Raw genomic sequence first — 72,089 nt, forward strand, 5'->3', positions numbered from 1 at the left:
GTGTTCATACAAAATAAAGAAAAAGAACTATTTCATTGACTTTGGTATATATCTTGTTGAATGTGCATTGTTATTTGCTTCCACAGTCATTGTTATCTTGTGAACTATTTTGCAGGTTAACTAATGAGTCTTTCCTTGATCTTGTGTGTCTCATTTAGGACAGTGGTATTAATTTTTTTCTAGAGGCCCACTCTTTCTTTGCCTTCAATGGAAGTGCCTTTTATGATTTGCAATTAGTGTCTCACAAAGCTTACACACTTGCTAACCTCAAAGCTATATGTATGATCTCTTATGTTTTTTATTGTAGCTAAGGAAAATTCTTAAGATCTTTTTAGTGGCTCCTAGTCCCATATTGCGGATGGCGCTCCTATCCCAAAAAGTGTGAGGTCTAATTGGGACATCATACCACGGAAAACCCCTTATTGTTGGCTGCTTCCAACACCATCAACATGTTTGGTGCTAGAAGGAGGCTCAGATGACAAGTTAAGACCATGAAGTATGGTTTCAATTTTCATCTTAAATGGATTCCTCCCAAATCATAATATCGAGATGTTTTTCTAAGAGTGTGTTAGGGTCAACTAGTTTGTCAGTCATTGAATGTCTTTGAATATGTAAATTTGCAGTCATGAAATAAGTCAAACTCATTAAAAATTTACTGTCATGAGTTCAACTAAGCATTATCTAGGAAGTTGCCATGAATCTGGTCGTCAAAGTTTTTGGTCAGTAGTGTGAAGTGGTGTTCGAGTTTTTGAGAGTTGTCGTCACAATTTTTGAGTCAAGAGGTTCATGTCAAAATGAGGGTCTGTTAGAAGGTTCACCTAAATAGTCATTTACATTTAAGGGGATGTTGTTAAAAGCAACATGGTTTTTAAATACTACACTTCTTTCCCACTTCTAATATCCCTTATTCCCTTCAAGGGGATGTATGTGAACACATGCTTATCACATAATACTCAATGGAGTATGATAAAGGTATGAAACTCTCAACATGAGAGAATGTTACATTAGATATGATTATGATTTTAAAAAAGTTAATATGTGTGTTTGATGCACTGATTGCATGCATACTTGTGTAGGAAAAACATTAATGCACCTAAGTTTCATAAATATAATGATTGTGTAGAAATATGGTGAGAGAATTGCAATTTCTCAGGAATTTTAATCTGAATTCAAGAGACACAATTCTACCATACTGATCTGTGAAATTTAATTCACAATTTAGAACAACATTTGCAAACATGAAATAAAAAAAACACCACATGCACAATATTTTTTTAAGGGAACCCAACTGGGAAAAATCCCTCAAGCCTCTTTGCATTAAACAGGTGAATAAATAATATATTACAATTGCTTTCCCTCTCTGAGCACAACTTGCAAGTGAATAAACTATCTCCCTGCTCAATGAGAAGCTCTGACCTAGACTTATTCACTTTCCGCTTCTTCTTGAGCCCTTATTTCCTTGCGCAAAATATTGAGGAATTAGCCCCTATTGTTTAAGAATTTTCCTCCAATTTATTTCACAATTCCCAAGGATTGATCATCTGACTGCATGCAACACCTGTACACTCAAACTAGTTTACAAATGCTTGTTACAATGCCTTGGAATCTCCACCACAGCTGAGAACTCAAATTCCTTGCATGTAATAGCTATTTTGAGCTTATTGATCAATTAACTGCATGATCATTGAGTTAGAATATTGTCCCATTGCACACTTGATCTTCCACTAGTTCCATTAACTGTTGGAACTAGTTTAATTGAACACAACTTGAGATAACTGACATGGATTACTTAAATTTGGCAATCACACATGCTTAACTGAACTCCAAGCCCTCTAACTTGAATTTACTAAGCTAACTAAGTGACAAGATCCATGTCACGCAAGTTAACTGTCTCCAAGTTGTTTGTTGATGTGGAAATACAATTTTTCTAAATTTGACCAAGCCAAAGGCAAATTGAGACTTTCTTGCTACACTACTCAAAACTCCCTCTTAGTAAGAAAGGGATTATCAACCACCCCTATCCCGCACTTGTGGAATTCAAATTTCCCTCTTGACAAAGCCTTTGTCAAGATGTCAACATCTTGTTCCTCTGTCAGAATGTATTGTAGAAACATCATCCTCCTTTGCACACAGCCCTATAAATGATGATACCATATTCCTATATGCTTGGATCGATCATGAATACCAGATTCTTAAAGAGCTTAATGAGACTTTGATTATCACAATAGATCATAGTTGGATCAATCATCTGACCAAACGGTCCCACAAGTATCTTTCTCATCCACATCCCCTCACTTGTTGCTTGACTAGCAACCATGAATTTTTCTTTTGTCGAGCTAAGTGCCACAAACCTTTGCTTCCTACTATACCAAGAAACAACTATGGACCCAACATTGAAAATTCCACTTAATGTACTCTTTTGGTCAGATGGAATCCTTGCCCAATCTGCATCTGTGAATCCACACAACTTCACTCCCTCTTTTCGTCTGTACCATAATCCATATTGGGTAGTGCCTCTGAGCTATCGTAAGACAAGATTCACTACCTTCCAATACAATTTGGTCTGCTTAACCATAGCTTGGTTTAGCTAGTTGATTGCATAGCACATATTTGGTCATGTGTTCACAAGATACATTAGTGAACCCACTAGGTACTGATAAATAGTAGCATCAACCTCTTCAGCCAAAGTGGCATTCTCCTTCCTCCAGTTGGTCGCTAGAGATGTCTCGATGGGTTTACAACTCTGCATGTATCTTGGTGGCATACTTTCCTTGAGACATAAATAATTCCCCATAACCTTGCCATACTTCCAACTTGAGGAAGTAGTGCATGAGACCCATTTCATTCATTTCAAATTCCCTTGCAAGATACTCCTTGCAAGAGTTGATCAACTGCTCATCACATGTCAATATTAAATCATCAACATATAAAATAATGATCATCAATTCACCTTATACCAAAATATGATAGAGATTCGCATCCACTTCACTTTTGATGAAGCCCAAACCAGTGAGATAATTGTCGATTCTGGTATACCAAGCTCGGGGTGCCTGTTTGAGACTGTACAATGCTCGCCTAAGCCTACACACATGAGACTCTTGATCAAATGTCTCAAAACGTTCTGGTTTCTCGATGTACACCTCCTCCTTAATAACACCATTGATAAAATCTATTTTACATCAATCCGGTGGATCTTCCACCCCATCTGTGCAACTAGTGCAAGAATTGATCTAATGGATGAATACCTTGCTACATAAGCGAAGGTTTACTCATAGTTAATTCCCTCAACTTGAGAGTATCCTTTGGCCATGAATATGAGCTTATACTTCTTTATGCTTCCATCTGTTGCATGCTTAATGTTGAAGATCCATCTCGAACCCACAACTGATTTATTTTTCGGTCTTGGGACCACTTATTAAACATTGTTCTTCATGATGGATTCATATTCTTCCACCATTACATCAACCAAAACAGGTTTCTCTACTGCTTACTCAAAATAGGATGGTTCAATCTCTACAATCTCAGTCATTAGAGCCATGTAGCCAATGTACCTCTTAGGTGACCTCCTTTTCCTGCGCGAATTCGAAGGATCTCCCACATTCTTCCTTGCATCTTGCACTAATCTATCAACTCCCCTGGTTCTTTTTCTACCTTCTCTGGATGTTTATGCTTGAGTGGATGTCTCCACTCTTCCTCCTCTCTATTCCTCCATTTGTGGCTTCTCCATAACTTCCCGAGGCTCCTGCTTTGTAGCTAAAAGCTCCTCTTCTGGTGGGATATGAAGCTCCGTCTCAAGAGAGCACCATATCACTTTCTCCTCATCAAAATTTACATCCCTTTACACAACTATCATTCTGAGGGAAGTTAAGTACACACGGTAATTGTGTGGAGTTTTGGTGTAACCAACAAAAACTCCCAACTCTACTATCAGCTCAAGCTTCTTCCTCAAATCTTTGGAGACATGGTAGTAAATAAAGGCTCCAAAAATCATGAAGTGAGAAACATCTAGCTTTCTCCCCGAGAGAACATCCTCTGATGTAATCATACCAATAAGCTGATGAGGACTTGTTATGCTCTTAACCTGCAAAAGATACCCAAATACAGAATATGCGAAGAAAGATACCCAGAACATAGAACAGGAGAGACAACAGCAAATATTTTATTATTCAGAAAGCAATGTTCACTGGCCTCTTCGAGGGGGCAACCTCCGATAGAGCAGAGCTCGATACAACAATAAGACACAATGCGCCTCACAGGGAGTCTCTATCCTTTATATATGACTCATACATGCAATACCAAGGATCAATACCATGGGTTTTATTAATACCATCTATCTAATACTACGACCCATTTGCAACTAACTGTGGTCCCGTCATTAATTGCGGGTTAACCACTTACAATTATTAATATGGGCTTTATTGACTCTTGACTATGACTTGATCCCATTACATAAATAAGGGGGTTAGGGTGGGACCCTAACATGCCCTCCCCCTTAAGACTAGCCTTGTCCTCAAGGCTGAAGCTGCGGAAACTGCTGAAGAATAGTGGCTGGTTCCCAAGTTGCATCTTCCGGAGAGGTGTCTTTCCACTTGACGAGGACTTCCCTAATCATGTGGCCCCGCAAGTGCCTGTCTCGTGTGTCTAGGACCTGTTCAGGTTGGAGCCAGATTGACCCTTCTTCGTCCAATTCAGGTAGACTGGTTTGAATTCTGCAATTGTTCCCAATCACTTTCTTGAGGCATGAGACATGGAAAACTGGATGGATTTTTGCAGTAGGTGGCAAAGCCAACTTGTAAGCCACTTCTCCAATGCGCTGAAGTACTTGATATGGTCCGTAGAATTTTGGAGATAGTTTCTGACAACCCTTGTCTTTGAGTGATGTTTGCTTATATGGTTGCAGCCTCAAAAAGACCTGATCCCCTTCTTGAAATTGGCGCTCTGAGCGATGCTGGTCTACCTGTTGCTTCATGCGGTTTTGAGCTTGATGAAGATTCTCTCTAAGATGGGCGAGCATGGTTGCACGGTGTTGTAGGAGTTGATCCACTGCTTGTACTTTTGAGCACCCCTTGAGATAAGAAGTAGGGGAAGGAGGGAGTTGACCATATACTGCTTCATAGGGAGTCATTTTGGTGGTGGCATGATAGTTGGTGTTATACCACCATTCAGCCAAAGGTAACCACTGTACCTAAAGATGTTGCTTTTCTGAAGTGAAACACCTAAGGTAGGTTTCCAGACATTTGTTGACAGCTTCAGTTTGACCATCCGTTTGTGGGTGATAGGAAGTACTGAGTTTTAGTTGAGTGCCTTGTATCCTGAAGAGTTCCTGTCAAAAATTACTGGTGAAGATTGGGTCGCAATCGAACACAATAGAAGTGGGCATGCCATGCAATTTGAAGATCTGATCCATGAAAGATTGAGCGACCAAAGTTGGTGTAAACGGGTGGGGTAGGGTGCAGAAATGAGCATACTTCAAAAGTCAGTCCACAACCACCATGATGACTGACTTGTTTCCTGACTTTGGAAGACCTGTAATGAAATCCATAGAAACCTCCGTCCAAATTGATGTCGGGATGGGCAACGGTTGTAATGTGCCTGGTGTGTTGACAGTCTCCCCTTTGTGGCGTTGACAGACATTGCATTCTGCTACGAAAGTAAGGATGTCCTTTTTCATGCCTGTCCAAAAAAATGATCTTCTAGTGTGAGCATATGTCTTATGAAAGCTTGAGTGTCCTGTAATGGGGGATGAGTGCAATTCTGCCAAAATGCGACTTTTGAGGGTGGATGTTGGTGATATTACGACTCTGTCCCTGTAGCGAAGAATATCATCCTGCCACGAGTAGCCCTTGGTGGAATTTGGATCTACCTGCAATTGAGAAATGAGTTGGGGGAGCCCGGGATGTGAAAACCATTCCATGCGAGCCTCTTCAATCCATTCTGGAATGGGGAGGGAAATTGCTAGTAGAGTACTTTCCTCCTCAAATTGGCGAGATAAGGCATCGGCTACACTATTGTCTTTCCCTTTCTTGTAAATGATCTCATAATCATATCCTAGCATTTTGGCGAGCCATTTATTTTGTTGTGGGGAGGATAGGCGTTGCTCTAAAAAATATTTAAGACTGTGATGATCTGTGCGGATTTGGAAACGTCGCCCCAATAAGTAAGGTCGCCAGGTCTCTACTGCATGTAAGATGGCCATCATTTCCTTCTCGTAGGTAGATTGGCCCAGATTCTTCCCACTTAGTTGTTGGCTTGTGAAGGCCAAAGGTCGCCCTTCCTGCATTAAGACTACCCCAATACCTGTACCCGAAGCATCACATTCAATGACAAAAGATTTGGTGAAGTCAGGTAGTGCTAAGACTGGAGTGGAACACATGGCATTTTTTAGAGCTGTAAATGCGTGTTATGCTTCCTCATTCCAGAAGAATGAATTTTTCTTTAGGAGTTAAGTGAGGGGCTTCGCTATGCGACCATAGTTGCGGACAAATTTACGATAATAGCCTGTGAGACCCAAAAATCCTCTCAAGCTCTTCAAGGTCTTAGGTTGAGGCCAATCCTGCATTGCCTGGATCTTTTTGGGGTCCACCTTGACACCTTCACGCCCCAAAATGTGGCCCAAATACTCAACTTCTTCCATGCCAAACGAACACTTGGTCATCTTGACAAATAATTTATGCTTGCGGAGCAGTTGCAAGAGTAGATCTACATGTTGAAGATGTGCGGCCCAAGTGCAACTATAGATGAGGATGTCATCGAAGAAGACAAGGACAAATTTCCTGAGATATGGTTTCAGAATGTGGTTCATAAGGCTCTGAAAAGTAGAGGGGGCATTACAAAGACTGAATGTCATGACGAGGAACTCATAATGGCCTTCATGAGTTCTGAAAGCGGTCTTTGGAATGTCGACTTCCTTCATGCGAATTTGGTGGTAGCTTGAGCGAAGATCCAGCTTAGTGAAGAATTGAGCCCCATTGAGTTCATCCAGCAAATCGTCAACCACCGGGATGGGAAATTTATCTTTGATTGTCAACTTATTGAGGGCCTTGAAGTCTGGACACATCCACCACTCCCCATCTTTCTTGAGCACCATGACCACCGGTGATGAATAAGGACTAATGCTGGGACGAATGACACCTGCTTCCAAAAGTTCCTTGATTATTTTTTCTATTTCATTCTTTTGGGTGAACGGATATCTGTATGGGCGCACATTTGGGGGTTGGGCCCCTGGAACCAAGGTGATGCTATGATCATGTTCCCCTCTCGAGGGTGGAAGCTCATGAGGCTTGTCAAAGACCGACAGATGGTTATTTAAAATCTGTTGCATCTTAGGATGAATTGGCAGAGACTTGGTTTCGACTGCTTGGATGGAATTAAATTGAGCTATAACTCCATGATGGCCCTTTTTTAGCAATTTTTCCATCCTATGCGAGCTGATGATAGAGGGAGCTCCCGCCTGGAGTCCATGGAGGGTATGTGTGTAGTTGTTCTGCTTAAAACTCATATATAACTCCTGGAAATCCATTGTGATTGGACCAAGAGTGCGGAGCCATTCAGCGTCGAGGACAATGTCGCAACCTCCCATGTGTATGGCTAACATGTGGGTTTTCAACTGATAATCCCCCATTTGAAGTTTGACATTTTCACAGCGGCCTTCACATTTCATTGTGCCCCCATCCACAATTTGGACTTGGAAGTTAGAAACTGCTCGTACAAAACAATGCACTGCTTCTGCGACTTTTTGATGGATGAAATTATGTGTACTTCCATTATCAATCAGGACTACTACTGGGCGATGTTTAATAAAACCTCTGATTTTGAGAGTTTGAGGTGAAGAAATCCCTGCCAAAGCATGCAGCGAAATAACTGGTTCGTCAGAGACATTGTCCTTTTGGTTGTCCTCTTCTAGCGCCTCATGTTCCTCAAGTGGTGGATCTTCCTCTGTTGAGTTGTAGTAGTGGCATCAATTTGAAAAAATTTGGGCTCCTTGCATTTATGACCTGGGGAGTATTTTTCATCATAGTAGTAACATAATCCTTGCTTTCTTCTTTCGGCCATTTCGGCAGGTGACACCTTTTGGACCTTAAGTGTTTGAGTCGTGTTGTGAGCCTATGGGGGGCGACCTTTAGCGGAGAAATTTGGGCGACTGTACTGGGCTGCTAATGCACGTTTCACGTTACGGGCTACCTTGCAAGCCTCCGTCCATGTGGGAGGGTGGTGCAGTAGGACTTGGGCTTTGATGGCTTCTTTAAGACCGCTGATAAAACATTCAGTGTAGAACACATCTGAGAGACCCCAAGTGCGGAAGGCTAAGGCTTTAAAAGCTGTAATATATTCATCCACTGTGCCAGTCTATTGGAGCTTAGTAAGACGACCCAAAAAAGAAGATTCCTGGTCAAAGCGGTCTATAAGAGCTTTTTTGAATTTGGTCCAAGCCAGAAAAGGTCCATTGCAACGTTGATGCCATTACCACCATTGCCACCTTTCATTGTCCAAGTACATGCTCCCCACCATAAGCTGAGTCGCATAATCTAAGATGTTATTCAGATTGAAATACTGCTCCATTTGTGCTATCCATGCTGCCGGGTGAGAACCGTCAAATTTATGCATATCCAACTTGGGAGGTCGCTGACGGGATTGTTGGATACCAGGTGGTGGCTAGGTGCGCCAGACGTGACGAGAGTGGCTAGACTCACCCTCACTGTGTCCATTGCCATTATACTCCTCCTCGTGGGCTGCCTCCTTGCCCTTCGGTATTATGCTCGTGATCAGGCTATTTAGTCGGTCAAACTGAATGTGGAGGGATTGCAAGGATTCTTCAAGTTTGTCCATCCTTTCATTGGTCATAGCTTGAGCTCTAGTTTCTACCATGCACTGACCTGATGTTTTGGGACCGCCTAAAAATTTCTTTCACTAATAATTGAATGGTACCACCGTGCTCAGCACAATGTCAATGCGGCCAAAAGTCCTGCGAAAATTATACCCCGGTATAGGAACCCACACAACTACTCAGATCTGGTGGATCTGAGAGATCTGAATGGTGGATCGGATAGCTCTAGGCGACGGAACAGACTGCTGCTGCGGATCTGATGGATCTAATAGATCGGAATGGCTGGTCTACTAACTCAGAACTACGGGACTGATGTCTGCTGCTGCTGCACCTCTTTGCGCACCGATCTGGCAGATATGATGCGTGATCCCCAGATAGAAAAAGGAACTATGGTCTCAAGGAGTGTCAGGTGCTATAGATCGCAATATACATAAGGGTCTGACAGTAGTACTCGGCCCAATGTTTCAGGGCTCTAACTAAGGAGGATCAACCGTACCCTTAGCCGTACAATCCGACTACCCTATCGTACGGGCGAGTAATCTCTTCGAGTGCTATTCTCGGTGTACTGTAGCAGCAAGACGGCCAAAGGTTTATCTATGGCGAGGTTGCAGAGGAGCTAAGGGGCTTCCGATATACCTAGAAGGTACTTGGAAGACAGTCCGTACGCGGTTCTGTCTAATGCGCTACTACTCGAAGGGGTACTCACAGGGGTTACAAGGGAGTCCAACAAGCATGACCACCTCTTGTATTTCCTGTGTGCATGCCTCCCCAAATCCGCAGGTTTATGCGCTCAACGACAGATCCCGTGGTTTAAAGACGCCGGAACACGTCTCTAGCCAAAAAAAAAAAATTGCTACGAAATGGAGATCCCACTGGCCCTGGAAAGTGCTCTAATACCACTTGTTATGCTCTTAACCTGCAAAAGATACCCAAATACAGAATATGCGAAGAAAGATACCCAGAACATAGAACAGGAGAGACAACATCAAATATTTTATTATTCAGAAAGCAATGTTCACTGGCCTCTTCGAGGGGGCAACCTCCGATAGAGCAGAGCTCGATACAACAATAAGACACAATGCTCCTCGCAGGGAGTCTCTATCCTTTATATATGACTCATACATGCAATACCAAGGATCAATACCATGGGTTTTATTAATACCATCTATCTAATACTACGACCCATTTGCAACTAACTGTGGTCCCGTCATTAATTGCGGGTTAACCACTTACAATTATTAATATGGGCTTTATTGACTCTTGACTATGACTTGATCCCATTACATAAATAAGGGGGTTAGGGTGGGACCCTAACAGGACTCCAGTTCTGCAACTAGACTGCTGTGTTACATGCCTCTACCTACAAATGCAGTGGTAGGACTTGGTCATGTAGCATAACTCTCACAGCTCCAACAATGCTACGATTATTCCACTCAACTACCCCATTCTGCTATGGGTTGTGGGGTGCTTTCATCTCTCTTCGAATTCCTTATTTGGCACAAAATTCCTTGAAGTCATTCGAAAAATACTCACCTCCATTGTCGCTCCTGAGAGCCTTCACCTTCTTGTCGGTCTCTTTCTCAACTAGTGCCTTAAATTCTACAAACTTTGAGAATGTCTCATCCTTCTTTCACATGAAGAAGATCCAACACTTCCTTGAGAAATCATCAATAAAAATAACAAAATATTTGTGTATGGCAGTGGAGGCTATCGAGAAAGGTCCACAAACATCAGAGTGGAATCTTTCCAAGACTGCTTTGACTTTGTTGTCTCGATCATGGAATGTGGATTTCACATACTTCCCCAAGGTACAACCTTTGTAGACATCCTTATTCTCAAGTGCTCCTTTAGGGAGGCCTGTGGTTATTTTCTTCATACTTTTCAAGGTGCCATGATGCAAATGGCCCAATCTCCTATGCTAGAGTTCACCGACATCCCAACTCTGCACTTTCTCTACCTTACTGCTTAATGTAATACAATCTTCCACATTAATTTTGTACAGGTTCTTCACATGAACCGTGATCTTCTTCACCTCTCCAGTGGCTATGTGTCTCAAGAATGCTTTCCCTTTGCCGAAGAATACATCATAACCATGGTCTTCCAAAACTGCTACAGAGATGATATTCTTCTTCAGGCCTGGAACAAACATGACATCTTTGAGGTGAAGAGGTGATCCTGACTCCCTCTGAAAGGTTACTGTACCAAACCCGGTAGCACTGTACCTTTTGTCGTCCCCAAGCTCAATATGCGTCTGGGGATATTTCTCCTCCAAGTCACTAAAAAACCCTCTACACCCTTTCATGTGGGACGAGGCACCTAAGTCCAAGTACCACACACTCCCCATCATAGTGCTGGCCATGCATGCGATAAGGGTGAAGTCTATCTCAAACTGTGAAGCCAAAGCTTCACTTGTTGCTCCTCCTAAGTTCTTCTTGCCAAACTTTTTGTGTGGACACTTTATAGCATAGTGCCCAAATTCATGACACTTAAAGCATTTTATTTTTGACAAGTTTATCTTCTTACCCCCTTGGTTGGATTCTGGTTTGGTTTGAGATTTCTTCCCTTTGCCCTTCTTTCCCTTTTCAACCAATGAAAATTTTTCTTCATCCTCTCCCTTGGATGAAGTTCCATCTGTGGTATTCCACCTGATCGCTTCTTGTACCAAATCAGGCCACAAGCGTTCCTAATTCGGTAATTTCTCCCTCCCATTCACCATGTCCTGGTAGCTATGCCAGCTTTTGGGAAAGCTTATAAGAGCTAGGCTCACCATGTCATCTTCTACAAGATTCACACAAACCCCTCCAAGCTCATCTCGCACTTGTGTAAATCTGGTGAGATACTGCGAAATAGTATCATTCTTCTGCATCTTGATATATCAAAATTAGTTTTCTATGGTCAATGCTATTCTCGAATAGATTTTCCAATGCCTTCCATATTGTGAAAAGAGTTTCTTTCCCATGGATATTTGAGACAATGTGGTCTCACACTCCCTCCAAGATTTTTCCCCTTTCCTTTGCTACATCTTTCTTTCATTGGGCTAGGCTTTGGGCATCAAATTCCGTTGGTTTTACAACATCTTTCTTGATGTATTCTAGCAAGCCATTGTCATCAAGCACCACCTCCATGCAATACTTCCATGTAATGAAATTCTATCTACCTTCCAAGGCATACTCTAATCTCAATCCATTGAAGGCCATTCTCCCAACTCTGAAGTGATCCTGCTACACTAAAGCTACAAATTCGAACCACCTGAGAAACAACTTCAAAATTCTTGTTCTAATATGAACATGGCTCCGCTAGCATGTATAAAATGGTAATAGAATTGCAATTGCTCGAGAAATTTAATCTAAAATCAAGAGACACGATTCTACTCTACTGATATGTGGAATTTAATTCACAGTATAGAACAACATTCACAAACATGCAATAAGAAAAACCACACATGCACAATATTTTTCTAGGCAAAACCAACTGGGAAAACCCCTCAAGCCTCTTTGCATTAATTAGATGAATAGAGAATGTATTACAATTTCTTGCCCACTCTAAGCACAACCTGCAAGTGAATAACCCATCTCTCCCCTTAATGAGAATCTCTGACCCAGACTTAGTCAATTTTTGCCTCTGCTTGAGCCCCTATTCCCTTGTGCAAATCCTGAGGAATTAGCCCCTATTTTTTAGGAGTTTTCCTCTAATTGATTACGTAATTCCCAAGGATTGGTCATCTGACTGTATGCAACACATGTAAACACAAACTAGTTTACAACTGCTTGTTACATTGCCTTGGAATCTCCACCACATCTGAGGAACTCATTTTCCTTGCATGCACTAGATATTTTGAGTTGATTGATAAGTTAACTAGATGATCACTGAGTTAGACTGTCATCCCACTATGCAACTGACCTTCCACTAGTCCCATTAACTATTAGAACTAGTTTAACTAAACACAACTAGAAATAACTGACTTGTATTACTAAAATTTAGCAATCACACATGCTTAAATGAACTCAGAGACATCTAACTCGAATTTATTGAGCTAACTCAGTGACTAGAGTCGTGTCACACAAGTTAATTGCCTCCAAGTTGTTTGCTGACATGGACATTCAAATTTTCTTAATTTGATCAAGGGAGAGTCAAATTGAGACTTTTGTGCTACCCTTCTCAACAAATTGTTCATATTTTTAAAGGTTTGTTAAGTGTTGAAGTGAGTGGTGTGAATCCCTCACTCTCACTGAAAGTAAAATGGGAAAAAAACTATATGCTAATTAATTAATACATGAATATGTTAATGGAGAGAGTGAATATGAAACTCTCATCCCAAAGCTATTTTGATTTGCAAGCATAGAAAGTTTGATTGCCATATGAATTATTTGGAATTTGTGTGATGATATTGAATGAATATGTATTTTTCAATGACGTTCTCCTTTCGACTGATATAGAATGCAACTAAATTGATTGAATGAATGACTATGTGATTATTTTGAAACCAATTTAGAGGCTACTATAAATGATATATTGAAAGGATTTTATGCGTAAGAAACTAACATTTTTTTGTTGAGTGAAAATATAGGTTGCAGGTTTAATGCCTTGGGTATGGCATGAAATGTAACCCCTTGATGAAGGATGAGAATATTGATGCCTTCAAGGATCTCAACTTTATGAGAAGAGACTCATGTTTGTGAGACCTAGTTTTTGTATGAAAAATTTAGAGGAAAAAATTCTGATTGAGTATTTTTGGACTATATCTCATGGGAACCATGTGTTGTGATATAGGGAAGATGATGAATCTCTCTAGGAAGGATATGTAAAGATTGTGAAGTAGAGAGATAGGAACAAGGACACTGAAGTAACATTGTAGTCCTATGACATGCCTTAACTACTAGGAGTAATGAAATTCTAACTATGATAGTGCAAACCAGAGGGAAAACTTAGATATAAGACTATTAATTCCTTCGGTCTTCTTGTGCAGGAAATCCTTGTTTAGGTATATCACCTGAAGGATAATGTAATAGAAAGACGGTATTTCTTGAACCAAAAATAGTGAGTGATTTCAAGGAGGAGGAGACTTGAATGAACTAGATATGAAAAGCTTATGTCATATGTTCATTAGGATCTTTCTGTATGAATGGATGTGTTTGATGTAAGCAATATGAGTTGAAATTTTTACCCATGGAAGCTTGACGAAATTAAGGACAACCACATATATATCTATTGAGTTGGTGTTGTAGCTGCTACAACCCCCTCCAAATTTTTTCCTATATTCAAATTTTGGAGCCTCCTTTTGGTCATGTGAACTATCGCTTTGAGTTGTTAAATACTTTTCTAAGTGTCAAGTCTTAATCTAGTAATCTCAAGTGTCACAATTTTTTGTTCTCACATGCCTAGCTTGTGTTTCCCTCAATTGGGAACTTTTATCAAGAAGTTGTTGTGCACTTTGTTAGAGTAGGTTAATTTATTAGTCAAAGGCCTTCGAACTATCATTTTGTTGTCTTGAAGGGGGTCAAATTCATAAATGTTTTCAATGTCATAAATTTGACCTGTCACTGTTTGGAGAGTAATGTTGATCTTTGGTCATTAAAGTCAGTCATGGGAAGGGGTATCTGAGCATTGAAAACTGTTGTGAAAAACCACGGAGTTAGGATGTTGAATGTTGATAGGGTGTCTACAGTTAAAGGAATGATGTTCAAGAAGTACAATCATTAATGTTCCAATGTGTTCCCTCTTTAGACATCATTATTTTCCCTTTTCCCCAACCCCTTATTCCCTTACTATCCTAAAATTCCCCTAGTCCTAAGCATTATATCATCCCTATTCCTTATGTTAGGCCTAGACCTCCCTACTCCCATTTTGTCCTAAGTATAAAACCCTTAGGCCTAAATTTTCCCTTGCCTAAACACCATTGTGTGTGATGATTGATCTTTGTCACTATCCATTTCATACGAGTCACTCATCATATTTTCATCATTTCCCTATATTTTTTAATGCTCCCTAATTCCGAAATAATTGCTTTTCAAGTGCAACGCTAATTTAACACCAAACTTAATTACATCAAAAAAGTTTTGAATGACTTTCAATTCATTGTAGAAGGTCGCCATTTTTCATTTCCTATGATCGTAGGTGAATGAATTCGTTCTTCCATGGGAAATTTAGGAATAGTTTATGTTTTGAAGTTGGGTTGCAGAGAATTTCACACAGTGTGCTGCACTCTTGCTACGCAGAGGTTAAGAGTGTTGCGCTCTTGCTGTGTAGAGGGTGCCAAGGTCGTAAAGTTGCTAAACATGGTATTCATCTACGCACAACTTCATTCTCAGGGATGGGAGAGGTAGGATGTCAGTGACCTTTCCTAACTTTTTACTATTCTGTATCCCAATCAAGTTCAGCCAAACTTTGTACATTTTCTGCTAAAGAAACAAATGTTGTGCACACCCTGTTTTATCCAGCATTATAGCTTCATTTCCATGTTCTCAGTCATTTTTCATAAAAATGAATTGTTGTGATTCTATTGATTGCTGAGAGGTCGAAATAAGTTGATAATTGATTTTGAGTTCTCCTACTCACTTTTTAACCTCAGAAACTGCCATGTCACGAACTTTTTGACCCAATTGTTTGAGTTGAATTGTGTTGTCACCATTGTTAGTCTTGTATTATCTCATCTACACATGTAGCCCCTTTTTCAAAGTTGAGTTACACCTTCCAGCTATCAAGATCAAATGGCCCCCTGTTTCCAGTAAGAAAGGTGGAGATCTAGTTCGCACTGAGCCTAGCACCTTGAGCTTGATAAACACCTCACCTGCTATTCGAGTAACCTTTGAAAATGTAGGTTGTATTCCTTTTTGTTAAAAGGTCTAGGAGATAGGTCATCATACTAGGCTTTCCAGCATCGTTGCCCTCAATTTTCAAGATGGCAGAGTCAAGCTAGGAGATGTGAAGATTCTTGTAACTAAAAAACTTATTGTTGATGCCACTAATCTCCCTACAACAGGGGAAAAGTGGTTTAAGGGAGATGATTTGGACATTATGGATTTCAAACAGTTTGTGAAGCCAAATTTTTTAGACAAGTTTGCCTCAACCTTTCCCAGTGTTTACCTTCAGGAGCAGTATGTTGATCTTTTGAAAGTCATTTAGAGGTATTTCACTTGTGAAGGTAGATTCAATAGGGTTTATCAATACCATTTGAGGTTGATATGGCATTTTACATAGAGAAAACATATGAATCTAACTTATTTTTTACTCAAAAACTTAGAGAGAGTGGCATTTAAAGTTCATATTCAAAAATACAATCATGCTTCCAGTTTGTTTCATTTCTTGCATATCAAGATTTTAGTTAAATATGTTGTTGAAAAGAAGAAACTGAATTGGTCAAGTTTCCTTTCTAGTATAGATTTATTGCCTCAAGATGGGTCTTCATTAGTAATGTAGACGAGGAGGAACATAAAATGCAGGGAACAATCAAGAAGGAAGTTATCCATTCAATGAAGGAGATAAAGTCAATGAAAAGGGAAGATGTAAAGCTAAGCAAAAAACCCATGAGCAAGCTTAGTAAGAAGGTTGAAAAATAGAACATGAACATAAGAAGACACAACCCACCAAGGTTAAAGTGAAGATTGAAGATACAGTTCAAGATCAATTTGTAATGAGACCTAGGACAATGTCAAGAGTTAAAAAGAATGAGGAAGAGATAGCCCCTCAAGTAGTGGTAGAGATTTCTGAAGGCAGATAGGGAGACAAGCAAAATCATGGAAAAGAGGAAGAAGTGAAGGGACTTGAAGTAATGCAGTCAGAGCAAGAGGAAGACATAGCACATGATCCGAATGGAAAATGGCATCAACCCATGGTACTCATCCACCCATATTATTCATCGACCCATGGAATTTACCCATGGTATTGTAAATGGCATCCGCCCGTGGTATTGTAAAATCCACCCATGGTATTCATTCACCCATGGAATTTACCCATGGTATTGTAAATGGCATCTACCCGTGGTATTGTAAAATCCACCCATGGTATTCATTCACCCATGGAATTGACCCGTGGTATTATAACTGAAAAAAATACTATAAGTAACAAGTCACATTTTGTAAAAGGACAGATTGTCCGCCACAATGTAGCCTTTACAGTTATTATCGGTTTTAATAAAAAAGTTTCTTTGTGGTTTTGTTTATTGGGCATTCTCCTATTTTTCTTCTGGCAATGCAAGTTTTCAGATCTTGGGGGTCTCTCCTCCCAAGATCCATTTCAATCTTTTAGATCTTGGGGGCCTCCTCCCAAGATCCGGATCAGTGGTATCAGAGCAGGTTATGATTCCATGGGAACGAGGGTTTGATGCATGTTTCAGTTTCAAATTTTGCAGCAATATTCAACAAACTTCAGGCATGTGCTACAACCTCCACAGAGCACTTTCTTGGGTCAAGCAGGAAGAATTTTTCTTTTCTCATTTTTTTGCAGGATTTTTTTTTTGGGCGGCGACTTTGCAGATCAGATCTGAAACATTTGGTACAAAATTTACAAAATCAAATACCAGATCTGGATTCCTCTCGAAAAATCACCCAATTTCAAAAAAAAAAAGGGTCAAATCGGAGTCCGGATGTGGGAGATATCGTTGATTTAAAATCAGCTATTTTATCAGAATTTTTGTGACGGCGGAACTGTTGCAGCACAAATCTGAGATCTCAGAGTGCCCAGATAAGGATTTCCATCACATGGGAAGATGCAAAATGGTCCTTCTGCTTCCAAAAATAGGTTATAATAAATATTCTGAGTTATATTGGCCGAGTTATGTCCATTTTAATTCTGGAGCAGCATTCGGAGTGGGTTTCCATTGGAGACGTGCCCTCCCACCCCACTTTAGTAGGCACCTGCTTCACATTCATCAGTTTCAACATAGCAGCAATCGGCTTGGGTTATTTGGAGATGTGCCCTCCCACCCCAGGCTATGTAGGCACCTGCTACTTCATCAGCAACCAACATCACGGTTGTGGGTCATCCACAAACCCACACTTCATCGAAGTCCATTTGCTAGGCCGTACACTGTTAGTATCACAGTTGGTCACAAGTATTACAGGGTATCTCTATCCTCGGATCTTCGTTCTTCATGGTTATGGGTCATCCACAAACCCACAGTTCATCGAAGTCCATTTTCTAGGCCACACACTGTCAGAATCACAGTTGGTCACAAGCATTACAGGGTATCTCTATCCTTGGATCTTCATTTATCAGGGTTTTGGGTTAACCACGTAAAACCCTTATCTTCAGTGGATCTTCATATTCAACAAAGGCTTTGCAGGAGGGAACTTTACGCAATGGGGACCATTGCTTCTTAAGGAGGGAGGAATGATCCGAATGGAAAATGGCATCAACCCATGGTACTCATCCACCCATATTATTCATCGACCCATGGAATTTACCCATGGTATTGTAAATGGCATCCGCCCGTGGTATTGTAAAATCCACCCATGGTATTCATTCACCCATGGAATTTACCCATGGTATTGTAAATGGCATCTGCCCGTGGTATTGTAAAATCCACCCATGGTATTCATTCACCCATGGAATTGACCCGTGGTATTATAACTGAAAAAATACTATAAGTAACAAGTCACATTTTGTAAAAGGACAGATTGTCCGCCACAATGTAGCCTTTACAGTTATTATCGGTTTTAATAAAAAAGTTTCTTTGTGGTTTTGTTTATTGGGCATTCTCCTATTTTTCTTCTGGCAATGCAAGTTTTCAGATCTTGGGGGTCTCTCCTCCCAAGATCCATTTCAATCTTTTAGATCTTGGGGGCCTCCTCCCAAGATCCGGATCAGCACAACCTGAACAAAGTGCTATACAATATGAAAAAGAGGGTCCCAAAATGGTTAAGATGAAAGAGGCACTTTCTAAACATCAAGTGAAAACAACACTCTTAAGAAGAGGAAACATGGACTTGAAGGAGACAATCAAACTAGCATATGACAAGGAAAAGTCACCGACAAAAAAAAATTCTAAAGAAAAAGGGAAGCACGTTTCATTTGCAGAGTAGACTAAGAAGATTACAGCGGAGCATAGTGGGCCACCAGTTAAAGTTTCTAAGTCCAAATTTAGATTTGTGCAGTAGATGAAGTAGGTAGCTCAAGCTCCTGGAAAACCTCCTTTTAATCAATGGAAATAATATCAAAGATGTTTGGAGGAGCTGGAAGAAAGAAAGGAGAAGGTAAACCAATTCAAGCAGCTAAATCAAAGTTATAAAAAGTTAGTCCAGGATATTCTTGAAAACTGTGACAATGAAGTTTGTGAGACATCCCAAGCCCTTGACAAAAGCAAAGATTTCATCAAATGGTCTATTCCTGTGAGGAGGATATGCCAAAATTTATATGTCAGGAATTTAGTGTTGGAAGCAAGGTTAAGGAGCATGAAACAAAGTTTGGATGAGGCATGGGGATTGGTAAATAAGTATGAAGGCTCAACTGAAATGTCTTCTCCTAAAAGGGTGTCTGAACTAAATTCTAAGGCTGTGCCTGGAATTAAACCTGTTATGTCATCTCCTATTGGACAACATGACCTCACTCCTCGTAAATCTGGCACCAAGGTTTCCAGCAGTAAATCTTCAGGCAAAAGAAAGAGAATGTGATCAAACCTTACTTCAAGTTTTGACTTTTGTGTTAAATTCGAAGGTTTCTGATGCTATAGTAGTAGGATTCTAATGTCCTAAAGAGGAATTTAGTGGTATAAAGGCATTTTTTCAGGATTACAGAACATTCAACAAACAACGTTGGAGATCTGCTACGCAGTCCATGCCCACACTATTACACACAGGCTGAAGGGAAGCCACTTGTCAGGTTTTCAAGAGGATGACATGGAGTATGTGTGGCAGCCAGATCACTTCCACAGTAGCCCACCACATGCCAGTTTCACAAGCACAAAGTTTTGGATGCTACACAACCTTGTGCACAATCAGAAAACAACTTTGTGCTTTTTACTATTTTTCTTCATGATGATCATGTTCGAAGATATGTTGGTTTTATTTATATTTTTTTTTAGATATAAAAACACTTTGATGTTTTATGATTTTGAGGAAAAGTTTTTGGAAAAACAATAGTTTTCCTCTTTTTAGTTTTGAGATCAATCCTCTGTTGGATCGAATATGCATTGAATTTAGACATGATGTTATCCTATGTACAAAATATATATTTGGTTAATGAATACATAGAAGGTTATTGATGGTTTCATTATTGCTGGGGAAACTATTGCAGTTTGTTGTTGTGATCTGTGTTAATGCATGTGTTTGAATGTTGAAGAGATTCCAGTTGATTTATAGAGATACTTATGGTATGGATGTTTCGGATTTTGTTTCTTCTCAGTTATATATTATTGTTGTTGTGTTATCTTGTTAAACTGATTTGAAGGTGTATGGAATAATTACACTTGAATTCATTTTATATGCTCATGTCTAGCTGTGCCAAATATTTCAATTTGCAAATGGAATATGTATGCCTTTCATAGTTTTGTGTTTTCTTCTTGATTGTCATTTATCTAAGTTGCATCAATGAACTGTTAGTTATTCTGCTATTTTTGATGAATGCCTTGATATTCCCATCTTCACTATACTACAATTCGTCTTTTAATTTGAAATCCATATTAATTGAGCCTCTGTACATGAAATTGGTTGGAGATACATCAACATGTTGGACCAGGAAGGTTATGATCACCTTACACTAGTTTTCCTAGAATCCTCTACTACCCCCATACCAAAAATTTAAACATTTTCAGAATTGGTTTCCATCAAAAATCATATTCAAAGTTTTATCTTTGAGTTTGCTCAGTGAGGGAGACCCATTAGGTTGAATAAGACCAGTCATTTAACCAAAAGAGGTTTGTGGTTACCTCTGAGTTTACTCTTTTCAGCTCGGAGAAAACTACAGAGTGCTAACATATTGACACTGTTGCCTGGGATTTGAAAATATAATTATTGCGGAAATTTTTATGTTCAAAGTTTCATCATAGGTTGAATATTAAGATTGCCTTTACTGTTAGATAATTTTAATGCATGCAAATTTATTTGAGAAGATCTGGCTTCTAGGAGGTTTACCAGGAAGAAACCTGACCCAAATCCCCTTATAGTTGTTTCTGGTCCTGAAAAATTACTTAGAAAGGAAAGAGTTGTGGTGGAAAGTCGAACTAGTAAGTACTCACTTAGGAAATTTGTTTCTTCACCAGAAATCTCCTTCGAAATTCATTGTTTAAAATGAGATCTTTCTCAAACATCTCTAAAGTTCTGGCAGATTCATGCATTCCTAGTTCTCATATATCATTTCCAGAGATATAGTTGAGTCAAATTATCCTTACGTAGTTTAGTAGACTTAGAGGCTTAGTTGACAAAGTTCAGAAAGCTGTTGAAAGGACATTTTCATCTCAAAAAATAGTCCTTACACAAGCTAGTTCAAGTTTTGGTTCTGCTTTTACATCCTTATTGAGTCCTTTATCACCCGTTTCGACATCTATTCATCTAGTTTTTCATCATCTATTGTCTCTGTCATGCCCCAGACCTCTGCTATTTCTATCACACCACCTGTTAGTCATCCAACTACTCAAGTAATAGTAATGGCAGCGAAATATGCCCATTTGGTTCTGCCTGCTCAGCTTCATGATTGACCTATTAATTATAGACACATGCTGCCTCAATATGATGGTGCATGAGAAATTACTGCCAAGCGGCATGCTGATAAGGTCAACGATTTTGTAGATTTGGAGGAAGTGGACTATGATGATGTTAAGATCAGATTATTTTCGCAAAGTTCTTCCGGTGATGTCAAGAAACGGTTCAGAAGTTCTTGTCCAAGAGCTTTTGCCAATTATCAAGAGTTGGAAGATGAATTTCTTGCAAGGTGGGGTGAAAAGAAGAATCCCTTGCAAATTCTAGCTGAGTACAATGAAGAATCCCTTGCAAATTCTAGCTGAGTACAATGAAGAATCCCTTGCAAATTCTAGCTAAGTACAATAATATGAAAAGACAGCTCGAAGAAACTGTTCAAGATTTTTCTGTAAGGTTCAATAAAATATATAATTCAATTCCCGTAGAGATCAAGCCTCCTCCTGGGTTGGCCTTACTTCATTATCCTGACGCTTTTGACCCTGAAATGGCTTACCATCTTAGAGAAAGAAATACATAAACAATGGAGGACATGCATAACAATGTGGTCAATGTGGAGTCTAATTTGTTAGCAAAGTAGTCCAAAATGAAGTTAGAGAAAATATTTACCATAGGAACATCCTTCTACTTCTGCTGATACTGAATTTGATACATTGGTCAAAACTATGGAGAAGATGATGGAGAAAATCTCTTTGACTAACCAGACAACAGTTCGAGAAACCCAAATTGGTCCACAAATAAGAAATCCAAGTTTTCGAAGGCAACCATAGTTGCCAAACAAACCTAAGGAATAGAAGGGTCCAGAGTAGTCACAACAGCAAATAAGACCACCCTTTCAACAAAATTATGCTCAAGATTAAGAAGAGGAGGATGAACAATTGCTAGAAGATCAAATTTTTTTTTTTGGTGATGGACAACAAGATGTGTATTTGACTAAAGAATATGAAAAGCAAGGGTTTCTTGAGAATTTTGAAGCAACAGATGAAGAATTGTAATTTTCTCAATCTCAAAATGATGCATTGATGATTGAATCTGAGGAATACAAAAAGGGGTTTCAGAATGCCATAATGCAAGTGCAGCGACAATATAACTTAAGGAATAGAACTGTGGGAGGTAATGCAACAAGAAAGGATGTACCGATCAACAAGGTAACAAGGAAGGAAGCGCCTGCTAACAGTGCTAAGAAAAATGACCTCCCTAGCACTAGTACTCATAATAAGGAGGTTCCTAACACAAGTACCCAAAGGAAGGAGCCTCCAGTTACTATCCTGCAGTGGAAAGACAACATACCCAAAGAGGCTGCAGAAAGGAAGGAAATTGCCCACAAAGAAGTTGAAAAGGTATCAAATCCCTTTAATCTTGAAGATGGAATTATCAAATTGAAGATCTCTATTCCTCTTGGGGAATTAGTAAAAAACTGTCAATACAGATCTCAAGTTTTAAAGACACTTAGAGTAGACAAATATTTTGATACTATTAATATATCAGATGATCATCCAGCTATAATATTTGGTCCAAAGATTAATGACAAAGATCAGGATGGAGATGTTCCTCCTTTCTATGTCAGCATGAATATGCATGATTTTTTTTGCATAATGCTATGTTAGATTATGGAGCTTCACACAATCTAATGCCGAAAGTAATCTTGGAGACATTAGGCTTAGATATCACAATGCCATACAAGGATCTGTATTCATTTGATTCGAGTAAGGTGAAGTGTATGGGATTAATTAAAGATTTGGTGGTGTCCTTAACTCAAATACCTTCAAAGTTTATGGTTATGGATATTGTAGTGGCAGACATACCTCCCAGGTATGGTATGTTGTTGTCAAGATCCTGGATGGAAAAGCTAAATGGAGCATTACAAACAAACATGTCCTACATCACAATTCTAGTTTTTGGAAGTCAGTTGAGGAGGTTGTACAGGGAACGCCTCATGCAGTACATGATCAACAATAAGGAGAGGCCCGTGAATCATCCAGTCTATGCTATTCATTATGACTTGGACTCCTTTGTGTTGTTCAATTTGGATTGCCCAAATGTTGCAGAGAATTTTTTAGATGTGAAAGAGGAAAGAGACAACGCTCTGAATTTAGAAATTTCAGGTAGTTGTCTTGAAAAGGACAACAACATAAAAGCAGTTGTTTCAGAAATTTCAGAAGTAGTAAATAACGAGCAAACTTATGATGAAAATAGTCATGAAATGAAGGAACATGACAATGACAAAGATGAGCGAAAAATCAGTCAAATTGTCTATGAGAAATCTGAAAGTTTGAAGGCTGAAAAGGGTAAAAAAAGTAGAAAAAACTACTGGTTTGGACCATGCATTTCGATGGGGCAGCAAGTAGAGTAGGCGTCGGTGCAGGAATATGGATAATCAGCCCAAGGGTTGGTAAGTCAAAATTATGTTCCTACAAGTTAGTTTTTGATTGTACTAACAACGTAGAGGAATATGAAGATCTTATTTTGGGCCTGCAAAATTTGAGGAAATCAAGAGCTAGAAGAATAACTGTCTTTGAACATTCTGAGCTGGTGGCCAGGCAAGTTAGAGGTGAATATCAAACCAAAAACCCCCGGATGCATGCTTATCGTAATGTTGTCATCGATTATTTAGAAAATTTTGTTGAATACAACTTGCAGTTGTTCCTAGGAAGGATAATGCTATTGCAGATGCATTGGCCACTTCGGCCTCTAATTTTGAGATGCCTAGCAATGTTAAAGGGAAATACAAGGTAGAGGTGAAACATAGGCCCGCTGTCCCAGATAACATGGGCCATTGGCAAGTTTTTGAAAATGATAAGCAAGTGGAGAATTTCTTGCTAATGAAAGAAGAGTTTGCCAAATGGAAAGTGATGGTGGATGGGAGGATGCAGATAAAGAAAATTTTATTAATCAGCTGAAGGAAGAATTAGATAAGCAGGGTACTGAGTTAAAATATTGCAGCTCAAAGACAATGCCCTTCCAAGAGGACTTGTACCTTTGGAGGAATTGTTTGACCAAATGATGTGGCTAAGAGGCCAAAATTAATACCTATAGGAGGAGGAGTCGAAGAATGCAATATAGGTACAACATAACACCCAAAAATGATAAAATTGTCCAAAACTTTGAGCCCTGAAATGAAGAAATGATATTTGGAATTGTTCATTGAATTCTCTGATGTTTTTGCTTGGGGGTACGAAGTCTTAAAGGTGTATAACAAAGAGATTATTTAGCACATAATACCAATAAAAAAGGATCATAAACCATTCAAACAGAAGTTGCGAAGGATGAATTTAGTGTTGCTACCCTTGATTGAAAAAAAATTAAGAAAGTTGGCTAATGCTGGTATTATAGTACCTCTTCATCTTTATGATTGGTTGTCTAACTTGGTACCAGTCAGAAATAAAATAGGTGAAATTACATTGTGTGTAGATTTCAGAAACTTGAACAGGGTGTCTCTTAAGGACAACTATCCGCTACAAAAAATGGACCATGTTCTTCAGAAGGTAGTTGGTGCAAGAAGAATGTCATTACTGGATGGATTTTATGGGTACAACCAAATTTTGGTTCACCCAGAAGACAAGGATAAGATCGCCTTAACAATGCCCTGGGGTACTTTCAAATATGGTAAGATGCCATTCGGTCTGATGAATGCAGGGGCAACATTTCAGCGAGCAATGGATATAGCTTTTTAAAAGAAAAGGATAAGTTTCTCATAATATACCTTTATGACATTACTGTCTACTCACAATCTGATGATGAGCACTTGCAACACTTAAGAGAAATTTTGGAGAAGTGTATGAAACATGGCATTGCATTAAACCCTAAGAAACCATTGTTTGGACTGGAGGAAGGCAAGCTGTTGGGTCATATCATTTTGAAAGATGGCATGAAAATAGACCCTAATAAAATTTCAACAATTTAGAAAATGGACATTCCTAGGAGTAAAAAGGAGATTCAATCCTTTTTGGGCAGAATTAATTTTTTAAGAAGGTTCATGCTTAATCTGGCTGAAATTTCTAGAAAATTTACAGACATGTTGAGGCATGATAACGAGGTCAAATGGGGTTAAGACAATAGGAAATCTTTCAATGAAGTCAAAGAAGCATTGTCCCGTGCTCCCACATTAGCCAGTCCAAATTATACATGTGAATTTATAGTATTTTATTTTGCATCTGAGCATAGTATTGTTGTTGTCCTTTTGGAGAAAAATCAGTAGGGAGTCAAACAACCTATTTCATTTTTCAACAGGGTGCTCAGAGTTGCTACGCTCAAATTCATAATGGAAAAACAAACATTTTCTCCTGTTAAGGCTTTGAAAGATTTTCGGGTGTACAATTTGCATTCTCATGTCGTGGCTTATGTGCCTAGTGCTGCAGTAAAAAACATCTTCACTCAAAGTGACCTATATGGAAGGAGGGGTAAATGGATCACTGCAATTCTTGAATATGACATAGAGATCAAACCAACAAAATTGATTAAAGGTCAAGGTTGGCTGAATCGAATTCGCACTGCCTTAAAATTATTTTCCTGGCTGTCCTAACAGAAGAAGATCTCTCAAGTACTGTCTAGCAAGTGCCGGAGAAGTTTGCTTCTTCACCTTGGTATGCAGATATTTTATATGTCTTGCAACATTTACAAGCACCTCCTGATTGGACCAAAACTAAATCTCGATTTCTAAAACTGAAGGCAGTAAAATTTTGCATTATTGATCAGTTCTTGTACTAGAAGGATCCCGACGCAATGTTGCTTAATTGCTTATTAGAAGATGAGGCTCAAGCAACAATGAAATAGTTTTACAAAGGAGATTGTGGTGGGCAGTTGTATTGAAAACCACAGTGAACAAGATCTTAAGAGATGGATTCTATTGGCATAGTTTGTTCGTCGATATTTATAAAAAGGTGGCAAGCTATCAAGAATGCCAGATGTTTGAAGGAAGAAAGAAGTTGCTCCAGCTTCCCCTGAAGCCTATAGCAGTTGAGTCACCATTTCAGCAATGGGGACTCGATTTTATTGGTGAAATTCATCCTATTTCTTCTAGACAACAAAAGTGGATATTGACAACAACCGACTATTTTACCAAATGGACTGATTCAAACCCGACCAGACAAGCTATGGACACGATGATCATCCAATTTTTGGAAGGTAATATTTTGTATCGTTTTGGTAGTCCACAAAAAATTATCACAGACAATGCTACCGCATTTAAGTCAAAGAAGATGATTGAATTCTACCACAAGTATAACATCATTCTAGGCTAATCCACAACATATTACCTAGAGGGAAATGGCTTGGCAAGGTCATCCAACAAGAGTTTGGTCAACATTATTAAGAAGTTGCTGTAGGAAAATAAAAGGAGCTGGGAAAAAACGCTGATTCATGCACTATGGGCAGATCGTGTGAGTACTAAAAGATCAGTAGCCATGTCTCCATTTGAGTTGGTTTATGCAACATAGGAACTTTTTCCCTCTTCATTAGGAGTGTCAGTCATGAGATTGTTGCAGGAGGGTGAAGTAGAGTCAAATGGCATGCAACGAAGAATTGGGAAAATGATTCAACTCCAATAGTCTAGAGAAGAGGTGTTCAAAAACACACAACTGATACAAGACCGGATAAAGAAAATCTATGATAAAAGAACAAAGGCAACTGATTTTCAACTTGGAGATTTGGTGTTAAAGTGGGATGCTCATAATGAAGATAAAGGCAAACATGGAAAGTTAGACAACTTGTGGAAGGGGCCTTTCAAGGTTGTTGCATTCAGGGGACATAATGCCTATCTACTTGAAGATTTATCAAATGAACTGGTTGGATCAAGGTCTGTGAATGACAAGCTGCTCAAATATTTTCTCACCTAATTCGATAGTTGAAGGATCATTTCATTGTGAATACCGTTCTACTTTGAAATATTGCAAGTGTGGGTAGCCAGAGTTGAGATTTAAAGCTTGAGGTGAAGGCCATAAGATCTTAACTTATCGTTGCCATAAATAAGTCAGTTTGTCCAGTAAGAGTCTGTCAGTCAACAATTATTTTCATTCAGTTAATCAATAAATTTTTCCAGTTTGATAGTCTGTATATTAGTTTTATACATGGTTTCCATTGCCCAATGGATAGGCTTCTGGTCTGCGGTGTCGTTCTTGGCACCTCACAAGGAGGTTTCCATCCCCAATGGAGCTAACATTAGAGTAGGTTAATTTATTAGTTGAAGGCCTTTGAACTATCATTTTTCTGTCTTGGAGGGGGTCAAATTCATAAATGTTTTCACTGTCATAAATTTGACCTGTCACTGTTTGGAGAGTCATGTTGAGTTTGGTAATTTCTTTGGTCATTAAAGTCAGTCATGGGAAGGGGTATCTGAGCATTGAAAATTATTGTAACAACTGCTGAGTCAGGATGTTGAATGTTGATAGGGTGTCTACATTTAAAGGAATGATGTTAAAGCAATACAATCATTAATGTTCCAATTTGTTCCCTCTTTAGACATCATTATTTTTCCCTTTTTCCCATCCTCTTATTCCCTTGCTATCCTAAAATTCCCCTAGGCCTAAGCATTATATCATCCCTATTCCTTATGTTAGGCCTAGACCTCCCCATTCCCATTTTATCCTAAGTATAAAACTCCTAGGCCTAAATTTTCCCTTGCCTAAACACCATTGTGTGTGATGATTGAACTTTGTCACTATCCATTTCATATGAGTCACTCATCATATTTTCATCATTTCCCTAGATTTTGTCATGATCCCTAATTCCGAAATAATTTCTTTTCAGGTGCAACGTTGATTTAACATCAAGCTTGATTACATGAACAAAGTTTTGAATTACTTTCAAATCATTGTAGAAGTCTGCCATTTTTCATTTCCTCTAATCACAGGTGAATGAATTTGTTCTTCCCCAGGAAATTTGGGAATAGTTTATGTTTTGAAGTCGAGTTGCAGAGAATTTCACATAGTGTGCTATGCTCCTGCTACGTAGAGGTTAAGAGTGTTGTGCTCTTGCTGCGCAGAGGGTGCCAAGGTCATAAAGTTGTTGAACATGGTATTCATCTACGCACAGCTTCATTCTTAGGGATGGGAGAGGTAGGATTTCGGTGACCTTTCCTAAATTTTTACTATTCTGTATCTCGATCAAGATTATATAAACTTTGTACATTTTCTGCTAAAGAAACAAATGTTGCGCACACCCTGTTTTATCCAGTAGTATAACTTCATTTCCATGTTCTCAGTGATTTTTCATAAATATGAACTATTGTCATTCTGTTGATTGTCGAGAGGTCAAAATAAGTTGATAATTGATTCTGAGTTCTCCTGCTCACTTTTTAACCTCGGAAACTTCCCTGTCACCAACTTTTTGACCCAACTGTTTGAGTTGAATTGTGTTGTCACCATTGTTAGTCTTGTATCATCTCATCTACACATGTAGCCCCTCTTTCAAAGTTGAGTTACACCTGCTAGCTATCAAGATCAATGGCCCCTGTTGTCAGTAAGAAAGGTGGATATCTAGTGCACCCTGAGCCTAGAACCTTGAGCTTGATAAACTCCTCACCAGCTATTTGGGTAGCCTTTGAAAATGCAGGTTGTATTCCCTTTTGTCAAAAGGTCCAAAATATAGGTCATCATACTAGGCTTGCCAGTATGTTTTCCCTCAATTTTCAAGATGGCAGAGTCAAGCTAGTAGATGTGGAGATTATTGTAACTGAAAAACTTATTGCTGATGCCACTAATCTCCCTACAATAGGGGAAAAGTGGTTTAAGGGGAGTTGGACATTATGGATTTTAAACAGTTTGTGAAGCCATAATTTTTGGACAAGTTTGACTCAATCTTTCCTAGTGTTTAGCTTAAGAAGCAGTATGTCAATATTTTGAAAGTCATTCAAAGGTACTTCAATTGTGAAGGTAGATTCAGTAGGGTTTATCAATACCATTTGAGGCTGTTATGGCATTTTACAAATAGCAAACCTATGAATCTACCTTATTTTTTACTCAAAATTTTAGAGAGAATGGCAGTTAAAGTGCATATTCAAAAACAAAAATCATGCTTCTAGTTTGTTTCATTTCTCGTTTATCAAGATTTTAGTTAAATATGTTGTTGAAAAGAAGAAACTGAATAGGTCAAATTTCCTTTCTAGTATAGATTTATTGCCTCAAGATGGATCTTCAACAGTAAAAGTAGATGAGGAGGAACATAAAATGCAGGGAACATTCAAGAAGGAAGTTATCCATCCAATGAAGGATATAAAATGAATGAAAAAGGAATGTGTAAAGTGTTATCGGGAAAACTAGTGTCTATGCAGAGCTGCTAGTCCCACTAAGGCTGGTAGCTACCTTAGAAACAAACAAACTAAAACTACTTTCGTTTTCCTTTATGAGAAATAGATAAGAGGGGAATAAGGAGACCAACCTCTGTCTTGCGCTTGGTTCCTTGCTCGATTCCTCTCCCTTCTGATAGATCTTTGCCACTCGCTTCCTTGTCTACCTAGCTTCAAAGAGCACCTATAGAATCAAAGCAACATAACACTATCCAAGAACATAGATCTATTATCATAAACAATATAGGACCAGATATATATTGACCACACAAATGCATATAACATCAATCATACAAGAATGTGGAGGGAAACTTGAATAGCTTTATTGATAATCAAGAAAGAGCAAAGAGGATTACAACCAATTGTTCTGACCCAACATCATCCTCTCAGCAAGAAAGCCCTTCTTCACCTCATGAAAAGCTTAGATCACCCAACACTATGATATTGCACCAAGAAACCAGCAACACTTCCTTACAAGATACAAAATTCTAGCCTCCGGATCTCTGGGATGAGGGATCCATATATAGATGTTTGCAAGGGGGGTGAGTCAGCTTTTGAGATTTGATTAGTGTCCTCTCTCTGATAGTTCTTGATTCCACTTGGAGATTGATGATCTCTTACTCATCCCTGGGCGAATGTAGAGAGGCAAGTGTCACAGGAGAAGTTTCTAGAAGATTCCATGATCCTCCACCTTGCAGATTGACCCCGCCATTTGTCCACTCTCGCCCATCGCACCCATAGAAGGGATTTTCAAGATGCATCACACCTACTGTGTGTATTTAGGTGGGATGCAGCGCACTTTGACCATGGAGCAGATGAGATGGTCCAGTTTTGACCAGTTCTGAGCAGTTTTTCATGGAGAAATTCTGGGAGAAGATGTAATCAGTTGACCTTGTTCTTTTAGAGGTTGGAACAACACTTTTAGGGACTTAAGAGCCCTTGGTTTATGAACATTTATGATTGGGTTTGTAGTGCCCAAAAATGTCTATAACATAAAGCCAAGTAAAAAACCCATGAGCAATCTTGGTAAGAAGGCTGAAAAATAGAACATGAAGGATAATAAGACAAACAAGGAAGCAAAGGTATAGGTGGAATCAACACAGCCCACCAAGGTTAAAGTGAATATTGAAGATACAATTCAAGATCAATTTGTAATGAGACCTAGGACAAGGTCAAGAGTTAAAAAGAATGAGGTGGTAGCCCCTTAGGTAGTGGTAGAGATTTCTAAAGACAGATAGGGAGACAACAAAAATCATGGAAAAGAGGAAGAAGTGAAGGGACTTGAAGTAATGCAGTCACAACAAGAGGAAGACATAGCACACCATGAACAAAGTGCTATACAATATGAAAAAGAGGGTCCCAAAATGGTTAAGATGAAAGAGGCACTTTCTAAACATCAAGTGAAAACAACACTCTTGAGAAGAGGAAACAGGGACCTGAAGGAGACAATCAAACAAGTAGATGAAGATGCGAAGTTACCTCCAGAAACAATTTCTAAAGAAAAAGGGAAGCATGTTTCATTTGCAGAGCAGGCTAAGAAGATTGCAGTGGAGCTTAGTGGGCCATTAGTTAAGGTTTCTAAGTCCAAATTTAGATTTGTGCAGTAGATGAAGCAGGTAGCTCAAGCTCCTAGAAAACCTCCTTTTAATCAATGGAAAGAATATAAAAGATGTTTGGAGGAGCTAGAAGAAAGAAAGGAATAGGTAAACCAATTCAGGCAACTAAATCAAAGTTATAAAAAGTTAGTCCAGGATATTCTTGAAAACTGTGACAATGAAGTTCGTGAGGCATCCCAGGCCCTTGATAGAAGCAAACATTTCATCAAATGGTCTATTCCTGTGAGGAGGCAATGCAAAAGTTTATATGTCAGGAATTTAGTGTTGGAAGCAAGGTTAAGGAGCATGAAACAAAGTTTGGATGAGGCATGGGGATTGGTAAAGAAGTATGAAGGATAAGATGAAATGTCTTCTCCTAAAAGGGTGTCTGAACTAAAATCTAAGCCTATGCCTATGCCTGGAATAAAACCTGCTATGTCAAATCCTATTGGACAACATGACCTCACTCCCCGTACATCCAACACCAAGGCTTCCAGTAGTAAATTTTCAAGCAAAAGAAAGAGAAGGTGATCAAGCCTTACTTCAGGTTTTGAATTTTGTGTTAAATTCAAAGGTTTCTGATGCTATAGTAGTAGGATTATAATGTTTTGGAGCGGAATTTAGTGGTATAAAGGCATTTTTTTGCAGGACTACAGAACATTCAACAAACAATGTTGGATATCTACTACGCAGGTGCTACGCAGTCCATGCCCACACTACTACACATAGGATGGAGGGAAGCCACTCGTCAGGTTTTCAAGAGGATGACATGGAGTATGTGTGGCAGCCAGATCACTTCCACAACAACCCGCCACATGTCAGTGTCACAAGCCCAAAGTTTTGGATGCTGCGTAACTGCTATACATCCTTTTGCACACTGAGAAAGCATCTTTGTGCTTTTACTATTTTTCTTCATGATGATCATGTTCGAAGATATATTGGTTTTATTTAGAAAATTTTTGTTTTTAGATATAAAAAACACTTTTATGTTTTATTCTTTTGAGGAAAAGTATGTGTAAAAACAAGAGTTTTCCTCTTTTTATTTTTGAGATGGATCCTCTATTGGATCGAATATGCATTGAATTTAGACATGATGTTATCCTATGTACAAAGGATATATTTGGTTAATGAATACATAGAAGGTTGTTGATGGTTTCATTATTACTATGGAAACTATTGCAGTTTGTTGTTGTGATATGCGTTAATGCATGTGCTTGAATGTTGAAGAGATTCTAGTGGATTTACAGAGATACTTATGGTATGGATGTTTCAGATTTTGTTTCTTCTTAGTTATATATTACCCTTGTTGTGTTATCTTGTTAAACTAATTTGAAGGTGTATGGAACAATTACACTTGAATTCATTTTATATGCTCATGTCTAGCTGTGCCAAATATTTCAATTTGCAAATGTAATATGTATGCCTTAGACAATTTTGTGTTTTTCTTCTTGATAGTCATTTATCTAAATTGCAGTAATGAACTGTTAGTTGTTCTACTATTTCTGATGAATGCCTTGATTTTCCCATCTTCAGTATACAACAATTTTTCTTTTAATTCGAAAGCCATATTAATTGAGCCTCTGTACATGAAATTGGTTGGAGATACATTAGCATGTTGGACCAGGAAGGTTATGATCACCTTACACTAGGTTTCCTAGAATCCTCTACTACCCCCATACCAAAAATCTAAACATTTTTAGAACTGGTCTTTGTCAAAAATCATATTCAAAGTTTTAACTCTGAGTTTGCGTAGTGAGGGATCCCCCTCAGGTTGAAGAAGACCATTCATTCAACCAAAAGAGGTTTGTGGTTACCTCTGACTTTTCTCTTTTTAGCATGGAGAAAACTACGGAGTGATAACACACTTCATGATGACAATTACTCATTTTCACCCATAATTACGCACTTCTTGATGGAAATGATTGTGCATTCCTTTAAAATAGGGATTGTGCAATCCTCTGTGGCAGTCAATTGTGTAATGCCTTATGATAGACAATTACACAATCTATTGTGGCAATTAACTGCACAGTCTCTTGTGATAGTCAACTGCACAGTTCACAGAGATAGTTAACTATGCACTTCTTGGTGACAACTAGTGTACACTCCTCATGGTTAGCTAATGCACATCACTTGTTTATACTGTGGGCACACTTTCCAAAGTTAGTGTTGTCACTAGTGGCAGTTAACTAATCATAGATCCTATATTTTTGACATGCATGGACAAACCCTAACGCTAGTTCTATGAGTGCTCACTTATATAAGAAGCTAGCCCAAAGATCATTCTCACACTCACCTTTGGAGCTCTACACATTTCTTGAGCACAAGGAGATTTTGGTTGCAAGTGCATTGTTATTTTGAGTAAGTTTCGTAACTGTCACTTTTATTCGCTTTTACTGTTGGTTTTGCTTTCGTAAGTGCCATTTTGGCCTGCTTTTTAGAATACAAGTGCTGCTTTTTCTATTTTTATCTTTCTCTCTTGCATGCTTATTTTCTAGTGTCATTTCATATTCCAAGTCCTTTAGCATTCCAGTAATAATTGCTAGTGAATATATGAATGCAAGTTAGTCTTCTCATTCACATTATTCTCCTTGCTCATTGTTGTTCAATACTTAGTCAAATATTGAGTTGATCTACATCCCCATCTTCTCAACTATGCATTGCTCTCTTTTAGGCAATAGATCTCAAGTCTGGCTCTCTACTGATGCTGCATGCATACCCCCCAAGACTTGCCTCTCTTCAACTGTGCATTGTGAAATTCTAGTCAACATCAATGCCATCCTTTCCAATTGTGATTGCACATTGCATATAGCTTGGCCTCAATTTCACATTGTGCACTTCCAACTAACTGTATGCATTCCTTTGTCCTTTGTTGATGCAAATTGCACAATAGGATACCCTCTCTCTCTCTCTCAGGAATTACGCATTACATAGTACTAAGGCACAAATATTCAACCTTGCCTTTTGTTGATCCATCATGTCCAGTCTCTCCTCCTTGCCATTGTGCAGTGTGCACTTCCAGTGACCAGTCAAATCACCTTGCCTCAAGTTTACCCTCTTGTGCTCAGATCTTGCACAATTTTCCTTCTTAGTGACTACCTATTGAATTTGATAGCTTGATAGAATATGATATTTTTTGTGGGAATGAATTTATGTTGCCATGAGTGCATCTCCACTTCTAGGTGTTGCTGATTAAGAGTTTATTAGTCTCTCATCCTCCACTGACATGATGACTCTAGTCATAAGACAAGCACCAAGTAAGGAGGCCACAAAAAGTAGTGTTGAAGGTGTTGTGGAGAATTCTAAACCAAAAGTATTTATTTTAGCATATACCAAGTGTTTTAATGATAAGTCTTCTATTATACCATGGCAGATCACAAAATATGTTTTCAATAAGAGAGAGCTCCCAAAGGATTTAAGACAAAGAGATTTATATTAATTTCAATAGATCCAGGTTGCATAAGATTGCATGCAGATATCTGATGCTACTGTGTGCAAAATAAATAGGATGGATACTACAGGATTTAGACTCAAAGAACATGATTCTCAATAGTGTGAGTGGTTAAGAGCTCACGACATATCAACCACATGATAGCCGTTCATACTACAAACTGTCGAAGCCTAAAGAATATTTGAATTCTAAGTATTATGTAGTTTGGTATCATTTGAATACAAAGGATGTGATCATATCATGGTGGCAAGAAACAACTAAATTTTTTCAAAGGCCAAAGGGAATTTATAGGACAAAATCATTGAAGAAAGTCTACTAATAAATCATGGCTTTGTGCTGTAGATTATATGGGTTGGAAAACACTTATTTTTGTGAAGAAGGGTGGATTTACATGATTTACTTGGTGGTGACAGAAGGAAATATATTAAACTGGTTGGACATACTTTTCCAACAACTGTAGATTAATGTGTCAAAGGAAAAGGATGCACAAAGTGAGAAATATTGGTTCTTTATGTTCACATACCTGCTTGATGGAATCTGCGCTATAAATGAGTTTCCGGGTCTAGAGTGGAAGTGTACTCGACAATAATTTTTTGTCAATATTTACGGCAAGCTACTTTCAGAAGTCAACAAGGGAGTTTATGAAAAATTAGTTGATCACTTCTTTGTTATGCTTTACCATATGATCTACGAAAGTGAGGCTCCCTTCATGACCAACCAAGCCAAAGAAGTAGTTACTGAAGTAGTAGATTGGTTCGCTTTTTCTCAAGGCACATACATCAAAGTTTTCGGTTCTTAGAGACCTCCCAATCTCATGCCAAAGTACATGAATGATAAGGTGGTGATGCAAAAGATTGGATATTATATTTTCTCAGGACTGTCACAACTTTTGTAGAAGAAGAAGAAGCCACTATATCCTCTCCTTCCCCTACAAAGAAAAGGAACACAAGCAGAAGGAAGAACAAGAAAGGAAGAAAAGAGAAGATATGGATACTAGAAAGGAAGAGAAGAGAAAGAGACAAGAAGAGGAAGCTAGGAAGAAACAACAAGAGGAAGCTTTGTAGAAGCTTAAGGAAGAAGAAGAATGGAAAAAATTGTTAGAAGAAGAAGAAAGTAGGAGGAAATAGGAGGAGGATTTGCAGGCCCAACAGGTAGATGATGAACAAGAGGAAGATGACCAAGAAGCAGATATTATGCCGATCACAGAACAATCAAGCTATCATCCCCACCCCCTCTCAGTGAAATGGGAACAGTTCCTCCACCGGATGATAGGGTCATGGATATTTCAAAATTCACCTTCGATGAGCTGAAGAGCATAATAGTACATGAAAGGAGAAGGTATTTTCTAAATGATCCTAATCACATTGTTTCCATCAACATAGAAAGGGTGATAGTGCCAAATACCAGGAATAATCCAAGAGCAGTTGCCGAAATGAATGTAACCTTTGTGGAAGCCAATAAGGAGAATACTGATTTCCTGATGCAAGAAAATGAAAAATTAACGAAGGAATTGGCTACTAAAAGGAACCATATTGATCATCTCATGGTTGATAATCAAAGATTGTCTTTCACTAGAGTTAGTAGAAAGGAATTGAAGGCAGTGATACTTGAAGAAATCAAGCTGCTAGAAGAGACCATGAAGCAGTTATATGACGAGATGATCACTCTCTATGAAGCAATAGTGCTCTTATATGAAGTAAATAAAGGAAGATGGTGGAGGTCCTAAAGACAACTAACATAACCATAGATGTGATTGAGGACTAGGGAAATACATATATCAATATTCCTGTAGTGTTGGTTAGGAAAGGAAGGTAGGATGTTTAAATGGACAACGCAGAAATCATTATGTTTATACAAATTTATGAGCAGCTCCACACTTTTGTAGCCATCACAATATCAACATATTTGCGACTATATCATGGATTAGATTCCTTGGTGAGGATGCACAGTGTTGGGTGTGTGTTATATTCTTTGGATGACTACCCCACGCGTCGGGGGGGAGCAACCCCCCCTGTATGTTGTGCTGGGCACAGTAGAAGGGCCAACTACCCCCCCTATACGTTGTGTCGGGTGCAGTAGAGGGGCCGGATGCCCCCACTGTCGGGGGGTAAGCAGGGGGGTGGTAGCCTCCCTACACGGGGTTCGGGGCAACGCCCCATGAAATTGTTTTTGGACCCTATATTAGGTGGGCGGACCTACCTATGGTTTTGTGCATGGATTTCACACATCGTTTTGGGCATGATTGTTTTTCTTTCCATGGTATTTTGTAGATCCGGTCAAGGGAACTACAATTATGTTCTAATCCAGGGTTAATGCATTGGGGTTTATGGATGCTTTAGCATGTATATATATATATATATATAGGAATATAATGAAAAATAAATCTGGTAATCCCGGTTTTGGGACCCAAGGGAAAATCATTGTGTATATCTATTTTATGTTTTATGCTCTCGCTATTGTTTATTTTCTGTTTTTTAGAATTTGTATGTTGATAATTTCTATACGAGGTTAAAACCTTCATTTGGTATCAGAGTTGTTTTGGCTTCAAGGGGATGCCTTTGTTGCTGAGGGGTTTTGCTCGGGCTTGTGGTAGACCTTTGATCCAGGTGGATGTTGGTGGCCACCCACCTATCCCATCTGGACCCCCACAACTGTCCCTTTAGTTTTTCAGTTTCCTTAATTATAGCGCAGTTTACTATTTTTAGCAGTTTTTCGGGTCCTAAACTTCCGGAGCCGTTTTGAGGCCCTAAACGACGTTTTTTGGGAAATCTACCGCCAGTGATTTTTCTGTCAAAAAATCATCTTTTCCGTCGTAGTCCTTGGAGAGATCTTTCCAACGGGCTATCATGCGCGTCAAACAGAGATAATACGACCAATTCGCGACCCCGGGAAGTTGATGTACCAACTTACCCAAAAACGGGGCCCACAATTTGGCGTTTCATCTTCTAGGGTTAGGTTTTGGAATGTGAGGGGTTTTCCATTGTTTCCCAACAATAAATAGGCCTTCGAGCCTCATTGTAACACAGTTCAGAGGCATGTATCCACCACATCTCTTCTCAGAGATAAGCTACCATCGCCCTAGCTGGTTTATTTCCATTCCTGTTTGTAAGCATATTTCAGTATTTTCTATTAATGAAATGAAGCATTATTTATGCTGCATCTTTGTGTATATGGTTATCTCTGTATTTTGTTGCGTTCCTGTTTAAATCCGGATCAATGGTATCAGAGCGGTTTGCTTTTTCTCTGTTTTTTCTTTGCATGTCCCCAACAAGGTCGGGATATAAGGAGTTAGGGCTTGAACTGGTCGAACCTTTGCAAGACCAGCCTCGCAAATCTCGACGACCTCCCATGGCGGATGAGAAGAAAAAAGAGGGGGTAGGAGATCCTATCAAAATCTTGCTCGAAGAAGCCCTCGAGCGACAAAGGAACGTGATGATGGACAACTTTGCCTAGATCCTTCATCGGCTACCCAGAGGTGACGCATCGGCTTCCAACAGCTACTCTGGAAATGCCACACCCTTTAAGGTATAAGTTAATTTTGAAATCCCCATCTTTGAGGGTCAAATAGACGCAGATGCCGTAGATAAATGGTTAAATCTGCTAGATGGGTATTTTTCTGTTCATGAATTTTCAAGTCGGGAAAATATTGTTTTCGCTCTTCTCAAAGCAGCCCCCCACGTCAAATACTGGTGGGAAACCTACTGCGAGCAGAAGGATGAAAGTACAGGCTCGCTATTTTCAGCCACACCCACTTGGAATGACTTCCGAGATGCCATCAAGGAGCAGTACTACCCTGTCAAAAGCTATGAGGACAAATAGATCAAATGGACCACACTGCGGCAGGGACGAGAACAAGATGTGCCGGAGTTCACAAACATTTTTCATACCCTTCGCACACAATTGGGTATCAAAGATTCTGAGCTGCATCTGGTACTCAAATACCGCGGCTGCCTACACAGATACATCTAAGAAGAGATGGAGTTCTTGAATATCTCCTCACTCGGCACAACATACCGATACGCTGTCAAAATCGAGCAAAAGTTGAAACAGAAGAAGCGAGACTTTGGATCTGCAAATCCGAAGCCCAAAGGACAAAGCCAAGGCAGGGTGGCCCAAGACAACCCGTCGAAGCCGCAAGAAAAGAACACCACCACGAAGCCGAAGAAGGACACAGGAAAGTGGTGTGAGTTCCACAAGAGTCCCACTCATAACACAAGTGAGTGTCGGACCAAGCAGTCGCTGGTGGCCGAGTTGAAGGCTTCCAAATCAGATGCATGTTCCAACCCTGAGCCAGAACCTGACAAGGGGAATGACAAAGGGAAGCAAATCATTGATGCAGATCCCAGTGCCACTGTTGCCACTGCCAAGATCCAGAAGAATGAGCCCGAAGACCCAGAGGAGGGGGAGCGTCTTTTCCACTCACAGATGTGGGTGAAGGGTTCGCCACTGCAATTCATTGTTGACAGTGGCAGCCAAAAGAACCTTATTTCAGCAGAGGTCGTGAAGCGGTTGGGCCTACCGACTACACCACACCCACAGCCGTACAGTATCGGGTGGCTTCATGAAGGACGAGATCTCAAAGTTCGCCAACAGTGCCGCCTTCCCTACAGCATCAAGCCCTTCACAGACGAGGTATTGTGTGATGTTACACCTCTGGATGTTTGCGATGTACTATTAGGCCAACCATACTTGTGGAGGTGACATGTTGTGTATGAGTCAAGGCCTCGCGCTGTCATTATTTCTTTGGATAATTCATTATACAGGATACCGGAGGTAGCCCCACCTACCGCCACCTCTTTGATCACTGCCAAGAAAGGAAGCAAGCTCATCTCCCAGACTAGGAAATTCATTTTCTGTCTGGTTCTCTCCCAAAGTAAGGGGAAGATCGTTGCTACATCCATGACCCCCACAAAGGATTCCTCCACACAGCAGCAGCAGCAAAGGGATACGGTCATGATAGAACACAGGAATAACTTCTCCTCACCCATAGGGGTACCACACAAGTTTCAGGTGGGCAACAAAGTTTGGTTACATCTGCAGAAAGAACGCCTTACCAGAACCCATCAGAAACTCAGACCACTCCGACATGGTTCTTACACTAGTACCAAGGCTACGGGAAACAATGCTTGGAAGCACAACATTCCTCCATTCCTTCGCTTGCACCAAGTGTTCAATGTGGACCGTCGTCGACCATGCTTCCCACCATTTCTGGACACATCAGAGATTGCAGAACAACTCACCAGAGATCCAACTCAGTAGAAGCTTCCTCATCTTGGGGAGGAACTCAATGCAATGGGGACCATTGCTTCCTAAGGGGGGAGGAATGATCCAGGTGGATGTTGGTGGCGACCCACCTATCCCATCTGGACCCCCACAACTGTCCCTTTCAGTTTTTCAGTTTCCTTGATTATAGCGCAGTTTACTATTTTTAGCAGTTTTTCGAGTCCTAAACTTCTGGAGCTGTTTTGAGGCCATAAACGATGTTTTTTGGGAAATCTACCGCCAATAATTTTTTTGTCAAAAAATCGTATTTTTTGTCGTAGTCCTCAGAGAGATCTTTCCAACGGGCTATCATGCGCGTCAAACGGAGATAATACGACCAATTCGCGCCCCTGGGAAGTTGATGTACCAACTTACCCAAAAACGGGGCCCACAATTTGGCGTTTCATCTTCTAGGGTTAGGTTTTGGAATGTGAAGGGTTTTCCATTGTTTCCCAACAATAAATAGGCCTTCGAGCCTCATTGTAACACAGTTCAGAACAGTTCAGAGGCATGTAGCCACCACATCTCTTCTCAGAGATAAGCTACCATCGCCCTAGCTGGTTTATTTCCATTCCTGTTTGTAAGCATATTTCAGTATTTTCTATTAATGAAATGAAGCATTATTTCCGCTGCATCTTTGTGTATATGGTTATCTCTGTATTTTGTTACGTTATTGTTTAAATCCAGATCAACCTTGTATGTGGGAGATATGCAGGATCGATTCTTGTGGTGAAAGAAGATGGCGAGAAATGGAAAGATAGAGATCGAGAAATTTAATGGTCAGAGTTTTGAGTTGTGCAAAATAAAGATGGAGGATCTGCTAGTGGATAAAGATCAGTGGATCACAGTAGATCCCGGTACTAAACAACAATGTCAGTTAAAGACTAGATGAAGTTGGATCGAAAGGAAAAGAGCACAATACGATTGTGTGTCTCAGATTCAGTATTTTTGAATGTATCAGGGGAAGCTTCAACGAAGTATTTGTAGGACAAGTTAGGGACTTTGTACCAATCTAAGTCTCTGGTGAATAAATCGTTCCTATGGAAAAATATGTATACCATGAGGATGAAAGATGGAGACTCGGTGACAGAGCATCTGGACGCCTTTAACACTGTGGTAAGCCAGTTATTATCTATTGATATTAAAATTTCAAATGAAGATAAGTGCATTAGTTTGTTGTGTTCTCTACTAGATTCGTGGGATAATCTGGTTGCTGCAATAGGTAGTAATGCAGCTGCCTTGCAATTTGATGAAATAATCTCATCCTTTCTGTCGGAGGAGATGAGATGAAAAAATATGGATGGAAAAAATGGTGATTCCTTGTCTGTACGAGGATGGTCCCAGAACAGAAACAAAAATAAATCCTCGAGTTGGAGATCTAAATCTCGAGGGAGATCTAAATCTCTAGGAAAACCTGTGAAGGTGTGCTGGAAAAGCAGAAAGGAAGGGTACTTCAAAAGGGAATGTAAATCTAAAGCTCTCGAGAAAGGAAAGGGATATGATGATGCTCATTCTACAAAGGCAAAAACCACCTCAGATGAAGGTGGGGATGTGTACTTGGCTTCCTCTTCAAGTGCACATGTAGATCACGAAGCATGGTTGATTGACTCAAGTGCATCCTTTCACTTCACTCCCCATAGAGAGTGGTTCTGCGAGTATGAGAAATATGATGGTGGTGATATCTTCTTAGGGGATAATAGGAAGGCTAGAATCGTTGGTTGCGGAAAAGTCAATTTGAAGTTGCAAGGTGGAAGGATTAGAACACTTTCGGGTGTTTTGCATATTCCTGCATTGGATAGAAATCTGATTTCTGTAAGCAAGATGGATGATGCACATGTAAAAAAAATGTTCGAGAAAGATACCTGAAAGATGGTTCAGGGAGCACTGGTATTGATGTGGGGAGTTCAGATTGGAACTCTGTACAATCTTCAGGGTAGCACTTTTATTGATGGGTGCAACAGTTCTGTGGTTTCTGAAAGTTGAGCAGAAAATCTAGTGGCCTTTGAAGAAAAGGCCATGCTATGGCATCGAAGGCTTGGACATATTGGAGAGAAGGGCCTTCAAATACTTCATGGTAATGGCATGGTAGAAGGTATGTCTAATTTCTCTCTGGATTTTGATTTCTGTGAAAATTGTGTATATGGGAAGAGGAATCAGGTGAGTTTCCCCTCTGGTGCTAAGAGGGTGAAACGAATATTAGAGCTTGTGCACAGTGATGTGTTTGGATCTGTGTCGATTTCATCACTGGGTAAGTCTGTGTACTATGTATCATTTATAGATGATTTCTCAAGGAATACATTGATATATTTCTTCAGGAAGAAATATGAAGTCTTTGATAGGTTTAAAGAATTTAAGGCTCTAGTGGAAAACCAAACATAGAAGAAGATAAAGGTGTTGAGGACAGATAACGGTGGAGAATTTTGCAAGAAGGAATTTGAAGAGTTTTGTAAGAAGTGTGGTATAGCACGGTAAAAGACTACTCCATACACACTTCAGAAAAATGGAGTTACAAAAAGAATGAACGGGACGTTGATGGAAAAGGCAAGAAGCATGATCAGTGGTGTCGGGTTAGGACAAGAATTCTGGGAAAAGGCGGTGGAGATTGCATGTTACTTGGTCAACAGATCAACTTCATCAGCATTGAAGGATAAGACTCCACAAGAGGTATGGACTAGTAAGAAAGCCTCTCTTTCACATCTGAGGGTATTTGGATGTGATGCATATGTGCATGTTCCGAAGGAGAAAAGAGCCAAGTTGGATAGTAAATCTGAAAGGTGCATCTTTATTAGATATAAGGATGGTTTAAAAGGTTATAAGGTTTGGAACCGAGAAACAAAGAAGGTTGTGTACAACTGTGATGTGGTGTTTACAGAGGTGAAAGATGTTATTAAACACGAAGTCCTACCAAAGGAACCTGAGAAGATAGAGTTTGAGCTAAAGGAGGAAGAATAAGACTCTACATCAGAAGAAGAATCAGAAGATGAGGAACCACAAACTCCAGCTGTGAGAAGATCAGTTCGAGAAAGAAGGCAACCAGAAAGGTATAGTCCATCTGCTTTCTGTTCAATTTTTTCTTTATTTATTACTGATGACGATCCCAAAACTGTCAGGGAGGCAATAGATTCAGAGGATGGAAAACTCTGGAAAGAGACCATGGTTAATGAAATGACATCTTTGCATAAAAATGAGGCTTGGGATCTGGTGGAGTTGCCAGCTAGAAGGAAACCCATTGGAAGAAAATGGGTGTTTAAGAAGAAGATGAATGCAGAAGGCAATGTGGAGAAATAGAAAGCTCGGTTGGTAGCAAAAGGTTATTCCTAGGTGTCGAGAATTTATTTTGGTGTTATTTTTTCTCCTGTTGCCAAGGTAGCTTCTATTATACCACTTTTATCTATTGTTGCTGCTTTTGATTTTGAGGTAGAATAGATGGATGTGAAGACAACATTTCTTCACGGGGATCTGGAAGAAGAGATCTACATGATGCAACTTGAAGGCTTTGAGGTGAAGGGTAAGAAAGAACTGGTATGCAAGTTAAAAAAGTCTCTATATGGGTTAAAACAGTCACCAAGGACGTGGTATTAGAAATTTGATACATTTATACGGGGACTTGGCTTCACTAGAAGCAAAGCAGATTACTATGTGTATTTTAAATTAATTAGTGACCATGTTATTTATTTGGTCTTGTATGTGGATGATATGTTATTGGTTGGAAATGACAAAGAAATTACCCAGGATTTGAAGACCCAATTGTCCTCCAAATTCGACATGAAAGATCTTGGTGTTGCAAACTATATTTTGGGCATGGAAATTAAATAAGATTGAAAAAAGAGGAAGCTCTGGTTAAACCAGAGGAAGTATGTCGAGACAATACTGCAGAGGTTTAATATCCAGGATAGTAAATCAGTGAAGGTTCCTATTCCTGTAGGAGTAAAGTTATCTGTTAGGTCCCTATAATACTAGTGATTACCCCATTACTATTGTAGCTGTATCCCTTATTAATATTGTTGTGCCCCTATTGTCCCCATATTGTTATTACTGTGCCCCATAGAATCCCTTTATTGTTATTTTTGTGCCTTTATATTATTATTGTTAGGTCGGCTGGGTTATATTGTGACTCCTTAGACTCCTATATATAGAAAGGAGGTTTTGTCATTTGGATCATCCAAGAATTGTTCATTTGTGTAATGTAAAGGAGGTTTCCCCCTCGAAGAGACTAAATTCTAAGGCGTTGATCTATCTTTTCTATCTTTTTGTGAGTTGGTTTCATAACATTTGGTATCAGAGCTTTGGATTCTAGGGTTTCGTTGCTCCAAATAGGTCATCGTGGCATTTTCACTATAACTTTTTTTTCTGTGATGTTTCAGAAGCGACAAAAAAAACCCATTTGAGAAGAAATCGCACTGAACCTCGGGTCCAAATTTTAGAGCTTTTCGCACTATATTTGCGGAGATATGATATGAGGAATTTGGTCTTTTTGCAGACTCCTGAATTACATTCCAAACAGGTGACCTGAGGAAAATCATCATAACTTTTTCTCTAAGCATCGGATTGAAATTTCGTAAGAAGGCACAGAAAGAGGACGAACTATAGTTTCTTGTATATATTTTCAGAGCCAAAGGTCGAAACAGGGACATGTGGCACATCATACAAGTTCGCTCTACTAAACTAGTCTATAATCAGGTCACTGTGGGAGATTTGGCATAACTCTTCCTTGGAGAATCCAATTGGGATTAGACTGGTGGCATTAGAAAGAGGACACAGAGGGTTACTGCAGGTCACAATTTCAGAACTGGATGATCCGAAATTACAGAGATACATCAGAGGCAATATTGAGCTCCTACAAAGTGAAAAAAGGTGTGTAGTTTTTTAAATTTTTTCTTAAGCTTGGTTTGAAATTATTTTGAAGGAATTCAAAGGGCATAGTAGAGAATTATTATCGGTAACTGATGCCCCAATGAAAGAAAATGCAAACACCTAGTAAACAATCTGAAAGCTCTAGCGTGACTCATGAAGAAGAGGAAGAAATGCTACATGATATATCAAAATTACAAGACCAAGCGCAACAAATTTCACTCTCACAAAAGCTAACAGAAGCTAAGATAAATGGCGTGGAAGCTAAGATTGACGATTTGAAGATAGATTTGAAGGCAGATTTGACAAATTTTCTACAAGAAATACTTACTAATGGTGAAAGGGTAGTAAAGGAAACTCATGATGCGAACAAAAGAACTGTTAATCATGATTTCATAGACTCTAATGTTGGATCGAAGACCCACCATATTCCAAAAATCGATATGAGGAAGTTTGATGGCAAGGATCCCGCAACATGGATATTACAGCTGAAACAATTTTTCGATCTCAATAATGTGCAAAACACACAAAAGGTACGTATTGCAACTTTATATTTGGAACCAAATCAATTTGTATGGTATAAATGGCTTTTCTCTCGTAAAAAATTATCACTTGGGCAATTTTTACAGAAGAATTGACAACACATTATGATGATACAAAAAGCAACACTTTTTTTAGCTAATTGATAAGTCTCAAACAAAAGGTTCAATAATGGAGCACATTGAGGAGTTCCAAAAATTGAACATAAGGGTAAAAAATATTCCAGAGGAGCATAGGATTGATGTGTTCATAGGGACTTTAAAGGATAATAACCAACATGATGTTCGCCTTTGGGAACCTGATTCATTAGAGAAGGCATTCAGGTTAGCAAGAAAAATGGAAAGCAAAATTATGGCAACCAAGAAGCATACCACTCACAACTATAAAGATGGAAGTGTTGTTGCCCCTAGTCTTCCACAATCTATAACGTTGACACCACAACAATTGGAAGAAAAAATAGCAAAAGAGCTTTGTTACAGTTGTGATAGCAAATACACTAAAGGTCATAAGTGTGCTGAGAAGAAATTATTCTACATAGATTGTGAAGAGGAAGAAAAAAAGGAGCAAGAAAGGTCAAAAGAAGAGGATATACTCCAAGAACAAAGCCTAGATAAAGAAGAAATGAATCCGAGCATATCTTGTAATGCATTAGCTGGAATTACCACTCCTCAAACCATCAAGATAAAAGGACAAATCAAGAAGAAAAAGGTAATAGTGTTGATTGATTCAGGAAGTACCCACAATTTTATTCATTGTAAGGTAGCAAAAGAATTGAATTGCTTCCTATATCCAGCACCATAGTGTCAAGTGATGGTTGCAAATGGAGGAACAATAAATTGCTCTGGAAAGTGCCATAATATCAAGCTATCCATGGGAGAATATGTATTGACTAGCCCAATGCTTTCCATTCCAATGGGAGGTGCTGATGTTGTACTATGAGTCCAATGGCTACAATCCTTGGGTACAATAGCTTTTAATTTTCAAGAACTTTTCATTAAATTTTTTGTGGAAGGAAAGGAAGTTGAATTAAGGGGTATTGCAGGGAAACCGGGAAAGATTATCAGCTCTAACGGTATGACAAAGCCTCTAAAAAAGGAACAAAGAGGTGTAATTGCACAATTATGTTTGCTAGATGTTTCCACATCGAAATCATATATTTCTCCAGATCTCCAAAAAGTCTTGGACAATCATTCCAAGGTATTTGAGACTCCCAAAGGTCTCCCACTTATTCATGATCATGATGATGCTATTCATCTGATTCCAGGAAGTGTTCCTCCAAACATCAGGCCGTACAGATATCCCTATGCCCAAAATAGTGAAATTGAACGTATGGTTGCAGAAATGCTAGAGGCTGGTATTATTCAACCTAGTCAAAGTTCTTTCTCTGCTCCAGTAGTATTGATGCACAAGAAGGATGGATCATGGCACATGTGTCCGGATTATAGGGAGCTCAACAAGCTCACTATTAAAGATAAGTTTCCCATTCTTGTCATTGATGAATTACTGGATGAATTTCATGGATCAATTTACTTCACCAAGTTGGATCTTCGTTCAGGATATCATCAAATCAGAAGGAAGACTGAAGTCATTCCGAAAATAACATTTAGAACTCATGAGGGTCATTATGAATTTTTGGTCATGCCTTTTGGCCTTACCAATGCACCTTCTACATTTCAAGGTTTGATGAATTCCATTTTCAAACCCTTCCTTAGAAAATTTGTGTTAGTACTTTTTAATGATATACTAATCTACAACAAGTCTTGGAAGGATCATGTTGAACATGTTGATAGGGTGCTACAACTATTGGAGGAGAAACAATTATATGCAAAAAGATCCAAATGTTTCTTTGGAGTACAAGAGGTGGAATATCTGGGTCATATTGTATCTCATGAAGGAGTTAAGGTAGACCCTAGCAAAATTAAAGCCATTAAGGAATGGAAAATCCCCACATCCATAAAACATTTGCGAGGATTTCTCGGGTTGACAAGGTATTATCACAAGTTTGTTAAGAATTATGGGAGAATAGCAGTACCTCTAACAACATTATTGAAGAAAGATGCATTTTCATGGACTCCAGAAGCAACAAAGGCCTTCGAACATCTTAAAGAGGCAATGTGCCAAGCATCGGTCTTAGCTACACTGGACTTCACAAAAACCTTTATTGTGGAATGTGATGCTTTAGGAAATGGAATTGGTGCTGTTTTAATGCAAGATGAAAGACCCATTGCTTTTGAAAGTCGTCCAATCAAGGGAAAGTTTTTACACAAAGCTATTTATGAGAAGGAAATGTTGGAAATACTACATGCACTTAAGAAATGGCGACCCTACCTAATGGGAAGACACTTCAAGGTAAAAACGGATCATGATAGCCTTAAATACTTTTTAGAACAAAGATTATCCTCTGAAGAGCAACAAAAGTGGGTCATAAAGATGTTGGGTTATGACTTTGAAATTATCTACAAAAAAGGGAAGCAAAATGTGGTGGCAGATGCACTCTCAAGAAAGGATGAGGATGTGGAAGCATTGTTGTGCACCATTTCTATTATCGAACCAGATTGGATAAACGAAGCAAGGGAGGAATGGAAGAATGATGAAGAAGTGTGGGCACTTATTCGAAAGTTACAACAAGATTCCAGTACATCGGATACATTTAGCTGGAAAAATGATTCATTATGGTATAAAGATCGCTTATACCTCTGTAAGAATTCCCAACTCAAATAGAAGATTCTTATGGAACTGCACACTTCTCCCTTAGGAGGGCACTCAGGATTTTTAAAAACTTACCACAGGGTTAAGAAGGATTTTTTTTGAGATGGCCTTAAATCGGATATTCAAAAGTTTGTGGCGGAATGTTTGGTTTGCCAAAAAAATAAAGTTGAAACAATTAAGACCCTGGGTCTATTACAACCTTTATCCATTCCAAGCCAACGCTGGGAGGAGGTTTCAATGGATTTTATCACAGGTTTATCCAAGTCTGAGGGAAAGAGTGTCATCATGGTGGTGGTTGACAGACTTACCAAGTATGCAAAAGATTGGTACTATGACATACAAATTGGAGCTTCCTGCAGCTTCTCGAGTGCACCCAATTTTCCATGTTTCACGTTTAAAGAAGGTTATAGGCAACAAGCTCCCAGTTCAAATAATATTGCCAGAACTTGACGAGGAAGGAAAAATTATATTGGAACCGGAAGCAGTCATAGAAACAAGAACTTGACAGCTACGAAATCGATCAATTTCAGAATATCTCATCAAGTGGAAGAACTTATCCACTGAAGATTCCACATGGGAGGATGAGAATTTTATATTGAAGCATCCATAACTACTCAAGAGTTGAGGACAACACTTTTTTGAAGGAGAGGGGCATGTTAGGTTCCTATAATACTAGTGATTACCCCATTACTATTGTAGTTGTATCCCTTATTAATATTGTTGTGCCCGTATTGTCCCCATATTGTTATTACTGTGCCCCATAGAATCCCTCTATTGTTATTTTTGTGCCTTTATATTATTATTGTTAGGTCGGCTGGGTTATATTGTGACTCCTTAGACTCCTATATATAGAAAGGAGGTTTTTTCATTTGGATCATCCAAGCATTGTTCATTTGTGTAATGTAAAGGAGGTTGCCCCCTCGAAGAGGCTGAATTCTAAGGCGTTGATCTATCTTTTTGTGAGCTGGTTTCATAACATTATCTGTTGAATAGTGTCCCAAGACACAAGAAGAGGAAGAGGACATGTCCTGTGTTCCATATGCAAGTGCAGTGGGTAGCCTGATGTATGCAATGGTCTATACTAGACTAGAAATTGCACATGCAGTGGGTGTATTGAGTAGGTTTATGTCAAAACCAAGGAAGGTGCATTGGACAATAGTGAAGCGCGTTTTCAGGTATTTGTGTGGCACTAGTGATTATGGTTTGTGCTATCACGGAAGGCCATGATTGGACAGAGTTTTGGACATCCGTGGCTTTGTTGATGCAGACTGCACTGGAGATATGGATCAAAGAAGATCTATAAGTGGGTATGTGTTCAACCTATTTGGAGGTGCAATCAATTGGATGAGTAAGAGAGACAGTCTATAGTGGCCCTTTCAACTACAGAGGGTATATACATGGCAGACGATCATGCAAGCAAGGAAGTAATTTGGTTGTAGAGATTGTGTTCAAGTATGGGGTTAGTACAACGAGCTATAAGGATAGACTGTGACAACCAAAGTGCAATTTTCTTGGCAAAGAACCCTACTTATTATTCAAAGACAAAGCATATTGGTGTTCAGTAGCACTTTGTGAGGGATATGGTTGAGGACAAAAAAGCTTTGCTAGTAAAGGTGGATACTTTGAAGAATACTGTAGATGCATTGACAAAGTCTGTGAGCACTGAGAAGTTCTCTTGTTGTAGAGCAACAATGGGCATTATCAATGACTAAGCTCTCATGTGGAAATAAAACAACAAGTGGGAGAATATTGGGTGTTTGTTATATCCTTTCCACGACTACCCCACGTGCGGGGGGGTGGGTGGGTGACAACCCTCTTGTACGTTGCGCCAGGCACAACGCCCTGGGAATTTTTTTTTGGACCCTATATTAGGTGGGCAAACCTACCTATGTGGGAATTTCGCACATGGTTTTGGGCATGGTGGTTTTCTGTCCATGGTATTTCGTAGATCCGGTCAAGGGAACTACGATTATGTTCTAATCCAGGGTTAATGGATTGGGGTTTATGGATGCTTCGACATATGTATATATATATATATATATATATATATATATATATATATATATATATATATATATATATATATATATATATATATATATATATATATGTAACATTGAAAGGAATATAATGAAAAATCAATCTTGTAGTCTTAGTTTTAGGATCCAGGGGAAAATCTCTGTGTATATCTATTTCATGTTTTATGCTCTCGCTATTGTTTATTTTCTGTGTTTTAGAATTTGTATGCAGGTAATTTCTGTATGGGGTTAAAACCTTCACACATGATACCTTTTGTTTGTTCATTTATGGAAGTAACAGAAAGGAACACTATCAGGGAAGAGATAGAATATTTCTTGAACAATATAAAACACACAACCACTGAGGATGAGATAGAGGTGACCAAAGAATCTATTATGTAATATGTGACCAAGCCAACAAAGATACACATGAAATTAATCATGTTGTTGAGCAACATTAAAAAATATTCCAAGACCATATATTTGAATGCACTGGAGGGTAAAATTAGATATAATCCAGACCTACCACTAAAGGTTGAGCACATAACAGCAAAGTGCAAAGCTTGGCACCAATATCTTACACCAGAGCTACATGTCACCATCACCAAGTTATTATTTCCATAAGTTTTAATAAATATGCATTATTTTGTCTCGTGGCTATAGCCATATTTTTGTCATATGTAATTTTGTATTTTGAAAATAATGATAAAATGTAAAATGTGTAAGTGGAAATCTAAGAGTCACGTATGGAATGTGAAGAGTAATTATGTAGATCAAATGTATAAGAGGAGTTCAAAAGTCATATGGAAGCTCAAGAGTCAGAGCTGGTGCACTTTCATCCATGTATCATGAGTTTTGTATGAATATTATTTTAGTGTTTGCAATATATGTTTATGTTCATACATATTAAAGAAAATGAACTATTTCGTTGTCTTTGGTATATATTTTGTTGAATGTGTGTTGTTATTTGATTTCATGTTCTTGTTATCTTGTGAACTATTTTGCAGGTTAACTAATGAGTCTTTCCTTGCTCTTGTGTGTCTCTTTTAGGATAGTATTATTATTATTTTCTAAAGGCTCACTCTTTCTTTCCCTTCTGTGGAAGTGCCTTTTATGCTTTGCAATTGGTGTCTTGTAAAGCTTACTCACTTTCTTACCTCAAAGCTATTTGTTGTTTATTGCAGCCAAGGTGGGTCCTTAAGATCTTTGTAATGGTAGCAAGTCCCATATTTACGGATGGGGCTCTTATCCCAAATGGTGTGAGGTCTAATTGGGAATTCATACTGGAGAGACCCCCTTACTATTGGTGGCTTCCAACATTGTCAACAGGTTTGGTGCTAGAAGGAGGGAAAAATTACAAGCTAAGCATGTGAAGTACTTTCAATTTTCATCTTAAATGACTTCCTCCCAAATCAGAATTGTAGGTTTTAACCTTGTACAAAAATTACCTGCAGACGAATTTTAAGAAAATAAAATAAACAATGACGAGAATATAAAACAAATACACAAATATTTCCCTTGGATCCCAAAACTGGGATCACTAGATTGATTTTTCATTATGCTCCTTTCAATGTTACAATACTTATATATACATGTCGAAGCATTCATAAACCCCAATCCATTAACCCTGGATTAGAACATACCATAGTTCACTTGATTGGATCTACAAAATACCATCTCAGAAAACCATCATGGCCAAAAACATGTGCAAAAACATGCACAAAACCATAGGTAGGTCCGCCCACCTAATATAGGGTCCAAAATATTTTTCTTGGGGCGCTGCCCCAGACCCTGTATAGGGGGACTACCGCTCCCTTTCTGCACCTGACACAATGAACATGCGTGTGTGACTAGTCGTGGAAAGAATATAACACACACCCAACAATAATCCCAAGATGTTTTTCTAAGAGTGTAAATCTTAAAATTCGCACCAGAATAATTCATAGCTTGTCTATTTTGAAGTTTAATGGCGAGGGTGAAACAACCATTCTTGAACATACTCTTCAATTTCTTAAATTTTGAGATTCTTATGAAGTTAATTGTGAATATGTTTCTTGTAGGTTAATCATCCTCACTCTTGAAGGCCATGTTAAACAATGGTGTCATATATTAACATCTACTTGCATTCACTCATTTGAGCAACTTGTCATGGAGCTTCATCAAGATTTTAACAACTGTATAATCATTAAAATGTGTATAAGAATATTATTTGACATAGAATGAAATCTGATGAATTGCTAGAAGATTTTATTTATTACTTTCTTCACTTTTGTTATGAATTTTCTGAGGAGGATGTGGATTGGGATTTTATGAAAGAAAAGTTTCAGTATTTAGTTTGGATTTCTTTAGAACCATCTGAATCTGAATCATTTTCGTGTGTCCCAACTTTTCTCGGTTATGGGACACTTAAAATTTCAAAGGAGGACTCTGCTTTCCTTTTTATCCCTTCTCCACCTCTTTTTCCTTTACCAGGGAAAGTAGTCTTGTGTACTGAGGTTGAAGTTGGAAAACTTGAAAATCAGATTGTTGATCCACTTGTCTATTGATGGCCAAAAGTGACTAAAATCAACAATGGGGAGATCACTTGGTCAAGGCCCTAATTAATCCCTTATCTGTTTTGGATGGTGATTTTGACTATTTCAAATGGGTTCAGTTATCCCCTCACTCTCGTTGCTGACATGTGATGTTTCTAATTACTTATCAACAAGAAGAAGTGATTAGACTTACCCTCTTGTCGCATGCTTGCAAGAAATCAGTCCTTAAGCTTACATAAGGGATCAACCAAGCTGCCAATGCAATTTATCTCGCGTAAGGAGACTTCTAAAAAAAATGAGAATTAAATCTAATTCTAAATCTAAATGCAAGTCTACTTACTAATGTGGGAAAACAAAGCAAAACTACTCTAACTCGATATGTATGAGATAACTCCCAGATACCAAGTGCAAGGATTTAAATATGATAGGAGTTTAGCATGTTTTTTATGATGAATATCAAGTTGGTGAAGAAATTCTAACAACTGCTATAGTTATTTCAAGACATGCCCTGTTTTGGAGATTAAAAAAAAGAAAAAGATGAATCATTGGATAATGAAAATAGTTCACACAATTCAATGATACTTAAATCTATTTTAATGTTAAATTTCTAAGTAAATAGTTACTGATAAATTTGATTAGATGCAAGAGAAAATTGAGAAATCAATAACATATCAATGTAATTACAAGATCATATAGCTTATCAAATAAACAATCATTCACATATTAAGCAGAAGTGCAAAACATTGAATAATTGGCACAAATATGCCATTAAAAGAATATGATTTTATTAACAAATAAAAGTATTTGAAAATACAGTCAATAAACCTAGATTCCTTTCTCTGTTTTACAATGAATCTCCACCACAATCTTCTCAAAACTTTGAGCTCTGCCACTGAAGAAAAGAGTTGCAATATTGCAAGATTTGCTCCAAAGATAGAGATTGGATCTTGAAAGAAACCCCCCAACACTTAGATCTGAGTATTCCCCTCTATATACAACAAAACTCCTCTTCACAGAAGTGCTGAGAGTCTATCTTTTGCAACCAAGAGGAACCCTTTCTTCTCCTAAAATCTTATTTAAAATTTACAAAAGGAAATCCCAAAAGTAGAGCTATTGAAAGTAGTTTAGATCCCCATAATTTTGGAACTGCAAATCCTTCTTTTTCTTCTTTTCTATTCCAATTTCATTGCTCCAATCCCTTCGGGCTTAATTTTTTTAACGAACTTCCTGCAAAAAACCAATCAAAATAAAAATTAAAACCAATTAAAATGGAGAAAAGTTTAGATTTCTAAAATTGTGAAAACAAATCAACGCATTTAAAATCCATTTGACTATCATTGCTTTCATGTGGAGATATTCTCTAGCCAAAATTGATAATCAAAATGAATTTGCAACATCAAACCATTTTTGGGCAAACTAAAACTCTTCTAAACAAATTCCCAAATTGGTTTTTGTTGTAATTTCATAGCCTTCACTTTTACTAATTTTTAGGCATAATAAATATTCAAATTTACTTGATTTAATGTTTCTATATTATTCTCCATAAAATTATCTTTTCAACGAGATTTCATTTTCCTTATTTAACTTAGTAGAACTCAAAATATGTCTAGTCAAAGTTGAATTATCAAATTAACGATATGCTAAAAAAACACAATCCTTCGAAAAAAATTAGGTAGTTATTAATAATGATTTATTTTAAAATAAAAGAATAATAAATTACAAATAAAACAAACAAACAAAATATATATTATTAAATTAAATTATAATGAAAATAAAAACAAATAAATTAAACCAAAAAACGAAATAGAAACATTAAAATATAAATACAATAAATATGATAGATATATAAAATAAAGGAGGTTTGTTCCAAATAAAGCCTTGCACACAAGACCTCTCATTATGAATCATCCCGTGGCCTAGTCAGCTTGGTAGGTATGAAAATGTGCCAAATCTTAAACCTCTGGGGAGAAGAGGTGGGATTATATATATATATATATATATATATATTTATTTAATCTAAATATTATTTATGTAATTGCAGTATGATTTATTATGCATAGTTTTATTATATAGTTTTAATATATCTACAAGCTCTCGCGGTGGTTTTTAATAAATTTCAAATAAATAAGAATAATTAATTAATTATTAAATTAATAAAAATTTAAAAAAATATTTTAATATTTACAAATTAATTAAGTTAATTAACTTAATTAATTAAAATTAATTAAATAACTATATTTACATTTAAATTAATTAAATTTATAAAATAAAGCAAAATATTTTTTCCACACATTTAAAGTCTAGGTGGTGAAATTCAACCAAACTTTGACTAAGCCTAATTTTCAAACCATAAGTCCAAATAAAATGAAACTTGAACCATTGGAAAGCTCGTGGCAAAACACACACAATGAAGTAGTCAGAACTAAAATCCGAGAAACGTGAAAATCTTGCAATAATAACAAAATTAAAGCATTAAAGGAGTGATTTGGCCAAAATTTACATGGAGGGTCCCCGTAATAAGTTGGAAAATTTATGGGCTGTTGTGGCCAAAACACTGTCCCACCTCCATATTTCCTTCATAATCAAAAACTTTATGCGGATAAGTTTAATCTTGAATCTAATTTGATTGATGATATTGTTTTTTCTTGTTCTCTATCATTTAAACTTTATGATCCTCTTTGGCTTAATCAACCTGATCAATTAGTTCCACTAACAATTGTTACAAGCTCTCTTGATTCTCCATATATCGGTTCAAATGGTGGTCATGCACAAGAAGGATGTATTATTCAAATAGAGGAGTAAGAGGATAAATACGTTTTTCATGATGATTGTGCGTGGGATTCAGATTTTGAACAATAATCAATTACAATTGATGATCATCCATCCAGATTTTCCACTCCCTCTTCAACCTCAACACATTATTCATTTTATCCTAATATGTTTAATGAATCTCTTATACAAGTATTTTCTCTAAATGTTTTTGAGCCTTATTCTGTTGGCATTAATCACAATCAGGTATGGAATGGTGTTGATTCTCAATTAGAAGAGGAAAAGATGGAATATGTTGTTCATGATTTGTTTCATTCCTCAACTTCCAGATATGAAGAAGAAAAGTTTACAACTCTATATGTTCAAGCAAGTCCTTAATTTGATTCATCCAGATCCTTTATGCATGAAGAATCCCATGTGCCGAGTGCGAAATCTGATCTAGCTAGCGACATTGACAATGTGTTTATTGATGCATCTTGTGATAATTATGCAAATCCATTAGTCGATATTTGTAAGCCACTTATATTTGATGATTAACCATTTGAGATTTTGGAAACTTGTCAAGGAGTTGAGGCACTTCAGCCTTCACTGATGGTTATCTCAGGTTCTTGTGATCTTGACAAGGTTTCTAAACATATTAAAGTTGTTTTACATGATTCTATTCATAATTTGATTGCACAAATTGAAAATTTATCTTCTCTGAAAATTCCAGATTCTTCGACGGATTGTTTTCAATATCATGATTTGATTTCCAAATGGTTAGAAGAATATTACTTGGCAAGCTCTATCACTAATAATAAGTTTCAATCTTTCATGATGTTTGCCAAGATTGAAGACATGAATGAATGTACTTTCAAGAGAAGCTATCAAGGTTTGTATGGTCATCATGATAAAATGGTAGATTGGTTATCAAAAGCATTCTTGTAATATTTTTATACCAATGTGTCATACCTTCAAGTTGATGTGAAAATATTTCAAGCTAACATTTTCATTTCTGCACTTTGTTTCGCTTTGGTATTAATGGTCCTTATCCTCGCCCTTAGAGGTCAGGAGCCACTATTGTGGCTACACTAGAAATTTGGTTTTATGTAATCCTGATCTTCCTTCTGTTACATAGGTGTAGGTTTAGTTTAGTTTTCTTTCCTGCATTGTTTTAGTTTATCCTTTTCTTTGATTTGCCTTTGACTTTTATCTTTTGCGCTCTCTTTCAAGTTTGTACATAAATAAAATTTTGTGTGAAAGTTTTCTCTTTTGGGTCTGGAAAAATATGGCAAAGTTCAAGAGAACACCGAGACAATTAACAACACTTGATTAACTTTGGTCCCCTTCTTTGTTTGGGCATAAATGTCTATAAGAGCCCATGATGGTTAGATGGAAAATATGTATCATTCCTAACAAAATCCTTAGTAGATCTATGATGCTTGTATCTATAATATTATCTTCATTCCTCAAGTTGACTTTTATATTAATCGGTCCAGTGTGTCAACTTGGTCAAGTAGAAAAGTGAAAGGAGGAAACTTAAGTGAGAGAACTAATTTCAAAGGTATATATATAAGAGTCTATGCAAAACAAGGAACAATCCCTCTTGCTCATAAAATAGGTTGGGATCCCTCTTCCTCTTGTACCCATATAAATGCCAATAAGCATAATGTATTAAACAAATAACATGTGAAATAAGAGAAATGCTTCCTACGCAGAGAGGTGAAGCAAGCAACTTCGTCAAAATACTAAATGGGTTCGCTGGTAGCAAAGCAATGCTTATGATTCTTGAAGTGACTCCAGTAGGGTATTGATTGGAAATCGAGAAACACCAGAGATGGCATTAAAAATCTAACATATTAAACTCACATAATTTACATACTCCTTCTCCCCAATCAAAATAACTGAAGTTTGACTTGTTCTATGAATGTGCTAAGTCGACAAGAGGAACAAAAGAGACTACATCTGTAACCAGGCTAAATAAGGAAGCCATGGTGATCTATAGGATGAGACGAGACTTCCTGAAAGCTAGACCTTGTGCATAAAGTTGGACCTAGACAAAGAAGATGAGGTTCTTCTAGTGAATCACCAAGTGTTGTAGCTGCTACAACCCCCTCCAAAATTTTGTCTGTATTCAAATTTTGGAGCCTACTGTTGGTCTTGTGAACTGTCAGTTTGAGTTGTTAAAGTCATCCTTGGTATTACTGTTCTAAGTGTCAAGTCTTATTTTAGTAATCTCAAGTGTCACAACTTCTTGTTCTCACATGCCTAGCATGTGTATCCCTCAATTGCACACTTTTTTCACACAGTTGTTGTGCACTTCATGATGACAGTAACTCCTTGTCACCTACCACTGTGCACTTCTAGATAGTATTTTTCCACACGCCTTGACAACAGGGATTGCACAGTCCTCTGTGGTAGTCAACTATGCAACTCCTTATGATAGGCAATTGCATAATCTCTTGTGGTAGTTAACTGCTTAGTCTCTTGTGACATGCAACTATGAAGTTCCCAGAGAAAGTTAACTGTGCACTTCTTGGTGATAGATAGTGTGAACTCCCTATGGATAGCTAATGCACATCGCTTGTTGACAGTGTGGGCACACTTTCTAAAGTTAGCGCTGTAACAAGTGGCAGTTAACTAACCCTATCTCCTAGATTTTTGACATGCATGCACAAGCTCTAACCCTGTTTCTATGAGCGCTCACCTATATAAGAAGATAGGCTCCCAAAGATAATTCTCACACTCATCTTTGGAGCTCTGCACATTTCTTGAGCACAAGGAGCTTTTGGTTGAAAGTGCAATGCTATTCTGGGTAAGTTTCACAACTATCGCTTTTATTCACCTTTACAATCAGTTTTGCTTTCGTAAGTGTCATTTTTGCCTACTTTTTACATTACAAGTGTTGCTTTTGCTATTTGTATGTTTTGCATGTGTCGTTTCTATCTTGCATGCTTTGTTTCTAGTGTCATTTCATTTCCAAGTCCTTTCACATTCTAGTATCATTGCGTGTGAATATATAAATGCATCATAGTCTTCTCTTTCACATTATTCTCCTTTCTCATTGTAATTCAGTGCTTAGTCAAATTTCAAGTTAGTCTGCATCCCCATCTTCTCAACCGTGCATTTCTCTCATCTAGGTAACAAATATCAAGTCTGGATCTCTACTAATGTGGCATGCACACCCCTAATACTTGCCTCTCTTCAACTGTGTATTGCATAATTCTAGTCAGCAGCAGTGCCATCCTTTCCCATTGTCATTGTGCATTGCTAAAAGCTTGGAATCAGCTGTGTATTGCATAATTCTAGTAAGCAACAGTGCCATCCTTTCCCATTGTCATTGTGCATTGCAGAAAGCTTGGAATCAATTGTGCATTACGCTCTTCCAGCTAGTAGTTTTCATTCCCTTTTCCACTGCTGATGCAAACTGCGGAGTGGGAGACCCTCTCTCTCTTAGCAATTATGCATTGCATAATCCTAAGGCTAAGATTTTCAACCTTGTTGCTTTTTCATCCATCATGCGTAGTCTCTCCTCCTTTCCATTGCATAGTTCACATTTCCAGTGACCAATCAAGTCACCTTTCCTCAAGGTTACCCTCTTGTGCTCAGATCTTGCGCAATTTTCCCTCTCAGTGAATTTTTGTTGCATTTGATAGCTTGATATAATAGGTGATTTTTTGTGGGACTGAATTTGTGTTGCCCTGATTGCATCTCCACTTCCAGGTGCTACTAATCAAGATATTATTAGTTTATCATCCTCCACTAACATGATGCCTCTAGTCACAAGAAAAGAACCAACTAAGGAGCCCACAAAAAGAAGTGTTGAAGGTGTTGTGGAGAGTTCTAAACCAATATTAGCTAGATTTTAGTAGATACCACGTGTTTCATTAATAAGTCTTCTACTATAACATGAAAAATCATTAAATGTGCTTTCAATAAGAAATAGTTTAGAGAGGATTTAGAAGACAGAGAGATTTATATTAATGTCAATATATCCAAGTTCCAAAGGGTTGCATGCATATATCTCATGTTACCATGTGTAGAAGAAATAGGATGGATACTGCAGGGTCTAGACTCCAAGAACATGATTCTTAGTAGTGTGAGTGGGTAAGATCTCGTGAAATAGCAACCACATGATATCCATTAATACTAAAAGTTGCGGAATCCTGAAGAATATCTGAATCCTAAGTATTATGCAGTTTGGTCTCAATTGAATACAAAGGATGTGACGAGATCATGGCGGTAAGAACCAACTAAATTTCACCGAAAGTTGGAGGGAATTTACAGGACAAAATCATTGAAGAAATTCTACCAGTACCTCATGGCCATGTGTTGTAGACTGTCTAGGAGGGAAAGCACTAAGTTTTGTGAAGAAGGATGGATTTACATTCTTTACCCAGTGGTTACAGAAAGAAATATCTTCAACTGGTCGAATATACTTGCCCAACAAGTGCAGATTAATGTGTCAAAAATGAAGACAGATGCACAAAGTGGGAAACCTCAGTTCTATATGTCTGCATACCTTCTCGATGGAATATGCACTAGAAATGAGTTTCTGGGTCTAGAGTGGAAGTGGACTCGACAACAATTCTCTGTCAATATCTATTGCAAGCTACTTTCAAAATTTAGTTATAGGGGAGTGTTGACAAGGTTAATCCTCCCCGTGGACAGAGACGATCCCTCTAGCCGAATGAGTGGGTCTAGAAACTGAAGTGACAATCAAATAGACATCTTCTTAAGTTATAATTGAAAAGAAGAAAGAAAGAGATGGCCTCCTCATTCTGATGCTATTCCGATTTCCTTTGTTGGAAGCCTCGAACCGCTTGTGTCACAGGCTTGTTCCTATATCTCTCAGTGTTTATGTACCCGCACAAGTGATCAAGAGACAACAAAGCATGCCAAAACTAATAGAAAATCCAATAACAACCTACTTAACTGATCAAGGAATGTCAAGCTAAATAATACATGAACATATATATTTTGGGAAGATGAACCAACAATTGTATATTATTAAGAAATAAAGGGAAGCTTACAACCAAAGACTTGACGTTGAAAGGCTCTCCTTGAGTGGTAATCCAAGTCCAAGCCAAGAAATCTCCAAGCACTCCTTCTCCAAGTCTAATGAATATCCTCTAGGCAGAAGCTTAGCATAAGGGTGCAAATAGACATAGACCAACCTAGCCTCTAACCTGAACAACCTTTTGGGAATGGGAGAGGATGCATATATAGGCTGGGAAAGGGAGTTAGGATCTCTCCAAAGATAGGAGTAGGCACTCATCTCAAGGAGTTAGCTCATAGGGATAAGACAAAGAGGCCAATTTGGGAGAATTCGACCTCATCTACGCTGAACAACCTCTAGCTCGCCGCTATGGAAGCTTCTAGACCGTGAAGCTTCTCATCTCTTTTGGAAAATTGACTTTTTGGGATCATTGTGGGTATACAAGTAAACAGAGCATTGCCATCACAGGTCTTGTACAGTGCAACAGGCAACCATCGTTGTTTTAAGCCTCATAAGAGTGATGCTCCTCATTTTAGGGTTTTAAGAGCTATTTCTTTAGGGAAATCTCAAGGAATTTTCCAAACAAAGTCTTAGGAAGAATCTGAGCTGTATACATGGATGAGTATACTGTACAATGGTCATGTTTCGGGAACTTCAGGGTATGTCACAGGGAAGTGCAGGAGGCGTGACAAAATACTGTGTAACAGGGAGTTTATGACAAATTAATTGAGCATTTATTTATTGTGATTTACTAGACGATCTTCGAAATTGAGGCTCCTTGCATGACCGACCAAGCCAAAGAAGCAGTTGCTAAAGTAGAAAATTAGTTCACTTCTTCTTAGGGAACATACATCAGAGTTTTTGGATCTCAAAGACCTCCACATCTCATACCAAAGTATTTGACGGACAAGGTGGTCATGTAGGAGATTGGATATTAGCTTTTCTCAAAACTATAAAAAATTTTTCAGGAGAAGAAGAAGTCGACATGGCCTCTCCTTCCCTTGAAAGTGGGGTCTTATGAGTTAAATAGTATGAAGGAAGTAGAATCAGAAGTTGAGGAACTTAGCCACCTCAGGTTTGGTGAAATGAGTTTTCATCGATATGATCCCAAAGGAGTATGCAAGCAGCATTATGCTAAGCTACATTTTGCTTCTCCATATGTTTCCATCTCTTAGGAAGATGAGGAAAATATTAAGAACTGGTACAATGCTTCAAGAGAAACTAGGCTAGGTGATGAGGCGGGCCCTTCTAACACAACTCATATGCTAGATATTGTTCAAGAAGGGAACCAACATGAAGTTCTTATTCCAGTTAGTGTTGTCAAGCAAAAGAGGAAGATCATGCATGATCTTGACTAGGAGAGAAACAAAAAATTCAAATAAGGTCCAAACAACAAAGATGCAATTGAAGCAAAGAGAAAAAGAAAGGAATTAGAAGAAGCTTGGATGAAGCAATAGGAATAAGAGAATAAGCAAGAGGAAGAGCCCAAGCATAAGGAAGAACAGGAAAGGAAGAAAAGAGAAGATATGTATAAAATAATGGAAGATCCGAGAAAGAGAAAATAAGAGGGAGCCATGAAGAAACAACAATAAGAAGCTTTGTAGAAGCATAGGGAAGAAGATGAAAGACAAAAGCTATTAGAGAATGAAGAAAGAAGGAGGAAGAAGGAGGAGGATTTACATGACCAATAGGTAGATGATGAACAAGAGGAGGGTGAACAAGAAGAAATTATTATTTTGATTACAAAATAGCCAAGCTATTGCCCCCCATCTCCTCTTACTATTGGCCATCTCCCATTCAGTGAAATGGGGATAGTTCCTCTACCAGATGACAAGGTCATGGATATTTCAAACTTCACCTTCGATGAGATGAAGGGAATAATAGTATAGGAAAGGAGAAGGTATTTTCAAAATGATCCTAATCACCGCATTTCCATCAACATAGAAAAGGTCATTGTGCCGAATACCGGGAATAATCCAAGAGAAGTCGCCATAGAGGATGAATTATTTTCCTAAACCACTAAGGAGAATACTAACTTCTTGATGAAATAAAATGAACAATTAATAAACGAATTAGCTACTGCAAGGCAATAGATTTATCATCTCATGGCTGCGAATTAGATATTGTCTTCCACTAGTGCTAGTATAAAGGAATTGAGGGAAATAACACTTGAAGAAATCAAGCCATTCGAAGACACCATGAAGTAGTTGTATGACGAGATGATCACTCTCCATGAATAAATCATGCTCTTTCATGAAGTACATAAAGGATCACATAATATGGTGAATTTCTTGAAGAAAACTTACACAACCATAGATTTGATCCAGGATTGGGGCACCAAATATATGAATATACATGCAGTGTTGGTCAAGAAAGGAAGGCATGATGCTGAAATGGACAGGGCATAATGCAAGATGTATATACATATTTATGAGTAGCTCCATACTTTTATAACTAACACCATATCAACATATTTGTGATTGTATCATGGATTGGATGCTTCAGTGAGGTACACATGATACCTTGTGTTGGTACATTTATAGAAGTAAAGGGCAGGAAATCTATTAGGTAGGAGATGAACATTTCTTGAACAATATCAAACAGACAACCACTTAGGATGAGCTAGAGGTGACCAAAGAATCTATTACGTAATCAGTGATTGAGCCAACAAAGATACACATGAAGTTAATCATGTTGTTGAGAAACATTCATACAAATTCCAATACCATATATCTGAATATGATGGAGGGTAAAATTAGATATAATTCAGACCTACCACTGAAGGTTGAGCACATAATGGAAAAGTACGAAGCTTGGCATGAATATATTACAACAGAGCTACATGTCATTGTCGCCAAGTTGCAATTTCCATAAGTTCAACCATGATGTATTATTTTGTCTCATGGCTATAGCCACATTTTTTTCATATGCAATTTTGTATTTTGAAAATAATGAGAAAATGTAAAATGTGTAAGTGGAAGTCCAAGAGTCACATAGGGAATGTGAAGAGTCATTAGGTAGGTCCAATGTCTAAGAGGAGTTCAAAAGGCATATGGAAGCTCAAGAGTCATGAGGGAGCTCAAGAGTCATAAGGGAAGGTGAAAGGTCACCTCACTTGTTATAAATAAACCCTCATAACTCAAGCAAAGGGCTTGGACTTTTGGAGAGTGAGCCTTGGATTTAGTTTAGCATAGGAAAGAAGATCATTCTTTGGAGAAGCAAATGGTAGCTTCATGTTCCACTATTGGGGCTAGTGTTTCACCATTATAATTGTGTACTTGGAACTTTCACTTAATCATCAAAAGCTCTAAGAGCTGACACACTTTCATGCATGTATCATGAATGTTGTAAGACTATTCTTTTAATGTTTGCAGTATATGTTTATGTTCATACGTACTAAAGAAAAAGAACTATTTCATTGACTTTGGTATATATCTTGTTGAATGTGCATTGTTATTTTCTTCCACGGTCATTGTTATCTTGTGAACTATTTTGCAAGATAACTAATGAGTCTTTCCTTGCTCTTGTGTGTCTCAGTTAGGATAGTGGTATTATTTTTCTTCTAGAGGCCCACTCTTTCTTTTCCTTCCATGGAAGTGCCTTTTATGCTTTGCAATTAGTGTCTCACAAAGCTTACACACTTGCTGACCTCAAAGCTATATGTATGATCTCTTATGTTTTTTATTGCAGCCAAGGAAAATTGTTAAGATCTTTTTAATGGCTCCTAGTCCCATATTCCAGATGGCGCTCCTATCCCAAAAGGTGTGAGGTCTAATTGGGACATCATACCAGGGACAACCCCTTACTGTTGGCTGCTTCCAGCACCATCAACATGTTTGGTGCTAGAAGGAGGCCCAGATGACAAGTTAAGACCATGAAGTATGGTTTCAATTTTCATCTTAAATGGATTCCTCCCAAATCATAATATCGAGATGTTTTTCTAAGAGTGTGTTAGGGTGAGCTAGTTTGTCAGTCGTTGAATGTCTTCGAATCTGTAAATTTGCAGTCATGAAATAAGTCAAACTCATAAAATTTTTACTATCATGAGTTCAACTAAGCACTGTCTGGAAAGTCTCCATGAATCTAGTCGTCAAAGTTTTTGGTCAGTAGTGTGAAGTGGTGTTCGAGTTTTTGAGAGTTGTCATCACAATTTTTGAGTCAAGAGGTTCGTGTCAAAATGAGGGTCTGTTAGAAGGTTCACCTAAACACTCATTTACAGTCAAGGGGATGTTGTTAAAAGCAACATGGTTTTTAAATACTACACTTCTTTCCCACTTCTAATATCCCTTATTCCCTTCAAGACTTTCCCCATTGCCTATTCTTTTTTCCTGTTATCCTCTTATTATGTTCCTTAACCCTACCTATCATATCTCCCTATCCCATTATTTCTTTTCAAATTATTTCCCATTTCTAATATACCCAACTATGATATCCCTTATTTTACCCTAGGCCTAATCACCCTTGATAAACCATCATTGCGCATGATGAGCGAGCATCACCCATGTACCCCATACACAAGCCCACCCCATCATACTCAAATCTATTACCCAAATACTCATATGCTCCCATGCTCTAATATGATTACCCTTCAGGTGGAGCTTTGACCAAACATCACGTCTGATCATGTCATTAAGGAATAAACATCAATTTCAAATTGCTCGAGGAGACCGCCATTTCCATCAGTTTTGATCACAGATAGATGTTTTGGTTTGTCGTTTAGGAGTTTGGAAGGTTGGTCATAGTTTGTAGAGCAGATTGCAGAGGAACTCAAAAGTCGTGCTACACCATTGCTATGCAGAGCACTACACAACTGTTGCACAGTGATTCCCTGTGGCTACCAATGACTGCACAGGTTAATTCCAATTTGTGGGAGGTTAATGTTTCAATTAAGGACTGTAATACTCATATTACCTTTCCTTAGGAAATCTTGCTGCGCACACCCTGTCTGCCATGCACACAGTCAATTCTAAAAACTTAAAGTTGTGTCTTTTTAGTACAAATCATGGTCAATGTGGAATGCTGAGTGGTTAGGGTGAAATATGGTTTAGAACAAAAATATTTCCCTCTCATTTACAATGCTGTAAGTCTTCTCTATCATCAATACATAACGCTTTTGTGTAATAAAGGTTTGTGTTTTCACGAATGTGAAGTCTCTCGCTCTCCTTTCTATACACGTAGTCTACCACAAAGTCAAAGTAAATTTGTGAGGTGTTTTTAGGGTTAAATTGCTCCTACCACAAGCAAAAAGGGAGGGGATGTCATGCGTACTGAGCCCATGACTTTAAACTTAGTGAACTCTTCCCTAACTATTAGGGTTGCCTTTGAGAATGTTGGATGTATTCCATTTTTCCAAAATATTCAGAAAGTAGGCCATCACACAAGGCTTGCTAGTATTTTTGCCTTGAATTTAAAAAATGACAGAGTCAAATTGGGAAATTTGGAAATTATTGTCACAAAGAAGTTTATTGCAGATGCCACAGGCCTCCCTACAACAAGCGAGAAATGGTTCAACGGTGATGAGTTGGATATTTCAGCCTTTAAGGAGTTTTTTAAACCTGAGTTTAGCAAAAAATTTGCCACAACCTTCCCCACTATGTATCTTCAATATCATTACAACGAGTTGTTGAAGGTTATCCAAAGGTATTTTACATGCAAAGGTAGATTTAACAGGGCTTACCAATACCACTTGAGTCTCCTGTTGCATTTCATAGATAAAAAGCCCATGAATTTACCTTTCTTCTTGCTTAAGAGTCTGGTAAGAATGGAAACGAAGGTTCAACTTTAGAAGGAAAATCACATGTGTAGTTTATTTCATTTCTCCAATATTAAAATTCTAGTTAAGTTTGCAGTGGACAAGAAGAAAGTTTATTGGTCTGATTTTTTTATCTAGTCTTGATTTATTACCCCAAATTGAGTCTTCACCAGTGAAAAATTGTGAAGAGAAGCAAGAGGCACATGAAAATAAAGTTACTTAGGTAGTGAAAGAAACAAAGGAAGTTGAGGAGAAAGATGATCAACCCACAAAGAAACCCAAAGGCAAACCTACCAAGCAGTTGGGTAAGAAACAAATTGCAAAGGGTAAAGAGAAAACCCAATAAACAAAATTTTAGGTGGCACCATACCAGACCACCAAGATTCAAGTGGCAGAAGAGGAGACAGTCAAAGATGAACAGTTTGTGATAAGGCCTAGAACTAGGTCGAGAGTCAAGAAGAGTATGAAGGAATCAATTCCTCAAGAAATTGTTGATATTTCATAGGAGAAACAAGAGAAGGATGTGGAGTAGAGTGATCCAATGCAGTTTGAGCAAGACACAATGAAGTTTGAAGAACAAGATCCCAAGATGGTGAAAATGAAAGAGGCTCTTGCTAAGTATCAGATGAAGATAACATTTTTGAAAAGGAAAAACAAAGAGTTGAGAGAAACAACCCAAAAAGTATCTAAACAAAAGGAAAGGGAAAATACAATCCTAGACCTATTATAGAAGATAAAGGTAAACAAGTTGCATTTACTGCATAGTCCAAAGAGCCTAAAATAGAGTCTAGTGGGCGTACAACCAGATCGGCAAAGTTTAAACAAGGTTGGGTGCAACGAATGAAGAAAGTGGCCCAATCACCTGATAGGCCAGACTTTGACCAATGGAAGGAATACCAAAGATGTTTAGAAGAACTTGAGGAGTGTCAAATGCAGGTGATGAGAATAACGCAAGATAATCAAGATTATAAGAAATATGTTCAACATTTTCTTGAAAATTGTGACAAAGAAGTGCATGAGGCCTCCAAAGCCCTGGATAGAGGTAAACATTGTGTCAAACGGTCACTTCCTGCAAAAAGGAAACACAAGAACCTTTATGTCAGAAATATGGTACTAAAGACAAGGCTGGGGAGTATGAAGAAAATATTAGCCAAGGCATGGAGACTAGTTAGGAAATACAAAGAGGCAGCCAAGATACCTCCACCTAGAAGAGTGCTAAGACCAAAATCTAAAGTTAAGTCTGAAACAAAGCCTTCTCAACCAGTGCCTACTGAACACAAGGATCCTACACCTAAAGCTCCTAAGGTTTAATCTCCCACTAGTAGAGCATCCAATAAGAGGAAAAGGAGGTAGCAATTCCTTGTTTGAAGTTTTGCAATTTTGTCCATAACTAAAAGTTTTGTTTTAAAGTTGCAACTAGTGTTTTTATCAGTATGTTGAGATGGTTTTGGAAATGTGGAGGGACCTACAATATGGTACTTTTGTTTTGATGAAGCTTGATGGTGTAAAGGAGGCAATATTGAAATGCTAGCTATGTAGTTGCTACGCAGCTACTGTGCAGCCCCTGCCTATAGGTTTTTACAAGTGTTAGGAAGATGCAAGTTATCAGAGGTTGAAGGAATGAATGTGTAACAGAGGTGGGATCCATATCAGATCACCAGTCACCAGTCACATGCCACCCTTGGTAGAAAAATGTGCTGCTACCCAGTCGTTGGGTAGTTAACAACCAATTGTTCATGATTTTTCCATTTTTATTAATCCAAGAGGATATGGTTCGAAGATAGGCATGCTTTTTAGATTTAGTTTTTTGTGTATTACGATAAAGTGATAAACAATTCAATGTTTTTTTTTTTTATCATTTGAGGAAAAAGACTTGAAACAACAAAATATTTCCTCCTTTTGGTTTAATTTGATCCACTGTATGGATCAAAGATGCATTGCATCTAGACACCTTTTTACTTGTTGTTGTATGTTATTTAAATTGGAAAAATAGATGGAATAGGTTGTTGTTGGTTGGAGACTATTGTGAACTGGTTTTCAGAGTTAATGTGACTATGATTGATATTTTATGAGTAAAATGCTTATGGCTTGAGGGTTTTCCAATTATTGTTCGCAAGGATACTTATGGTATGATATTTTGGAGCTATTATTCTCTGTGTATCAATTATTCTGTTGATTTCTTCTCTATAGTTTTCATAGTTTATGGGTATAATGACTTCAGTTGAGTTAGAATTCAACTTTAAACTGCTCTAAACCAGTTGTGTTAGTATTTCAGTTGCAAATGAAATATCTTATACCTGCATATGTTATTACTTCTTCTTAATTTCCTTCTCATGTATATGCAATACTGTTATATGTAAAGAAGGAATTTATGTTATTTATTTCTCCTCTATACTACAACTCATTTCCTTTATCCAAAGTACATGCTTGATAAGCCTTTGTGAATGTTATTGGAGTTTACATGCATAAGTATAGTGGGATAGTAAATCAGATTGATCACATATTTTCATCCTCTTCAGCCATTCACATTCCAATAATATATATATATATATATATATATATATATATATATATATATATATATATATATATATATATATATATATATATATATATAGATCTGGTCTCTGCAAAAAAATTATGTTTCAAAGTCTTTAATATTTAAGTTTTTCGAGTGAGGAAGCCCCCTCCGATTGGAGAAGACCAGTCTCTCAACCCAAAGCGGTTTGTGGTTACCTTTGTGAATCTACCCTCAACCTAGTAGAATTCACAGAGTGCTAACAGAGTGTAAATCTTAAAATTCCTGCCAAAATAATTCGTAACTTGTTGATTTTGAAGTTTGATGGCGAGGGTGAAACAACCATTATTGAGCATACTTTTTTAGTTTCTTAAATTTTGTGATTATGATGAAGTTAATTGTGAAGATGTTTCTTGTAGGTTATTCATTTTCACCCTTGAATGCCATGTTTTATAATGGTGTCATACATTACCATCTACTTCCGTTCACTCATTCGAGCAACTTGTCATGGAGCTTCATCAAACTTTTAGCAGGTATAATTATTATAATGTGTATAAGAAGATTGTTTGACTTTGAATGAAATCTGATGAATTGTTAGAATATTTTCTTGATAACTTTCTTCACTTTTGATATGAATTTTCCGAGGAAGATGTGGATTAGGATTTTATGAATGAAAATTTTCGGTATTTCGTTCGGATTTATTTAGAACCATCTGAATCTGAATCACATTTGAGTGTCCCAGGTTTTTTTGGTTATGGGACACTTAAAATTTCAAAGGAGGAATCTTCTTTACCTTTTGTTCCCTCCCCCCCTCCTTTTCTTTTACCAAGCAAAGTAGTCCCATGTACTGAGGTTGAAGTTGGACAAATTGAAAATCATATTGCTGACCACTCTTCCCACCTCCATCTTCCCCTCATAATCAAAATCTTTATGCGGCTAAGTTTAATATTGAATCTAATTTGACTGATGATATTGTTTCTTCAAGACATACCTCTTGTTCTAAATAATCTAAACTTATGGTCCTATTTGGCTTGATCTACCCGATCAATTAGTTCCACTAACAATTGCTATGGGCTCTCTTGATTCTCAATATACCAGTTCAAATGGTGGTCAAGCACAAGAGGGATGTATTATTCAAATAAAGGAGCAAGAGGATAAAGATGATTTTCATGATTATCCTTTTTTAACTAGTGATTGTGTGTGGGATTCAAATTTTGAACAAGAATAAATTACAATTGATAATCCTCCATGTGCGTTTTCCACTCCCTCTTCACCCTCAACACATTATTCATTATTTCCTGATATGTTTAAAGAATCTCTTATACCATCCTTTTCTCTAAATATTTTTGATCTGTATTCTGCTTGTCTTAATCACAATGAGGTATGGAGTGGTGTCGATTCTCATTTTGAAGCAGAAAAGATGGAATATGTTGTTCATGATTTGCTTCATTCCTCATGTTCCATACGTGAAGAATAAGAGTTTACAACTCTAGATGTTCAAGCAAGTCCTCTATTCGATTCATTCAGATCCTTTATGCATGAAGAGTCCCATGTGTTGAATGTGAACTCTGATCTAACTAGTGGTATTGGCAATGTGTTTATTTATGCATCTAGTGATATTTATGCATGTCCATCGGTCGATCTTTGTAAGCCACCTATATTCGATGATTCTCCATTTGAGAGTTTGGAAAATTGTTGATGAGGCTCATCAATAGGTATATCATAAGGGTCACAATGCCATCCTCCAGCTTTAAAATCATCTCTTTCTCACATTTACTTACAATTTTTTTTTTTATATTATGCTTAGTGCAAGGACTAAAAGATGTGTTGCTATGTCATGTGGCCTAATATGTCTTAAATGCAGGAATTGGAGAAATTTTGAGATAATTTGAGTGTAGGAGCTCGGAGTAGACAACAAGGAGATATTCTAGAAGGTTTTCCACCTCCTTAAATCCTCCAATCAGCCAAAGATCACCACTCTATCTCTCATTAACTCGAGGTCATTGGAAGCTAAGCAGGCCAAGGTCACCTTTCTCGAGTTTGGGAGACAAACATCTCTATTTTCTAGGGATCGGTTGGTAGACACCCTTTTGTATAAATAAAGATGCTAAGGAACTCATTAGGATTCAAATTTTTGTTTTAGCTAAGAGGCTATTGTGCTCAAGCACTTGTGACTGTTATTTTTGATGATGTATTTAACATTTCTGTAATGATAATGAGAAGTTTCATTTTGATCCATCATCGAGTTAGTCCAGAGGGATGAAGCTCTTGGGTTTGGGCCCAACCCCAGTAGATTAGGTCCCTCTTATGTATTTATACTTCTTTTATCTTAGAAGGTTTGATTAGTTGCTGCATTTTAGTAGAGTATAGTTCCTCAAAAAAGTCTGTGACTGTGGCCTCTATCTCATCTCTCTCATGGGAGCATGATTAGAGGAATCCACCATCAGAACCCAAAAGCATTGTGTGATTTATTGTTTATGATTTCTTGGAAAAGTCTACATTTGTTATCTTGATTTACATATGATTTTTGTAGCTTAAGAAGTTAATTCATTAGATAAATCGAGTTCTTAGCATTAGTCAGATAGTTTCCAAATTCAACTCATCTTTTCCACCATTGATAGTAGTATTTTACAAATGAAAAGAAGAAAAGGTGCAGGTGATGTTGTAGGATTATTGGATTCGCAAGCAAGGGATCTTTTCACTACCTCCATCCAGGTCTCCACTCTCTTTTGATGAATGTAAACCAATGTTATTGATCTCTATTTTTAGGTCACCATGAGCATCCCTCTTAGCCCAAATCCAACCTTCCCAAAGTGTTGGGTTTGGCTAGGGGTGTTGTTCAACTTCCATACATTTCCCACAAACTTCTTCCATCTTTCCATCACTTTATCATCCTTACCCTCCAAACCCTCTCGGAAAACTTCCTATAGCACTTCAGGACTTCCTGTGGCAATACAGGAATCCTGTAGCAACTTCCTGAAGCACACCTGTAGTAGCCTGTTTTGCCCTTGTTTTGACCTGCAATGCCAGTGTAGCTTAGTATAAGAATAGGTTAACCCCCCAACTTGGAATACATGATCAGAGGTACCACCTGGGCCATTCCCTCCATTCCTTTTCCTTTACTGCAAGAGAAAATAACATTAGTTTCTTTATTACAGATTTGGCAATTAGGACATTACTTAATTGACAAATGTGAAATAGATAAGCGAGGCATGAATTCTTGAATTGTGAATTGGTAGAATAATATTATGCTTTCAAGGGAATTTGATAGCTATATGGTTGATTGTAATTAGTGTAGCTTTCCTTTATGCAATTAGCATAATTCTTGTGTTCTCTCATGGATTGATTCAGTAGGATTTACAAGTTGAAAACATTTACAAGTTA

This window comes from Pinus tabuliformis, chromosome 8 (genome assembly GCF_031772625.1).
Source record: "Pinus tabuliformis cultivar Carrire ecotype Pingquan chromosome 8, CPIR1, whole genome shotgun sequence".
Taxonomy (NCBI): Eukaryota; Viridiplantae; Streptophyta; class Pinopsida; order Pinales; family Pinaceae; genus Pinus; species Pinus tabuliformis.